We start from the raw sequence: 72,089 nt of genomic DNA, 5'->3' as shown, positions 1-72,089 counted from the left end.
TTTATGCCTAATGGTTGACGTTTCTTGCCAATATTTGTTGTTCAGTTGCGTTACAAATCAGTTCAATTCACTTCTGACAGTGGTGGCATGGAAGTAGTCGTAGAAAAGCAACTTGTGCATGTTTAACGATTTCTGTTAGCTGATACTGCGGCCTTCGGTTACCTCTGCTTCACAAAATTTGCAGCCGTGGTACACGAGTTTTCTATTTTCATACCATATATTTTGCCGCAATTTCTCTAGAAGTGTTTCCAGCTTACTTGTTAGCGACATATGTATTTCACACAGCGTTGCATACAGATAAAACAGCTCCACTCACGGTAGCAGTGAGTGACGAAGCAAATGTTCAAAAATGTGTGAAATCTTATGGGACTTAACTGCTAAGGTCATCAGTCCCTAACCTTACACACTACTGAACCTAAATTAGCCTAAGGACAAACAAACACACGCATGCCCGAGGGAGGACCCGAACCTCCGCCGGGACCAGCCACACAGTCCGTGACTGCAGCGCCTGAGACCGGTCGGCTAATCCCGCGCGGCGAGTGACGAAGCATAACAGTTAACACCGACTACACCTGTCACTAGATCATCCCGACAGCTGGCATTGTTACTTAATGTATTTTTTGCAGCTATATGTAGTTCAGAAAGGGTACTGTTGTTCTGGAGACGGCGGCAAACATTGTAAACAGAAGAGCGCGACCACCACCGATAAACTGCACTTTCCAATTGGCAGCACTTCTGACGTGGGTCAACAGATATTTGACCACAACGTGTTTTCGTCCTTTTCGTAATAGAGATTTAATTAAGTTTTACTGGAATACTTTATGTTAGTTGATTTATTCAGCTATCATACGGCATTTTCATAAAGCTACAAAGTTTGAAATCGAACACAGTGACGTAAGTATAATATAGGAAGATGGCTAAACGTATGGCGACCATACTGATCACCAACACACTAGTGATAACCTTGACCAGTTCAACGGTACTTTAAGAACATTTTCATGAAAGGGGAACCAGCTTCGTCAGCAAGTAACGTATCCTGATAATCGTTAGTAAAAAGCCCATAACGCTCATAAAATGATTCCTTTCCTTTCAGAGCAAATATAGGCATTTATCAAGGTTAACTGAAATATGCTACTTTACTTAAAGTCAAAAGGAACCAGAAATTAGGTAATTGTGTAATATGAACGGAAGAATTCCCGGCCAATAATACTTAATTTATGTCATCAGTCATCTGAACTGTATAATGCTGCCTGGCACGGCTTCCACAACAGTGCGAATCTCTTTATTTGTCTCTCTTTTCCCTTGTATTTTTTTGCCCTCTATGGTTCACTCTAGTACTGTGGAATACACGATCATTCTACTTCTTCTTTAAGTTAGCATTTACAACATATTCCTCAACTCGCCGGTTATTTAGGCAACCTAACATCCTTACCTTATGATACTTTTGATTGACGAGGATGTACTATATTGCCTCTTTACGTCTTTGTCACTTTATTCATTTGTACCAGTCGTCCCACACCGATAATGCTAATACTGTGTTAAGTGCACTGTGATTACGACGTGAATCGAATTCTTTGTTTTAACAGTCCACTTAGATGTGAATAGTGTTCTGGAAAATTTAGTCCTGAAATTCACCGATTCTGCTGTTTTCTGATTTTGCACAGACCATGATTCACTTCCAGGCAATGCTGTTTATGATATCGTCCAAAGATCGATGTGCCATACCAAAGTTGACATCTCGCATCGATACCACAGAAGTTAGCCATGTCTCGGCGCAATCCATATAAACGAAAGGGAGGTGCTGATGGAGCTACACCCTCGCTCCCTGCTCTGCAGTGACACCGCACATAGGCCGACATGCAGCTGAACAGAGGAGAGTTTTCGGCAATTCGTGACCTCCGGTAAAGAAGGTAACATCGACTAGCTAGGACCCAAGAGTGACTCCGGCAAACGACGGATAAAAGAATTTTTTCCGGTACTAAAACGTGAAAAACGCTTTCCTTGGATTATGTGGTAAGTTTACACTGTTCATTTTCCATTATTTTGCGCACATTTTCCGCTTTCGAGTTACAAAATTCATAACCTTACATTAAACCTTTTCGTGACAGGAATATGCATTCCACCTCAATCAGGAAAATAAATAAAACATGTATTAAGGCAAATGACACCTGGCGATGGACCCACAGGGTCCGAAATGTATCGTGCAGTTAATAAAACACGAACAAGTTGTGACTGAAGCCGTTGTTTGTTTCATACCTCCAATGTTTAGTAAAAACTTTGTCTCGTGATACACAACTTGTGCTGCAAAAATCAGTGAGGAAATTTGATCTGCTGTACTTTTCGAAACATGATGAACATTGTTCTTGTCATAATGCGACAAGCCATCAATGCGGACTTGTAGGTCACATTCAAACAGTGCGATTCCACAGAACGTGGGGCCAATGCAACATCCACCGTAGTGTGAACGCGCGGCTGCAGCTAAGCCTTCAACACGTTCATAAGGTTTCAGCGACGCTGGTCGCACCGCCAAATGCCAAACTTCACACTTAGGCATTGCAGAAATCTTCCAGTGCTATCAGCAGGCAGGTGAAAAAACTTTTTGTTCAGTGGAACAAATGACTAGTTACAGTTGGGCTGTTGTGGCCTGATTAATAGAAACACGCATGAAAAACTCGGTAGTCCGTAGGCTACAGCAGCCTACTTCTATTTTCTTTGCCTACAATGTACAAGAATTCCCAGTTCTTGGCATGTATAGTTTGCCAGACACCTTTCGTGGAGTGACCAAGGGTGTTTCATTTCATGTTCTTAATCCTAGAAATAGTGCACACATTTCTGGGATAGAGTTATTTCATTTTTTCAGCCTGTTCATACAAGAAAATGTGCTACAAATCAGTGTTTCTGTGTCACACATTCACGCTTCTGCCTTGTGTACTAAGTACAATGAACTGTCTGGAATAGGTACTGAAAGGCCTGAAGACATTGGAGATCACTGTGAATGAAAATTCACAGCCGCGAAGTTTTCCTCTACAGACTGTCCATCATGTAGACCTGACCAATTTTCTCAGGAACTGCAAAGATGGAAATGCATTGGCCTTACCCAACCCATTTCTGGGAGCCAATAGGTGTCACCTCTGGTAGTTCTAAAGAAGCCTTCAATAGGTTTATGTCAGTGTATTCATTGGCTGCTGATCTTTTGGCAGCGAAACTGGCTGGCTCTGAGCACTATGGGACTTAACATCTATGGTCATCAGTCCCCTAGAACGTAGAACTACTTAAACCTAACTAACCTAAGGACAGCACACAACAGCCAGCCATCACGAGGCAGCGAAACTCCTGCCGGATAATGTGCTTCTCACTACCGAAGCTGATGTCGAGATACCTTGCTAGCACGAACGCACCGGTCTGCCCTCATCGCATCATGAACCGCTCACCCGTTGTTGTCTGTAATAGAAGGGCCTAGCCTCCCAGATCCACCGGCGTCTGGTGCCGAATGGCGACCAGCACGGATCTTAGCGCACCATTCCACAATGGTAGTTTCCGACTGACATGCTTCCCCATACAAATACCTCATTCTCCGATAGATGTCTACTGGCGGTTATCCTTCAGCAACTTATTGATCCTTGTCTGGACGCATTTGCTAATAATGTCGCCATACTTTACGATTGCGCATTTACTGCACACATGTTGAAAAGACAGGAATGCCGCAGTAAGCCCTTTGTACATGTCGATGCGTATACACCATCATCGGGTTCGTGCTGGGTTGCATATACGCTGCAGCAACGACGTCAAAAAAACTTTTTTGATGGAGCCTTTTTTCAATTGCTGAAGTTATCTGCGTTTTGTGTGATACTACTATTCGTAGAGCACACGCTGATACCTTAAAATAAAGGGGAAAGAAGAAGCACTGAAAGACGATCGAAGCGGAGGTCAACAGGAGCTGTGACCAAAAGACGCAGAATATTGTTAGACGTGTTCTGAGACATACAGTAGCACAGTGATGAGCTGCAGCGTTATGACCACCTCCCATCACGAGACTGAATGTCATGGGTATGTGACGCGATAAGGATAGAATATAAGTAGAGAAGAGACGTGTGGAGAATCATTCTAGCAAATATATGAAGACGGAGGACAGGAAAATTCACCAACATAAGAGATTTCGTCAGATTAGTGGGCCCAGACATCTGCGAATGTCTCGGAAACTACGAAACTGGTTGGTTATTTGCGTGCCACTATCATGAACTTTTAAGGAAAGTGGTTGCACAGTGGTGAAATAAAGAGTAACGCGACAAGTTGTTGGACGTCCCTGATCCTTCACGGAACTTGATTCGTGGTTTGTCGGTTCTATAAAACGGGATGGACTACGATATGTGGCCGATCTGCCAACAGAGTACCATCGTCATGCAGGCGGAATTGTTTCAGCGCACACTGTTAGTTGCACCCGGTTGAGCATGAAGCTCTGCAGCCGACAAACTTTACGTTTCCGATGTTGACGTATCGACACCACCCAATACGACATCACCCATTACGATTGCAGTGGGAATCCACCACAGTGGACCGTGTATGAATGGAAACCTGTCATTTGACGGGATGAATCATGCTACTTTTTACCCCATTGCTTGTGTGCGGATTGACTTGAAGGATAGACTAATAGGCTAGGATATAAAACGCAAATCAGCAGCGAACTTTCAAACAGCTCACTGAAAGAATAACAACATAAGTCGTGAAGCTTCCGTGAAGACCAACGAGTATGTAGCTTCATAAAGTATGCCTTCCGCTCGCCTGGTGCAGTTCAGAAGAAACTTCAGCAAATAACACTTGCACCCAGCAGTTAACTACATGTGGTCCAAAGTGCAACAAACGGCCTAATACCAACAGTCCTCAGGGCAGGCTGCCCCTTCTGCACCAGTGATCAGCTCGCCGGGAAGGTGGACACATCTACAGCAACAGAGAACCCGGAACAGTACACCGTGTACAGCAAACCAACTCCCATTACGTACGCTGTTAAAGCCCACGTATCGCCGCTGGGTCCGCATTCCTGGCCACATGCAGAAGTACATCCCCCTCTATTGCTTTATGTCTTACCCAACGATGGATAACACATTAACTGTCCGTGTTACAAGGCCATAATCATGCTAAAGCGATCTTAAACGCGTCATAGTGAAGCATTTACGTCTCGGCCTCGTATTACCCTGAGCTGAATCCGATGGAATGTATCATTTAGGGCGCGAACTCACCACCCACCTACCACTGACCTGTAATTTAGGGGCATTGCATGCGCTGTGCGTAGCCCTATACCGAGGTGAAGAAGTCATGGTATAGCGACACTGACACGTACATATGGTGGTAGTACCGCTTTCACGAGGTGTAAAAGGATAGTGCACTGGCGGAATTGTCATTTGGACTCGGGTGATTCATTTGAATGGGTTTCCGACGTGATTATGGCCACGCGACGGCAATTAACAGACTTTCACCGCGAAATGGAATTTGAAGCTAGACGCACGGGTCATTTCATTTCGGAAATAGAGAATAAAAAATTCCGAGATCCACAGTGTCAAGAGTGTGCCGAGAATTTTAGCTTTCAAGCATTATCTCTCACCACGGACAACGAAGTCATCGGTGACCTTCATTTAACGAACGGGTGCAGCAGCGTTTGCGTAGAGTTATCAGTGCTAACGGACGAGCACAACAGCGTGAAATAACCGCAGAAATCAGTGTGGGACTTGTGAGGAACGCATCCGTTATGACAGTGCGACGAAATTAGGCGTTAATGAGCTATGCAAGCAGACGACCGATGCGAGTACCTTTGTTAACAGCACGACATTGATTGCAGTGTCTCTCCTGGTCTCGCGGCCATATCGGTTGGACATAGACGACTGGGAAACCGCGGACTTGTCAGATGATTCCCGATTTCAGTTGGTAAGAGCTGATGGTAGGGTCTGAAAGCACCGCAAATCTCACGAAGCCACTGACGCAATATATCAATAACGCACTGATCAAGCTGGTGGTGGCTCTGTAATGGTGTGAGCTGTCTTTATATGAAATGGACTGGGTCCTCTGTTCCAACTGAACGGATCATTGATAGGAAATGGCTACTGGGAGACCATTTGTATTCGTTCATGGACTTCATGTTCTCAAACAACGAGGTGATGCTACAGGGCCGCAATTGTCCGCCCGAGATGAGTGCCAACGAACATGAATAGGATGTAATCGAGAGGTCAGCTAATGCACAACATTCTCGAGCGGCTGCCCTTTCGCATTTATGGACGGCTATAGATACGACAATGCTCAATGTTACTGCAGGGGACTTCCAATGACTTGTTGAGTCCATGCTACGTCGAGTTGCTACACAACGAAGGGAAAAAGCAGATCCGATATATTAGGAATCTGTCATTGTCTAATCTGGTGCGGTCTTATCATCCACCTGTCACTGGTCCGTAGTTTACAGGCATTGCGTGCGCTGCACGTAGACTTTGAGTCACCCACTGATTTGTCCAATTCGTTCAATGCGTGATCGCAGCTGTGTTTGCTTCCCAAGGACTAATCAACACTCTGTTAAATAAGTGAACAAAATTTTTAGGCTCGTCAGTATATATTAATGGAAAGATAATTGTAAGGTAATCACAGGAACTACTTTTTGACATTCGATGCTGGACACCGGCCTACTGTAGAATTTCCATGAATCACAGACTTCAGCTACGCGTTTTGATAATTAGGTAGTCACTTTAACATTTAATTTGTTCTTTTATTTTCTTTATATTTTCTTAGGAAATATTACGAATTTACGAATCTATGCTAGGTTGTCATGCAGGCGCTGGAACTTAATGGCATCGTCAAGTTGGAAGACTATGCCAGTTCATATTGGTGACACAAAACAATGGTGACTTATAATCACAATGCTGGCAACTAGTACGCAGAATATGCATGACCACCTCTCGTGTTGTAGCTGCATATTTTCTCAGTCAATACAGTTAAGGACGGTATGAAATCTTTTTAAAATGGCAGAATTTTTTTTCTGCCAGGAAATATTTCGTCCAGTAGAATCGGAAATGAAGTGGCAACTGCGAGTTAACGGTTGTCAACATAATCTAGCATTTTACGTCTATTCAGCACACAAAAAGGACTGTCAGGCTAAACTATCAGCTTCAGCAGAGAGTGCACTTGTTTATTAATACATAATAACTTTCTACTGTATTTAAATATTCTGTAAACAACTCCGTGTGACTTCCATAAACTACCTATGAGTAATAATACAAATTGTGGTAATGGAAATCGAATTACTGACGCGCCGGTCCCTATCCGATGACTATACTATGATGTACGAAGCTCAGCACGTGCATTTGCTCCTCCTACTCCCAGTAAAACAGTCTCACGCCATTTTGTAGTTGGTCACAGCTTCATAATCCATATATAAACATTTGTTCTTCATATGACAGCAAGGGCGGATAACTGCGTTCTAGTAATGATATCACGTCCGCATGACGATTGTAACGTTGAAACGGAATAACTCCCGAAGGTGTTCTGCAGTCGTAGCGAAAGTCGGATAGGTATTGGTATTTCCTGCATCGTAAGCTCCTATCGTCGAATTGGTCCTTAGGGCTACGATGGAGATGAAGAGGGGTTTGCGTTTTTTAATTCTTACATGCTTCGTACATGATATACCAGAAAGGTGGTTTAACAATTTTTCAGGTAGACCAATATACTGTACAGACGTATTAAGCCAAGACCAGGTCGCCTGGATTTTAGCTTAAGGTCAGTGTTTGAGGTTAAATCGTTATCTGTCGTTACCCTGGGTGGCCGATTTTCTCAAACATTTTCATAGTCATGCTTCCTCTGTTTTGAAGTTCTGGTGTCGAGCTCTTCCTGTAATCATCCAGAACATTTTAATATGAATGGGAAATAAAGTATCCACGAAGTTTCAGTACCTCGAACTTGGGATAAGGAAAACGAAGAGAGCTCTTTGGTGCCTCGAATAGATCTGTTGTATACATATTACAAGACATGCCTCTGTGTTTATGTTCGACAAATATTGCGTATTAATATAATGGTCTAAAATGGTAGGCAGTTGCCTGTGAACTTTGCTGCATCGCGGAATTACTTTGTCACCAGTCTTGACAGGACATCTTCTCCAAGCTGAAAAGTCACTGTATGCGGTCCACAAGGTTTAGATTTATGACTTCGGAAACAAGTCAGGAAATTTAAGGATGTTCAGCATTTAGTACAATTTTGGTGAGAATTTGCGAGTGTGGCTACCAGTGCACACTTTTACCCTTGTATTCCCACGTGTCGACATGGGACACCTTCCGATGACGTCACTTTCCCACCCGGTGAAAAAGAGAGACTACAGAAATAAATGGCACCCGATGTGCAAGGGCTGGCTGAGGAACTTGATTTTTTCTTCGACGTTCAGTTCAGTGTCCTAGATCCCGTGTAGCAAATCGGTAGAGACTTGACCAACGGCATCTGTTTCTGATTCTATCATCGGTCATCGCAAATCCTGGATGACGTGGTTTCAAGTTTAATGAAAATCGGTGTGGTAAGATTAAATGAGTAGGGATGACGAGCAATTGTTTGGTTGCTAATCCTTTCATACAATTTTGCAATTATATTCTTAAATAAAACATTTACTGTCTTCAAAATGAAATACTTTCTCTTTATTCGGTTGCAGTTAACATTAGAGTCGTGGTGAGTTGCATACCTCTAGTTTTGTAATGTTCCTTCACTGGATTCCTCGAAAGACAGTCAGTGTCTTTATGTTTGTACTCATCTTTGCATTGTTATGTCACACTGAATTCCTAAAGGGACAGTGCCCGAATGCCAATCATTCGCGTGGATCCTACAGTTTTGTTGGCTAGCATAAAGAACGGGTGGTCAACCAACAATAGTCTGAATAGTAAATGGAGTAATAGCTTACTCATTTACAGAGCAACTGCCAAACACCCTGTTTCAATCGTTGAGTATCTCTCCTCGGACTTTGAGAATAATCTTGCGGCGTAAGGCATTTCAGCGCTTTCCTGTAACTGGACTAGATCTACGTCCATCCTGTAATTTCTAGCATCAGTACGAAGTTTTGTCTTGGCTTCCTTGCCACACGTACCAAGGTGGACGAAAATGTCAGAAAATTTTACATTTCCACTTGTGTCAGTTCCTTGCAATTAAATTCTATTTGACAGCATTAAGAGCACATACAGAGGAAGTCTCTCAATCTATGAATGAACAAAGGAGGCTGCTCTTACCTTTTCAAGTTTGTATTTCACTGCCATCAGTTGAATGCCCAAGGTTTTTATTACTATGTTGGCGAAAAGACATATTTTTTGATCTAGGAGACCTACATCATGCACACATATTAGCGCTATTTTGAAGCGGTTTAGAGGCACTCTGGATGCCTTCGGGAAAACAGCGATTCCATTCAGGTGAATGGAGTTAGTCCATTTAAAATGTTAAAGCAGACTATCTGCCATTCGTTCAAAGGTGGCTGGAGCTTTGCAGAGTCGAAACGACGTAACGGTGAGCTCATTAAACACATTGGGTGTGATAATTGCAATATTTACTCCTAAACGTTAATATTCTTATCCATAGCGGAGCTCACTTTATAGATATAAAGTGTCATCAATTCGTGGCCATGGATATAATTACGCATTTTCTTCATCTGCTTGAGATAACGTCATTTACCATCTCACTTGTTCAGGGAGAACCGTGGGGAGGATCAAAAATCTTTGATGACGGAATGACGACATATCGCTGCATCTTGTCCATTCATTTCTATAGTGTCTGTCTTTCTGATGGATACCCCTTATCTTAGTCCTGTCTTTTAGGAATATGATCCCCAGTACTGATATGGTGTTTCAGGTTGGGTCATCTGATCTGCCCAGAAATGGCCTACACTCGCTGCAGCTGTCTGTCGATCTGCCAAGGGCCTATTGATTGTTCGATAGCAGTTTCCTCCGGTGGATATTCGGTAGTGGAAGCGTAGCTTGATTTTCCATCGAGGGCAGTGAGTTGAATTTCCTTCACTAATATGAATACGCCTATGCACGTATCTATAGAAATGAGATTCGAGTATTTATGGCTGTGGCTTATCAGAAGCATTCCTTGTTCATTTGCGATGATTATGATAGTCGCTGGGACATAAATTTCTTTTTTGATGGCTGGTACCTTCTTTGTACTCGACTGTGGTTTCACAGTTAATATGAGATTCCGGACTCTTTACTAGAAGTATTCTTGTTTAGGACGCTGAGATGGCTGGTCAGTGATAAACAATCGCTCAGAGCAGTCAGTATCGCAAGTAGTTGCTGGAGTTGCTTTTGTCAACTTGAGTTCCAAACTTCTTTAGTCTTGCTGCTTGTGAAACCTGCATGAAATTTCATCCAAGGCTAAACGTATTGCTGCATTCTGGTAAAATGATAAATTCGAAGTATTGTGCTCTGATTTAGAAAGTCATTTTCACAATACTGTTTCCTCCCAACTGGGTGCATTATTCAACTGTAGCCTTCACCAGAAGCGCCTTTCAGTCTCGAAAGTTTATCTTCAGATGGTCGTGATATGCATCCGATATAATCGTAATAATGTGCCAGAATTTATTAGTCGTTAAACAGTACACATCGGCAGACATGATTGCCACTTGCTATATGTTTTCCACGAGCATGGTGGTGTGGGTGCTATAGTTAGATTTCAGAGTAGTGCACAGTTTCATGGCCCGGCAATGTTTATTTAGATTCAGTTTCAAAGAGTTATGGTCTAGCTTCGCAACTGTCAGTTTTGAACTTGTGGTGTCGTCCGAAGAACTAAGTCCCATGTCAACGCTAGTACCTCACAACGGAGCAACAAATATGGACATTCGCTGCCTGATGCAGCAACGAATGAGAGACGCGTCCTCAAGATGTACCATATGCTTTTGCTGTTGGAAGAGTCCTTACGCCAGAGCACAGTGCCTCTCAGCCCCACTCTCTTATGATCACTTAAGAGGACGGCATCGTCTTACTTCAGGTCCAGTAGCGCGAATTGTGTTGGAAGTCAGAACTGTATCGAAGTTAACAGTCAATAGGTCAATGGGAGACGAGACCATCGTTCTGTATTGTGAGAAGTGATAAGTTACATAATACAGCGACAGTATCAAATAGATAAGTGACATTCGTGTGGACATGGATTGTTTCTAAGTACTTCAGGTTGCTCATACTTTAATAAAGTGATGTATGATTGCCGGCCGCGGTGGCCGTGCGGTTCTGGCGCTGCATTCCGGAACCGCGAGGCTGCTACGGTCGCAGGTTCGAATCCTGCTTCGGGCACGGGTGTGTGTGATGTCCTTAGGTTAATTAGGTTTACGTAGTTCTAAGTTCTAGGGGACTTATGACCTAAGATGTTGAGTCCCATACTGCTCAGAGCCATTTGAACCATTTTTTTTATGTATGAATGCACTGTTTCGCGGCGATGTATACTGATAAAATTCTCTCAACCTTCCAGCCGCGTCAAGTGGTATAAAACGAGCTTTCGGCCGTGGATTACTCGATCCGAATGTCGGCCACTTTAAATCACTTGACGCGGCTGGAAACTAGGGAGAATTTTATCGTTTAATAAAATAACTGCTCGGCCCTCTTCAGGAGTAAATGTAGCCTTCCTAGGACCCACTACAGTACCGACGTAAATGTCTCACCTAGTTACTACAGAATCAGTTATTTATAAAATCTTAATTATACGAAGTCCGGAACTGCTTCTTAAAGAAATTGCCAGCATCCATATTGTTTCTAAAAGTTTTCTGTCATATGTCCCTCTTCCATTATACCGTTTCCACCCTCTGTATTTGTCTCATGGAATCAAGAAAGCTTCGTTGATCCAATTTCCAACCATCATCGTAATACTGATATTGGTGACCATAGAAAAGGGATTAGATCGTCCATCCCTTGCGTGATACAATTATTTGTTTTCCTTCCAGTAAATAAATTCGCAACGTATATATTAATAACACTCAATATTTGAAATGTTCTTACAAGGAAAGTCGAAGTCCCACTGTATAAGGTGGCTATAAGTTCGCTCCTTACAAGCACTCTTCCACATACTTTGCCGTGAAATACAACCTCAATTTGATTGGTTGTACATCGTATATATGAATATTGGAAGAAGGCTGCCATTGTCACGTATGCCTTGTAAATAATTGTTAAAGCTTATTGCATGGAAGGTGACGGAGTGCCTTTATTATAAAAATGGTGTAATGAATGATTTCCTAGTAGAGGTCGGAACGCCAGTGAAGATGAAATGGCAGGCAGAACTCAAGCTCTGGGTCGAAGGCCCGCACAGGTATTGGTCCTGCTTATACACAGGAAGTAGCTAGACGGACGTCGTGGCACCTGAGCTCTGGAGCACAATAGGGTGACTACGGCAGCTATTGCAGCATAGCCGGAAGGATAACTGGATAAAACTTCTGAACTCTGCAAATTTATGACGCAGGTGAGATGGACGAAGAAGCGGCACCTCGGAAACCACGCAGGCTGTGTTATTTCGAAGGATTTTTACTCAGAAGCGTACCATTGTGCGAGTATAGGTTTTTCCTCGCAAACTTTCTGTGCTGGACGACGAAAGGGGTTCGGAAGAATCTGTAGAGAGGGAGAATAATCCGTGGTTCCGGGAATATGATTCGTTTTCGGAATTGCGAGGGTGGGGAGCCGAGCCTTGCTGGGAAGGCAGCAGTGGAGAGACGTGGTCTTCTGTTGTGAGCACAGAGCATCCTTCTATGCTCTGTGGTTCTGAGCGCCCGCGTGTGCTGATCGTTCAGTATCAGCTTTGTTGGTACAGGCGGACTTGCTGTCTTTGCTCTCAGGAGAGGCTATAGTTACAACAGTTAGGCACTGTACAGTTACGGACCTATACGATTCTGGATTTCACCTCCGGGTTGGAAGTCGTCATTGGGTGCGCAGCGTTGACTAATTATGAGCACTTCTTCTGCCTATACTTACGTTGAGACGTTATCCTAATTCAGTCCTTCTCGCTGCGAGGACGTGTTCCTAGTCTGTGGAACACAGAAAGGAGAAGACAGTATTAGAGTATATTAGACGGAGGACCGCCTTCTGCCGCCCTAGTGTTGGGAAGATTTTTATTTTGTGGCTGGAGGTCTTCCATCGACGCAGACGTGTATGAGAACCAGCGCACTGACGCAGTACATACGGTGATATAGCAAATTGCTTCGGCTTATTAGGGCTATAAAGCTAAACAGCTTTGATCACTTTACTTTATTTTCACTGAGGTTCCACTGTAGATCATTTAAAAAGTAGTGTGTTCTAGTGTTTGGTACGTAGATGATGTCAGTCATTTCGCGTTATTTATCTTAGATCGTGTGTACCGAAAAAGGGGCAGAGTGGGGAATTTATCTGCAGTTTTAGTTAGCAAATATAGAGAATTGTACTTAAAAGGTTGATTTTAATCTATAATAAATATATTGAGCAACATACTTTATCATTTAGTAGCGTTAGTTGCCTTCCTCATTCACTTATGTTTAGATTGTAACTTATATCTTTAAAAGAATTAAGAGATCCTAAGATCTGCTTCAGGGGTTAGTCAGACCGGGCCAAATCATCACTTTAGGGTTTATTATTTTCCGTTGCGCACATTCATTTTACACCCGCCTGTACTAGCACCTTGGAACTATTATAAATCAAACTTGGTGATAAACATAGCTTGCAAGTCCTTTTTTCCTGACACACTGGAGCCTTAGTTTTGGAAATAATAGTTTACCACAAATACTCCAGACCGCTTTTACTTTTTTGCTAAGTTCTCTCGCTGTCTGCTTAGTCGTTCCCTCCAACTACGCCGGCCGGGGTGGCCGAGCGGTTCTAGGCGCCACAGTCTGGAACTGCTCCACCGCTACGGTCGCAGGATCGAATCCTGCCTCGGGCATGGATGTGTGTGATGTCCTTAGGTTAGTTAGGTTTAAGTAGTTCTAAGTTATAGGGGACTGATTACCTCATAAGTTAAGTCCCATAGTGCTCAGAGTCATTTGAACCATTTGAACCTCCAACTACTTTAAATTCAAATTGTCGTCAAACTGGTAATATAAATTCATTATTTATTGAAGATAATGATGATCTGACCGATACGATTAGGAAGCTTAACCCTCTGGCTATTGCATAAGTGTGTCCTGCTGAACTTCTCGAGCGCGCCCTTGAGACCAACTAATCTGTTTACCTGTGCTAATAGCCATCTCTGCGGACTGCTGTCTGTGCCTTAGCTCTTCGCTCGACCGACCTCACCATGTGCTAAGTACTTCTGGAGCCAGGACGGTTGCGACTTTCTGTCAGTCAGAGTGTGATCACCGACGTTACAAATAGACACAGTGTGTCTGGATACTTACCCCATAGCTTTGAATCTGGAGATGAATTGCTCGACAGACGTAATGTAGACTCAATCTGCTACGGCTGCAAACATGTAACTCATCAAAGGCTTTCCTCCATCTGAAATTACTTCTTGCGAATCACCATAAGGTCATTGTATACATCTGATTTTTATTTGACATACTCATACTTAATTATCAGCTTTTTGCACGTAACCTATGATGTAAACACTGGAGAATCCGTAATGATTAAACGTTGACGTATGTGTGAACTGGTGCAATAATTCGCTTCCAAACGTCTTTCGAGGGAAACGTCTGGATGCCGAAACACACTTTCGAAGCTAATCAAAATATTTTGAGCTCATTAACTCAGTAAATTAGCCCACGGAAAACTTCAAAACAAAAAAGTCAACGTTTCTTAATTATTCTTACACATGATGCTACTGTTATTATTCAGCAGGAATAAACGATGCTGTATAACTTTTGTTTGAGAATTCAGTAAGGAAATACTAGTGTTTCTACAATACCTAATTAAACGTCACCTTTAATTCACGATGAACTATTGTGCCTCAGATGTGGGCGAAAGTATGCAACTGACGATCCTCTAATGAAGTCAGCCTTCATTTTATATATCCTATATTGTACGTAACACCTATGTACATAAAAATGAACTGCTCATGAAAACACCAAAATGGCTTTAACCGGTTTGGATTATTCTTTTTTCGTTGCATTCATAAATATTACGGCAAAGTTTTTATGGAGAAAAGTTTGGAAAAGTTGCCTAGAAAGTTGAAAAATTCTGGAAATACTGAAAGAGCCTTTTTCTGTGGGATTTTCACGATATTCGTTACTCATGACTGAAACGATCGATGTGATTACTTCTTTTGTTCATTATGGTCTTTGACTGGAAGCACCCAGTCTGTGTGTTTCTTAGCACAGACTGGATGTATCACATGCTCGTATGTAAGCTGCTTGTTAGCACAGTAATTCATCCGGAGAGGCTCTTCAAGTTCTGTGTTCTTATTTATTTATTTTTATTATTATTATTTTTAGTTTTACAGTGTCGTATTTCCTATCATTCTTTCTCCTTCGAGCTCTCGACCGGCAATAGCGAAGATAGAAGTTTTGGTTTATTTTTGTGCTTATTTTCCGTTTTTTGTTTTTTTCTTTTTTTTAATTATTTTTATGTTTTGAATTTTTTTTTCGAAACTAAGGGCTTCATTTCATCTTCCGGATGTAGCAACTTGGCTAAAAGTTCTTCGCTTGTTATGTTTCAAAACATGATACAACACACCAGGGTACGTTGCATGTTTTGTATTCATATTTCGTTTCTCGGCGCACATTCTGTTTCGAGCAGAGTGCACATGTACGCCATAGTCCACCTTTCTTGGACTGGTCCCTTGGGATGACTTTGGAAAATGCCTTCTGACAAACCGCAGAGGATTCTCGTCATCAGGGAGTCTTGCTATCCTGTCTCGTTCTCCGTTTTGTAGCGAATTTTTCCACAAGTTCTCGTACCAGACATAAATGAAAATCTGCAAATGATATTTTACTCCCTGTTACCGATCTGTGAAGAGTGTGTGCATTCAAACCACAACGGTCCACAACAGGAAAGAAAAACTTCTTGTACCAGACTTACGCACAGGTCCAGTTGAGCCTAATAGCATATGAGATCGTTCTGTTGTGCCCATACTTCCGTTAAAGTCGACGACACATTGCGGCCTCTTTACTTTCCCGCCCGTCTTCCTCTTTGCCTTTCCCGTGTCACGCATTTCTGTAGTGATGCAGGTAGCCAACATCAACACTTCTTTCTCGTCGCACCACTTGATGACAAGAATTTGTCAGTCGACATAAATTCACCTTCTCCTCGTTTCAATTTCTTCAGTATTTTCGGCAAATTGCACCTGACTGCTGTACCGAGTGCTGCTGTTCTATGGTTGTGAAACAGGAGTAACAAGTCTGGACTCGTATACCAATTGTGGGCATACAGGGTATGTTCAGGTTCACAGTATGGCTTCATTAGTGTTGCCACTATATCGGCGGATTTCCGCAAATTATGGTCTTCAATTTCTGTTGATGTGGCTGTGCATACAATGAAATGAAAGATGTATATACTTTTACAGTCGCATAACATAAATGTCTTGATTTCAAATATACTTCGTTTCGAAGGAGTGAATTGTATAAGAGATAAGCGAACTTTGAACCATAACAGGCTTTCATCGACACAGACCTTTTTGCATGGATTAAACGCACGGTGTAACGCCGTACAAATTCTATCATTTATTTTTCTAATTTTACAGAAACTGTTATCTCCACGATTGACAGACTTCTCAGTAAATTGCAAAATACATAAACAGCTCACTGTACATAACTTCGCCGAAAATTGGAGCCCTCAGATGTACATCTCTGGGCCAATATCACCTTATCCCCGACTTCTTAACATGAACTATGAGAAGCCAAATACCAATAAAGCAATACAGTTCCCGAAAACCAGTATCTATCCAGATGGGCAATCGAGAATGAACTGATTCTTACGTATTTGTCACCGTGAAAGTGTAAAATTGGTTCGTTTCAAGTGCTGTAAATTTCATCAGATTTTCTGTCTGAAATAGCATGAATAAGGGTAGAACGCTTGAATCAGGCGCTGCTCGGCAATTATGTCCTGAAGATGAGTCATGAAATTGATGCAGTGCTGGACTGAAATCATGCATTTGCCAAAGAAATTTGGCACTAAAGCGTGGCCTTCCACCAATCGATTCCTCATCACTTTCAGAATCTGAGGGCATGCCCATTACTAGATGGGCATTCTGTTAGTAAAAGGGTGAATGGCCTTTCAGACCATGATGCACAAATTTTAACACTAAATGGTTTCTGTACTCAAACCAATGTCGTATTTAATTACAAACTACGTAGGAAAGTTAATCCAACAGCAATTGAGAGTTTTTCAAAACTTGTCAAGGAACAAGAGTGGCAAGATGTTTATAGTGCCGATAATATAGATGATAAATACGATGCTTTACATAACACATTTCTCATGCTCTTTGAGAGTTGCTTTCCATTAGAACATTCTAAACGGGGTACTAGCAGTAATGGACAGTCCGGTTGGCTGACTACTGGGATAAGGATATCATGTAGAACAAAGCGGGAATTATATCAAAATGTTAGAAGTAGTCACAATCAAGCTACAGTAGCCCATTACAAAGAGTATTGCAAGGTGCTTAAAAATGTTATTAGCAAGGCAAAAAGTGTGTGGTATGCAAATAGAGTAGCTAATTCACAGGATAAAATTAAAGCCATATGGTCAATTGTGAAGGAAGTGTCCCGTCAGCAGCACAAGGTTGATGATATAAAGTCAGTTTGCAGTACCAGATTCCGTGTCAATGTGGCAAGTCGTATATTGGTCAGACGATGCGTACCGTCGAGGATCGATGCCGTGAACACCAGAGGCACACTCGACTGATGTATCCGAGCAAGTCGGCGGTCGCTGAACATTGTTTGTCGGAAAATCACGCCATGGAGTATGACCGCACGAGGATTCTGGTACAGACGTCGAGATACTGGGACAGCGTTGTTAGAGAGGCCATCGAAATTCGCACCAATGACGATCTCACAAGCCGTGACTGTGGCTATAATCTTAGCAAGGCTTGGGAACCAGCCATCGGGTTAATCAAGAGTAAATTGAGCAGACGTATAGTTGTGACGACCACGGCGGACAGAGCCATCACACCGACGTCATCTCAGACGCCGTCGCAATCTGTTCCACCGCGCGACCGTGGCGCTGGGCGCGGACGGCGGAGGGAGCGCGACGCGGGCGGAGGGTATTTAAATCGGCCGCCACCGCGACCGAACCCAGTTCCCTCTGAGCAGCCATAGCGTACGGATCTCCGTGCCGGCACGTTCACAGGAGGTCAGTCCGTCAGTTCACCTGATGATGGCGACATGTTTGATCGCCGAAATATTGTGCCCGTTGGACACTATAGACCGGCAGCATACCCGTGGATATTTTGATAATAATATTTCTGTTACTGATAAATCAGATATAAGTACAGTATTTAACAACCATTTTCTGAGCATTGCTGGTGAATTAAATAAAAATTTAGTATCTACAGGAAATCATATAAATTTCTTAGGAAATGCCTTTCCGAGATTGGCGTCTGAAATACTCCTCTGTGATACAGACAAGAGGAAGATTGAGTCAATAATTAAATCACTGAAGACTAAGGACTCTCATGGTTATGATGCAGTGTCTAGTAGAATATTAAAGTACTGTGCTGCACATGTTATCCCTGTATTTAGCCATATTTGTAATTTTTCCTTTAGGAATGGTCAGTTTCCTGAGCGATTAAAGTACTCAGTAGTAAAGCCGCTTTATAAAAAGGGATAATTTAGATAATTGTAGACCTGCTTCTACGCCATCAGTGTTTGCAAAAGTTATCGAAAAGGCTGTGTATGTAAGGTTAATTGTTCATTTTATATCACGTGATTTGCTATCAGATGTACAATTCGGCTTTAGAAGTCGTTTGACAACTGAAAATGCCATATTCTCTTTTCTCTGTGAGGTACTAGATAGGCTAAACGAAAAGTTTCGAACGCTTGGCGTGTTTTTTGATTTAACAAAGGCATTTGACTGTGTTGATCTCACAATATTGCTCCAGATGTTGGACCATTACGGAATAAGGGGAATAGCTCGCAATTGGTTCACCTCTTACTTTAGCAACAGGCAGCAAAAGGTCATCATTCACAATGTTGATAACGGCTGTAATGTGGGATCTGAGTCGGGTACTGTCAAGTGGGTGGTGCCCCAGGGATCAGTGTTGGGGCTGCTCCTGTTCCTTATTTATATAAATGATATGCCCTGTAGTATTACGGGTAACTCTAAAATATTTCTGTTTGCTGATGACACTAGCTTGGTAGTAAAGGATGTTGTGTGCAACATTGACTCGGTTTCAAGTAGTGCAGTACATGACCTCAGTTCATAGCTTGTAGAAAATAAACTAACGTTAAATCACAGTAAGACTCAGTTTTTACAGTTCCTAACACACAATTCAACAAAACCTGACGTTTTAATCTCACAGAACGGGCATATGATTAGTGAAACTGAACAGTTCAAATTCCTAGGTGTTCAGATAGATAGTAAGCTGTCTTGAAAAGCCCACGTTCGGGATCTTGTTCAAAGACTTAATACTGCCATTTTCACTATTCGAACGGTATCGTAAGTGAGTGATACTTCGACACGTAAATTAGTCTACTATGCTTATTTTCATTCCCTTATGTCGTATGGTATTATGTTTTGGAGTAACTCTTCCCATTCTAGAAGGATATTTTTGGTTCAGAAACGGGCGGTTCGGCCAATAAGTGGTGTGAGTTCACGAACCTCTTGTCGACCTCTTTTCACGAGTCCGGATATTTTGACATTGGCCTCTCAATATGTATATTCTTTATTGCCGTTCGTTGTTACCAATATTAGTTTATTTCCAACAATAAGCAGCTTTCACTTGGTTAATACTCGGCAGAAATCAAACCTCCATTTGGATCGGACTTCCTTAACTCTTGTGCAAAACGGTGTTCAGTATACTGCTGCATCCATTTTCAATAAGCTGCCACTCGAATTCAGAAATCTTAGCAGTAATCCACGCGCTTTCAAATCGAAACTGAAGAGTTTCCTCATGGGTCACTCCTTCTATTCTGTCGAGGAGTTCCTTGAAAAACTAAGATGATTCTCATTGTATTGCTGATAGCGTTTGCTTGAACTTATGGACTGATTTTCTTTCAGGTTCATGAACATTTATTTTTATTTGTTATTACTTCTATGTTGTAAGTTCATGTACTGACACGTTCCATGACATTGGAGATTTGCTCCTCAATTTGGTCCTACGGAACCTGACATGTAAATAAATAAATAAATAAATACCATGGTGAGCTCTACTAGGTGCAGTTCGTGGACGCGTGTCTCTGTGAGATTCTTCTGAAAAATCATGAACCCAACTCACTGAAGATGCCACACTCACTGTCACTCCTGGTGAGTGTCTCCAGTATCCCTTCGTCAGCGCAACCACGCTGACGTGCAATTTGTTTGTGGAACTCGAAAGTGATAGCACTCTAAGAACCCGAATGAACAGGCAGAAGGTTAAACAACACCACAGAATCAGAATGTAGATGATCACACGAACCAACTAACATAATTTTTGAACAACTACTACGAGATTTGACGGAAATACCGCTCAGCGGCTACGGACTTTGGCAGGACCACAGGTAGCGGTATGGGATGACTGTAAATGCCGTTATGAGGACTCAGGTATCAGCCAGGCCGGGACAGTGAATGCCGTCTGCAGCGCCCATGGGAAATACTACTGCAGCGTCTAACGTCGACCGCAGCCCCTGCGGGAAGGTGGAGAGCGGCGGGATTCCACGTCTGAAGCGTTCAAAGGGTTAAGACGGGTATAATAATGCTGGCCTGAAGATAAACATAAATAATTGTACTTGGCCGTTGGAACGTAAAAAATTAAATAATTTGGAGGTAGGTGGAGACGTAGTTGTAGGTGTGGAAAAGGCAAAATATCTTGAAGTGTTATTTAATGAACAGGACCTGAGGAATGATTAGGTCACTAGAAGGATTAATAATGGACGAAAGTGTAACAAGAGCAATAAACTCTGTTCTGTGGAACAAAAACATTAGAAGAATAGCTAAGAACTGAATATATAAGAATGTAATCCAGAGTGTGGTTTTGCACGGAGCAAGAGCCTGGAATAAATTACTTCGCACTGATGATTACTGAAGACGAAGCTCAAGCTGTACTAGGAGGGATAAGATAAGAAATAACTTAATCTGACAAAGGATCAAAATGTATAGGGATATCTGTGATAAGATCCAACGAAAAAACCTAATGTGGTTTATGTGAATGTTGTGAATGAAGAGACGATACCAAATAAGGTACAACGACGGATGCCATTCCAGCAGAAGAAAAGGTACGCCCAAAATACAGATGAGAAAATGATGTAAAAGAGGCTATAAACAAGGAATATGGATGTTGAGGAAAGTCAAGCCTGAAGAAGATGCCGAATAGGGGCATTGAAACGTCGCCAGCCGTAGATAATTCACAAGAAGAAAAAGATGTTAGGTGGAACTATTTTCTTTCTTATATGGTGGGGTGTCGTGTGAGGTGTCACATATTTATTTCCCGAATGCCGAGACTTTTGAGGGATTTGGTGGCGAGTGCCACGAGAAGGTTTTTGCCATGCGTGGACTTTGACTACAGCCCCTCTCGGACTGTCCTCTGGAGGTGTAGCAAACCAAGCATCGTGCAGAGTGTTGCAATGCTCAACGAGGGGCGTTCCCAAACTGCTGTAAGCTGACGTCGTCCACTTAGAGACCAGACGGTATCTTTTCACATTATCCAAAAGAAGGCAGCAACCATAGACAGACGAACGCTGAAGCTTAGTTATTGCTGTAATGTACAGAGCACTAAGTGGTGCCTTTATGAACCATTTCTTCAGAGGAGCAGCTGACAGGTATTCTCAGGGTGAAGCTCTTAAGCTGCGGTTTCTGAGAGCAGTGAAGGCAGCCAGTGACTATTGTGTTTGCAATCACAGTGGATCTCTTAAAAGTTGTTAAATCTATACTGCTCGTTATGATCACGAGATCACGAGGGCATAAGAGAGTGAATTTCATAGTGGTGAAACGTCAGTTAGATTTGTTTCATACTTTTTAACTTATATTGCGTTCTGTCAAACTCAATTAATTGTAATTTCGTTTTGTACATCGCGTTTATCTCCATTCAATGGTACGCAATTACATTGACGTATCAATTAGTCCAATAAACATCTACTGCTATGTACGTTAGCTACATTTTGTACTCCCAAGCCGCTCGGGATTAGCCGAACGTTCTTAGACGCTGCAGTCACGGACTGTGTGTCTGGTCCCGGCAGAGGTTCGAGTCCTCCCTCGGGCGTGGGTGTGTGTGTATGTCTACGTTAAGTAGTGTGCAAGCTTAGGGACTTATGACCTTAGCAATTAAGCCCCATAAGATTTCACACACATCTGAGCATCATCTGTACTCCCAAATTTCCTTGGTATTTTTATCATCTACCATATACGAATGAGTTAGTGTGTATGTTGAATTTGTATTATATATATGGTAGCAGTACAACATCTTACTAGCTGTTGTGGTAGCAACAGTGTAACCAACGTAGCATTCTCGGGCGAGACAAAAGGTTTTGTACCCTTTCGGTAATCATTCGACAGTAGTTATGTTGTAGCGGGCCGGACGGTATGGCCGAGCGGTTATAGGCGCTTCAGTCTGGAACCGCGCGACCGCCACGGTCGCAGGTTCGAATTCTGTCTGGGGCATGGATGTGTGTGATGTCCTTAGGTTAGTTAGGTTCAAGTAGTTCTAAGTTCTTGGGGACTGTTGATCTCAGATGTTAAGTCCCATAGAGCTCAGAGCCATTTGAACCATTTTGTTGTGGTGGAAGTGACCCTCTGTTCCCCTCGGGCTACTTGGAGGAATTTCGTTGCAGGGAGAGCGTGCTCTCGTTATTCGAGACTGGGCATTTGGTAACTGAAGACGGTACTCTTAAGAGCTACTTGGCGATGATGAGTGTGTTAATGTGTGATGATGTGTAGCTATTCCAAGCCGGCCGCGGTGGTCTAGCGGTTCTAGGCGCGCAGTCCGGAACCGCGCGACTGCTACGGTCGCAGGTTCGAATCCTGCCTCGGGCATGGATGTATGTGATGTTCTTAGGTTAGTTAGGTTTAAGTAGTTCTACGTTCTAGGGGACTGATGACCACAGTAGTTAAGTCCCATAGTGCTCAGAGCCATTTGAACCATTTTTTTTAGTAGCTATTCCAACTGATATCCAAGTTGAATATGCCAGCTCGTTTTCAAATGCGGTAGATGAATTCTTACATTTTTCCAGAGTGTAATTACGAGTATATTTTTCTGTATCTTGCAAGTTTGTCCAGTCCTCACTTTGTGTAAGCAGGACACATGGCGCAGGAAGTTCGTTACTACAGCACCGGTTTAAAACTCAGTTGCCTGGCTCCTCTTTTAACTCGAATGTATGTGTGAACTTTTATCGTGTATATGTGTTTTATTTCTTTCACTGTTCATTTCGTTTCAATTTTACGACTGTGTAGCTTTTCCACAACACGTGGTGGTGATTTCGCCATGTGTAATTTCAGTACCATCTTCAGTAAGTTTTACTCTTAATTCCGAGTGATATTTTATTGGTTCTGGTGTCTATTTACATTTGTGTTCTTGAAATTTTCACGAGTATTAGTAATTTTCCTTTGTTCATGAATATTCATAGCGGATGTGAGTGTTTCACGCCATGGTACCTTAGTTTCATGTGCAAGGTGTTGCGGATATATTTCTTTGTCGGAAAGTATTCCATAGTATTCGCATTCACAGTAATCCAATCATAGCGACATGGATGAACCTTTGTACTTTTGACTTATTGGGATGGGCAAAATTTGTTTTGTCTCTGTTCTTGTGTGTGTCAGTCATGTGTGTTTATGTGAACTTTTCCCATGTGCGACATGATTTCCTTTTCATCTATCACCACAATGTACATTAGCACTCATTATAATAACAATATAAGTGAGTAGTTAATTAAATAACAACCAACGACAGATCATAGTTTGAATTACTTTGTGAATTCTGAATGTCATGTTTTATTTTAATAAACTATATTAAACTGTAATAACTATTTCACAGAAAAATTCGTCCACGTTTGTAAGACTATTTTTCTGAAGCGCAAAACGCAGGCCTTCTGTTTGTAGAATTTTTTGTGATTATCTAAGCTTTTTGTTGAGGCTTAAGATCCTGCTTGCTCTGAATAATTTGATTTAACGTTTGAACATAATTTTTTACCACATCCTCATTCCATATATTGTCTTAGATCTCTTTATTACTATTAACACGTTAGTTATGCTTACCAATTCAGTGACTAATTCGGTTTCTACATTACATTTTCCCAGTTTTAATCAAAGCGGGTGGCAAACCAGAAAAATTTTGAGGTACACGGAACTTACAATAGACTGCAGAGTTCCACATTGGCTAATTTTCCCCAGTCTATGTTTGCAAATCACTTTCCAGATGATCACTCAACCATTAATAACCTTTAACTGTGTTTTATATTCACGCAGTGGTTGTGTTTTATAACTGCACGCAGAGCCGAGATTTTTAACTGCCTGTTTCCAAGAGTGTAGCTCCCGCTGTGGAATTTGTTCACTTCAGTTACTATTCTGGTAGTCCTCTTACAATGTTGCAACAACATGATATTGAATTTTCTGTTTATCTCTTCTGGGTCAGTGCCCATTTATATGTCATCGGCGCTGATTGTTGTTGGTTGTTTTTTGGGGAAGGAGACCAGACAGCGTGGTCATCGGTCTCATTGGATTAGGGAAGGATGGGAAAGGAAGTCGGCCGTGCCCTTTCGGAGGAACCATCCCGGCATTTGCCTGGAGTGATTTAGGGAAATCACGGAAAACCTAAATCAGGATGGCCGGACGCGGGATTGAACCGTCGTCCTCCCGAATGCGAGTCCAGTGTCTAACCACTGCGCCACCTCGCTCGGTATCGGCGCTGAGTATCATTAGTGTCAGACATCTACATCTACATGGATACTCTGCTAATAACATTTAAGTGCCTGGTAGAGGGTTTATCGAACCACCTACACAGTTCGCTATTATTCCAATCTCGTATAGCGCGCGAAAAGAATGAACACCTATATCTTTCCGTACGAGCTCTGATTTACCTTACTTTATCGTGGTGATCGTTCCTCCCTATGTAGGTCGGTGTCAACAAAATATTTTCGCATTCGGAGGAGAAAGTTGGTGACTAGAATTTCGTGAGAAGATTCCGTCGCAACGAAAAAAGCCTCTCTCTTAATGGTGTCCAGCCCAAATCCTTTATCATTTCTGTGACACTCTCTCCCAGATTTCGCGATAATACAAAACGTGCTGCCTTTCTTTGAACTTCTTCGATGTACTCCGACAGTCCTATCTGGTAAGAATCCCACACCACGCAGCAGTATTCTTAAAGAGGACGGACGAGTGTATTGTAGACAGTCTCCTTAGTAGATCATTTACATTTTCTGAGTGTCGTACCAATAAAACACAGTCTTTGGATAGCCTTCCCCAAAAAATTTTCTATGTGTTCCTTCCAATTTAAGTTGTTGGTAATTGTAATTTCTAGGTATTTAGTTGAATTTACGGCTTTTAGATTAGACTGATTTATCGTGTAACCGACGTTTAACGAGTTACTTTTAGCACTCATGTGAATGACGTCACATATTCGTTATTTAGGGTAAATTGCCACTTTTTGCACCATTCAGATATCTTTTTTAAATCCTTTTGCAATGTGTTTTGATCTTCCGGTGACTTTAGTAGTCGATAAACGACAGGGTCATCTGCAAACATCCTAAGATAGTCTATCTGCTTGGATTAAGTTACATTGTTTTTATATTGTTTTTATTATTACAATCAGCATACGTGCTGTGCTCATTCTTAAATGAGGACTGCTACTGTACATGGTACTGTTTGTTCTGCTGATAACTGCCATGCATTTCTATTGATGTCATTTCAGATTTATGAGATTATATACCTTCGCTAACATAGTTGTCTAGGTGTAGAGTCTTTGACTGGTAATCAAACTGTCACGAGACTCACCAAGGCACTAACTACAAAAAGTAACAGTAAAATTTATCAGCAATAGTGGGTGAATGTTTCATGCATGTGAAGTCACCCTCGGTTTCTGGAATATTTGGAAATTTGTGGTAATGTTCTATGGGACCAAACTGCTGAGGTCATCGGTCCCTAATAATTAATCTAACTTAGACTAACCTACGCTTAGGACAACACAAACACCCATGCCCGAGGGAGGACTCGAACCTCCGACGTGGGGAGCCGTGCTAACCGCGACAAGACGCCATAGACCTCGCGGCAATGCCGCACGGCCACCCTCGTTTTGGCAACGGCCTTGTCAAAGAGGGCGCAGAAGAGAACAGGGGTTCAAGGCACTATTTTGCCTTTGGTTTGGGAAACTGCCCATAGAAGGTGGAAGAATCGGCAGTGATCAAAGACATGAGTATGGACAGGCAATGGAAACGACTGCACTGAAGGCGCATACTGTACATCCTCAGAGCTGTATTTGTTTAACTATGATGATGATCTGTGCAGTGCCAGACATTTCGGGTTAGTTCAGTTAGGATCCCAGGGACAAGACTACGAAGGAGTAGTTGATCGTGATGAAAAGTCCGAAGAAACAAGAGATAGCTAAATACGAATCGAAGCATGCAACGTCAAAAGTCTGAACGTAATAGGGAAATCAGAGGTTCTGGAAAGGAAAGTGCTAAGAGACAGTCTAGATGTAGTAGTGGCCAGTGAGGTGAAATGGAAACAGGATCAGGATTTCTGGTCAGGTGAATGTATGATATAAAAAACACAAAAAATTGTACTGTGGGTGTAGGGTTCGTCATGAATAGGATAGTGAGGCACCGTCTGGAAATGGTCAAGTTATAGCATTATCATATTCGGTAGCAAACGACTGCCGACAGCTATAAATTAGGTACATATGCCTATGTCATAAGCAACAGATGAACTGCAACTTCCGAGCAGGTTAGATCTCTATGCCCGACCGAGACTCAAACTCAAATCGTTTGTGTTTCCAGGAAAGTACCCTACCGACTGAGCTACCAAAGCACGACGTACAACCCGTCCTCACAGCCAATCCGTATCTCCGCGACATACTTCTCGCAGGAGTGCTAGTCTTGCAAGTTACTCGGCAGAGTTTCTGTGAAGTTTGGAAGGTAAGAGACGAGGAACTGGTGGAAGTAAAGCTGTGAGGACGGATCGTGAGTCGTGCTTGAGCAGCTCGATCAGTGGGGCTTGAACAGTGACTCGGTGAGGGCAGGCTCGGTGAGCTGAACAGAGCGCCCAGACGTGCTTGTTTACGCGCAACAGCGCGGTGCTGTGTCGTTGCGTTGGCTTATGGTACCGATCCGCCATTGCTTTATCCTATCGACATGCTACATTCAAACTAACATTCAGCGCATCGTACACAATACCGCAGAGCAGTGGAGATGCAAGAAGTATATAGATGACGAAATGTGGTGTGAGGTACCTGGGACGGATGTTAGATTCGGTACCATTCCCGTCAGAAAGACCGCCTGCATAAGGATACTGGTCTGTGATAGGCTTCTGTGTCCACAGCAAAGGCGCCAAAACGTTGAAGTATAGTAATTATTATTAGTTAAACTACTCATTGGAATGACTTCAATTTTTAATATAAATGTCTCTCAACAGCTGACCATCAATCAGTCATTTTAGAATTGTTGTTCTTGTTGCCTTAAGTCCTGAGACTGGTTTGATGTAGCTCTCCATGCTACTCTATCCTGTGCAAGCTTCTTCCTCTCCCAGTACTTACAGCAACCTACATCCTTCTGAATCTGATTAGTGTATACATCTCTTGGTCTCCCTCTACGATTTTTAACCTCCACACTGCCCTCCAATGCTAAATTTGTGATCCCTTGATGCCTCAGAACATGTATTACCAACCGGCCCCTTCTTCTTGTCAAGTTGTGCCACAAACTCCTCTTTTCCCCAATTCTATTCAAAACCTCCTTATTAGTTATGTGATCTACTCATCTAATCTTCAGTATTCTTCTGTAGCACCACATTTCGAAAGCTTCTATTCACTTCTTGCCTAAACTATTTATCGTCCATGTTTCACTTCCATACATGGCTACATCCCATACAAATACTTTCAGAAACGACTTCCTGACACATAAATCTATACTCGATGTTAACAAATTTCACTTCTTCAGAGACGCTTTCCTTGCCATTGCCAGTCTACATTTTATATCCTCTCTACTTCGACTATCATTAGTTACTTTGCTCTCCAAATAGCAAAACTCTTTTTCTAATTTAAGTGTCACATTTCCTAATCTAATTCCCTCAACATCACCCGACTTAATTCGACTACATTCCACTGTCATCGTTTTGCTTTTCTTGATGTTCATCTTCTATCCTCCTTTCAAGACACTGTCCATTCCGTTCAACTGCTCTTCCAAGTCCTTTGCTGTCTCTGATAGAATTACAATGTCATCGGAGAACCTCAATGTTTTTATTTCTTCTCTATGGACTTTAATACCAACTCCAAACTTTTTTTTTGTTTTCTTTACTGCTTGCTGAATATACAGATTGAATAACATCGGGGACAGGCTACAACCCTGTCTTACTCCCTTCCTAGCCACCGCTTCCATTTCATGCCCCTCGACTTTAGAATTATTAAAAACGATTTAAATCAAGAACAAAAGACTGACGAAATGGCAGACGAAGCACTTCGGAAGCGGTCTGGTCACGAATTTTCTGGTATGGCGCACGAAGTGTTTCGGGCTGTTCGACACTGTGGATTAGGCAGTCAAGATGAAAAGATATTTTGTCTGTTGTAGGATGTCTTTCCAATTTTTATTTATATTCCTGTTCGTCACTATGGATTAGGCAGTCGAAAATAGCAGGCATGATGTCTGTCGTAAGATGTTTTTCCAATCTTTATTTAAGTTCCTGTTCATCACTCAGGATTAGGCAGTAGAGATATACAGTCATGTTGTCGGCGGCAGGATGTGTTTGCCAGTATTCAGTATTAAAAGATTCACTCCGGTAGTCAAGAGGCACGGACATGTACCACAAAGAGTGTAAAGATACATGTTCGTAAACATTGTGTTTGGTCATGTACTTTGCTGTATGAGATGGTGTTGTATTAAGGTCATGAAGTCTTCTCGTGTGGCTATATTAAAATACGCGACTGGCATCCCAAAGAAGTGATAAATTATTTCAGAACGGAACCTCGCTAAAAGTCAGTTTCAGACTCAAGATACAGAACCTACGACCTGCGTGCTGTTTCCTGCGCTGGGGACATCAACTTGAAGACAGCAGGTTAGTGAACTATAACAGAACCTTCGTATTCCACACATTGCAGTGGAAACAACTAGGCGCCTCACGTGTTCTGCATGCACATAACAGATGTTCTCAGTGACACGTCATCTGCAGTAATGCAGAGGAGGTAAGAGAGGATGATCGTTATTAACCCCAACAATCAATTCATTGTTCCTTTCTTGCCGTACATGGCATCCGTGGTGGGGAAAATCTTCGATGTTTGAGTGCTTTGGAGATAGAGGGTTGCTTATTAAAGAAAACTGTGAAATGTGAAAAATTTTAGTAAAAATTCATAACATCGAAAGTGAATGATTTGCTACTAAATTACGACAGAACTGTGTAGGAACTGTCTTAAATGTCTTTGAACTGCATTTGAACTCTCTTTTGAACTTTAGTTGAACTTTGATTATTGATGCCACAGACTATTTTTTTTATTTTTTATTTACGAGAACATAACGTTTGTTGAGAGTGGAACTGGATGTGTCGATGTGCAGTAGTCAAAAAACCAAATACGTGAGCGCGGTCCAAGCGATTACGTTATTGTTTCATCGAGAAGTTTTCGTCGTACTACGAGGCGACACAACGCAACGCAGGCAGGCAGCAGTAGCAGTGTGAGCGGGCGCAGTTCACCGCGGCAGATACACGCCTTGGCAGCCAGCAGCAGTGCCGAGACACAGCTGTGGCAGCGTTGCTGAACTGTGTGTTTCAGCAGTACGGAAAGCAGTACGTCACGCCAGCTTCAGCAGCGGGAGCAGAGCAGGAACTTCTTGACGGCAGCACACAGAATAGCATCCAAGAGTAAGTGTTACTCAAGCACAACAATTTAAGCTATGTAACGGACAAGTTCAATAGTTGTAAAATCATAAAGTGTGGTCTAAAATTTATTCATTTAAACAAATTTGGCCCAAAATCATAAATTTTATAAGGTATAAAATGTCCGACGAAAAGGAAAAGAGATGTCTTCTCAGACGTAGGGAAAGAGGTCAAGTAAATATTGATGGCAGTGATCCTTCACATCAGCCACAAGACTTGAAAATAGATATCATTACAGATGATTTAGCAGATCAGTTGCGAAGTTCATATAATAATGAAAATAATAACGTTTCTGAAAATGTTGATCCTCTATTAAATGATTGCATCGAGAACGTAGATATTCTCGCTCCTGACGCAATGACATCCTAAATTTGGATGATGACGTCAGAGACATAGAATCTGACGACGACATTACAAATGAGCCAACAGTGGAGTCAGGTAGATTAAGTCACAGAACTGATTCTGCTGACACCTTGCCAACTGAGAGTAGTAGTCAGCATAAAGGAGACGAGCAAGGTCAAAATCAATCTATAATATCAATTTTTCAATCGATTGTAGCAGGGCAAAAAGAAACTGAAAAGAAAATAGATAGTGGTCAATCAGAGTTAAAAGGCAGCAAAGAAGTATTGGAAAGGAAAATAGATAATGGGCAGAAAGAAACTAAAGAGGAATTAGGAAAGAAAATAGAGAAAGCATATGCAGGAATACCTCAAATCAATAGCAATATCAAGGCTTTACAACAAAATGTATCAAAACTTGAAGCTATAACTGAAGCTTTTTCCAGTAAAATAGATGGGGCAACAGAAGAATGGGGTAAGAAATTAGAATTACGTAAGCTTGAAATACATCAGAAGTTTGATAGTAAAGTTAAAAATCTTGGTGATGGTATGGAGACTCAGGATTGCGTAATATCAACAATAAATAGTAATGTTAGTCAAGTAATAAAGAAGCAAGTCAAGGCTGCTAAAGAATGTAATGATAAACATGACCAGCAGTTAAGCGAGTTAGAAAACATCAAAGAAGAGCAGCAAGTACTTAGTCGTAAGGTTTCACAAATTGGTGCTCATTGTAAAGGTACCACAGGTGAGATTCAAGGTGAATTGAAAGAAATTAGGGAAGTAGTGAATCGACTTCCAGAAAAAAAGGAAGGATAAAGTGTGTGTGCATGCTAGTGATGTAAAAAACCCCACTATGGTTTACCATCCTTTCTCTTGTAGAGGTACCATACTTCCAGTTGATTTTATTAAACAGTTCGAGGGTACACTTCCTGAAAACCTCACAGAACAGCAAAAACTAAAAGCTGTGGCAAGCAGATTTCAAAGAGACGTAATATCATGGGGAAGAGGGGTCAGTAACACATGTACCACATACAAGGAATTTTTACAAGCATTCTTAAATCAATATTGGTCTACTAGCACACAAATCAGCGTCGGGAGTGAAATTTTTGAGGGAAAGAGTTTTGCTAGTAGTGGTTGTAATAGCTATAAAGAGTTTTGTCATCACTGTTGGGAAAAGAACCAACACTTAACTGACCCGTTAAGAGAATCAGATTCTTATAGAAATAATCATACTTAAATCTCCAGTGTCTGTACAAGAGAAGTTAATCAATGTAAACAAAAGCGATGTCAATAACCTACTGCACGTCCTCGAGCAGTTAGATGCGTTGTCCGGCAACACACAAGTGCAGGAGGGCTGGAGAAGGAACAGCTGGCGAGCAGACCGCTGTAATGACCGTGAGTCAAGCCGGAGCAGAGGCAAAGACAGAGACAACGAGCGTCGCAATCGAGAGGAAAATAGGCCACCTCGTTACAGTCGTAATCCTTCAAGAAGAAGGAGAGGTGCTTTTCAGAAGGGTATTAATAGGGGAGGATAGTATGGTAGAAATCGAGAATACCATAATAATGGATGGGATCATGTTCCTGAAAGAGACAGGAATGAGGAGGAGCCGGATATCTAGTGAATGGTTCGGACCTGGTCCAGTCGCTAAAGGCAGATTGTAATGGACCATTATTAAGATTCTTGGGCTATGACGAAAGGGATGAGATAAGAAATGTACTCATGGACGACGATAGGAAGGAAATAACGGAGGTTTACCAACCAGCTATAGAAACTGAAATACAGAACATGAAAACAGTTGCGATAAAGTGTGTGTGTGTGTGTGTGTGTGCTGGAGATGTAACAAATCCAACTATTGTTTACCATCCTTTCTGTAGTTTTCTCTAGTAGAGGTAAAATACATCCAGTTGATTTTATTAAACAGTTCGAGGGTACACTTCCTGAAAAACTAACAGGTAGTGAGATCAGTGCTGCCGGAAGTAATTTGTATCAAAAGATAAAGAAGGGTACTGATGTTCCAGAGTTATCAGTTCAAGGAGTCAAAGTAGTTACTGCGTGTGGGTCTAGAAGTAAAGTTATAAAGAAACAGATTTTATTAGAGTTTACAATGCAAAGTAGGAAGTTTTCAGTGAAAGCAATGGTAGTTCTCAGGCTCTGTGTCAATTTAATTCTGGGAACAGATTGGTTAACTGCCAATAGAGTGATGCTAGATTTTGCAAAAGGTTTAAAGAGAATAAAAGAAGAACAGGAGAAACAAGAATTTACGTTCGAGGGAAATGAGGCCACACAAAGTACCTGTAATGACGTTAGACTATAGATTATAAGCGAACAAATGTATTGGAACATAGAAACAGAAGAGAGTATATGTTCGTTTGTGGGAGTGATATCAAATGAAGAGGTAGACATAGAGGTCAGAATCCGGGGAAAAGTCGCAAATATTGAAGGGTTAAACGAAGAAGAAGCATGTGAGCTGGAGGAAGTATTGTTGCAACATCGAAACCTGGGTGCATGAGAGATTACGAATATGGGTTCCTGGTAAAGCCACATGATCCATTCATATTTAAGCCTTATTCCTTTCCACTTGCAAAAAGGGAAGTAGTAGATAAAGAAATGAAGATAATGTTAGAGTGGAGGATTATTGAGCTCTCTCAAAGTAATTATTGCAGCCCTCTCGTCATTGTCCCAAAGAAAGATAGATCGGTGCACTTAACATTAGATGCCGAAGCAGTAAAGAAAGTTGTTTTACCACAGATGGATAGGCCTGAGGTACTAGAGGAGCTTGTATAGAAGTTTTATGGCGTCAAGACATTAACAAGAACTGACCTGACTGGCAGCTTTTGGCAGGTTCCGCTAGTTGAAAATTGTAGAGAATACACTGCATTTGCTTACGATGGACGAAGCTACCAATTTAGAGTGTTACCTTTTGGTCTAAAAATATCTACTTCTTCTTTTATATGTATGTTAGACAAGGTTCTGGGTGAGAAGTTGTTAGACAAAATTACAGAATACATTGACGACATTTTGATTGCTGCAAAAAGTTGGAAGGAACACAATGACATTTTAAAACAGGTTCAATCGAAATTTGAGAGGAACAATATAAGTGCAGAACTGGAGAAGTCCGAATTCGGCATTAGAGAGATCAAATTTTTAGGGCATGTAATATCTGCTGAAGGCATCAAATCAGATCCAGAAAAGATAGAAGCCATCAGAAATTTCCCCAGACCTAAGAACAAGAAGCAAATGAAAGTTTTTTTCGGTCTCACCGCATTCTATCGCAAATTTGCGAAGAATCAAGCACTTAATGCAAAGGCTTTACTAGAATTGATTAAGAAAAATGCCACATGGATTTTGACAAAAGAGTGTCAGCAATAATTTCTAACAATCGAGGATGGGCTATGTAACGCTATTGTTTTGTCCCACCCCGATTTAAATATACCTTTTTGTATTTTCACTGACAGCTCACAATGTGGGTTTGGGGCTCATCTTTGTCAATTTGTAGAAAATGGTGACACGAGAAAGAAAGTCTGTTGGATTTGCTAGTCGTGTACTCAACAAATGGGAGAGAAGATATTCTGTAACGGAAAAAAGGCGCTAGCAGTAGTACGGGTATTTAAGAAATTCAGATATTACGTCATGGGAAGAAAAGTTAAAGTGTTCACAGACCATAAGGCACTGTCATTTCTGATGGATTGTAGGCTAAGTCATAATCGGCTAACACGATGGGCTTTAGCGCTGCAAGAGTATGATTTTTCAACAGAATACCTCCCAGGGGAAAATAACACGGTGGCATATGCATTATGCAGATCGCCTTTGGGTATGGATAAAGCAGATTTTAAAGATTCAGGGCAGAAAGACGTTTCCATACTTTACTTAACAAAGGTAAAGCATGAAGAAAAAATAAAGGATATAGTGAAAAATCTGAGAAGGGAACAGAATAGAGATGACACAATAAAAATAATCAAAGCAGAATGGAGTAAGAAAAATAATGACAAAGTGAGGAAATACTGTATCATACGCAAGGGAATATTATACCATAGCGCTGATCTACAGAAACAACGGTGGAAAATCTATTGGCATGAGATTGAGAGGCTTTTTGTTTTATACATTTTGCGTATGCTCATTTCGGTGCTAAAAATGTGCAGACAAAATTAAGGAGAGTTGTTACTTTAATAAATTAGAAAAGAGGGTATACAAAATTCTTAGATCCTGCAATGTATGTCAGAAAACTAAAGCGCCAAATGCTACTAACAAAACAGGGATGCATAGTAAGATCCCTACAAAGGTGTTAGAAACGGTATGTGTCGATCTCTATGGTGCCCTCCCCACTTCAAACGGATGTTATAAATATTTCTTTCCTGTGTTGGACATGTTATCAAAACACGTAAATAGTATGCACTATGAAGAGCAACAGGTAAGTCAGTCACAGACAAAATCGGGAATCATTAAGTAATAAAGGTGGACAAACAAGATAGCATAACTAATGGTTCACAATTTACATCAGAGTGTCGGAAAAATATGTTGCGTGATCTCGACATAAAGCCTATTTGCATATCCAAATACCATCCCCGATCAAATATGAGTGAACGGATGATGAGGGAAATAAACAGACTGTTAAGGTTTACTGTTATAAAAGGTATCGCACATGGGTAGATTATGTGGAAGAGCTTGAGAGAGTTATAAATGAGTTGCCTCACCCTATCACAGAAATACCTCCTTAGGAACTATTGTCAGGAGAGAAAGTACCTAGTATTATTGAACAGCAGGTAAGTTTTCCACCGAGAGATGATCTCTGAATTACTGAGAAAAGGGACCTTGCTCTAAGCAGGATTAAAGAGAAAGCAGATAAAAGACAAAGCAAATACAACAGCCAGGTTAAGAAAAGGAAATATAAAATTGACGAATTGGTATTGATCAAGACAAGAACCAGGTCTTCTAAGATAAACTCAGAAAATAAGAAATTTCATGAATTGTATGAAGGGCCATACAAAATACTTACGATACCACACCCCAATGCTTTGGAAGTAGCTAACACTAAAACAGGGTAAGGAAAGGACTCTACAGTATTGTAGACATCAAAAAATACTTTGAACATTTGTTACCCCTAGGGGGCACTAGCGTTCTTTACATTGCTAGGTAGATGATGACTACCAGGTACCCCAGTTAACTAACAGTATTACTTCATTTTCTTTCATGCTCTTCGTTCTTCCTCTTCTTTCATTCTGAGCTGTATTCTGTCTTCTTTAACGTTCTTCTCTATCCACGGCTATGACAAAAGTTTTACACGAACTGTGACAACAAATCCAATTGTTGACAGCATAGTAACCCAGCAGGTTAAACAGCTGCATTTTACAGGTGGAAAAGAGGAATTGACGGAGTATATGTGAACAGAAAGTTTTATAACACGAAAGCATAGGTTTACAAGTGCACAAGCAAGAGAACACGGTATGATGTTGCATTAAGAAACATCAGAATAGCTTTAAATGACATTTGAAACGTCTATCACAAAGTACACAGTGGAACGAATCATTTATGAATTTTAAAGTACCAGCAAGAATAATATTACGCATTATCTTTGAAAAATCTGACAAAAGTAGCAGATAAGTGAAACATGGGCTTTAATTATGTCGGACATGAAACAGAATAAGTCTTCTAAGGATAAGCTAGCAGTCGCAGAAGAAGAGGACGACGCCAAACCAGGTAAGCGAATATGACGAAAATTACGAAAGAATAAGATTTGGTGGCAGAAAACGAGGTCAGGAGACTACTAGTGCAAAGCTTGTGCTATGCTTTATGGAGGTAAATACTATATTCTTAAGTATGAATTGCCAGTGACGTACTTTCCGCTAAGGTAATTGAGTATGTGTTTATAGGCAAGGGATGGTCCTGCCAAAGAGGTTTATGTTGAGGAGGAGTATTATTTTTAGGAGACAGGTAAGTTGACCAATTTTAGATGAGAAGTGAGGAAAAGGAGAATTCTTCGGCGACGTGTAAGTCGGCCCATTATAAAGTAGTTGAGGAAGTGGAGGTTTAAGGCGACATGTGGGTCGGCCCGTTATTCAGGAGGTATTCATTGGCGAAGTGGTTTCCGCCAACTGGTTATGAAGTACAGGTGAGTAGAAGTATTATTATTGACATGAGCAAGACACAACACTAATACGAAAATCTCAAGAGACACAGATAATACATTTACGATTTAAAGATAAGGCCACATTATATATGGTATGTAGAGTAGTTCACTGGTTTATAATATGGAGTATGAAGAGTAAAATGCGAGCTATGAACAGTTCAGTCCGCCCCTACAAAATGAAGTCACGTAATGCCTAACATGCGAATATTGACGATGTAATGTTATGAAATGATTACAGATGTGTACACATGAATACAGTTCCACTGACTGTGTAAGTAGTAACAAGATTCATGATAAGAGAAAGGTATGGTAACTCTTACTGTTGAGTGACGCAACGTTTCTGGTAGCTGAAATTTTCTGTAAGAGATTTATTCTGAAATGTTCTCTCAATATCTATGAATCGCAACTGTGTGCCTATTAATCATTAAGAAACTATTGAAGTAACAACTAAAATGAGAGTGTATTAACAAAATGTAGATATAACGTTAAAGAATATGAGAGGTGTAGCAGTCAAAAAAGTCTGCCTAACGACACAGTTATACGGCGCAGCGCCGTCTGCTAGATTTAAAGTGCACGACACCAGTTGTCGTCTGTATGCATGAATCGGCGAGTACGTCACATGTTGTGAATGAACACTGAACTTTCGTTGTTATGGGCATTGCCCTAGCAATATGTTAGCAGCCACTGTTTACAAACAGTGGCACTGCATGTAAACAAAGAAATATGTTTACTTTTTGCGTCTATTTAGGTACATAATCATTGTATGTTATAATCAAAAATTTATTTCAGGGTTTATTTAAGTTCTATTAGAAATCTAATGTAAGGCACCAGTCCTGTAAGCTGGAGTTGGAGACTGAGAATAGACCTTCACTTGTCAAACCCACCACCAATTGAGACTCAACTATGCAATGTAAGACCACGTCATGGACAACGGACTCTCAAGTTTCTGTTGTGGATCGCATGTGTATGTTCCTGTAATGGTGAGAGTAAAGAGCTATTTCAAAGTGTACATCAAATAGTGAATTGCAGTTCCTTCTTTTCATTCTTCGTATTTCTAAAGTGGACGTCTGTTTGATGAAGTGTTAGTAAAAGACGGCAATGAGCCGATAATAATATATATAGTTAAATTTGTATGTAAATTATCTAACATTGTAATTTTCTTTGTGTCTCTTAAACGACGGCAATGAGCCGATAATAGGTGATTATTTTTTGAGGTGCTATGTGTTTAGGTAATTTCATAACTTTCTTTGGTGAATTTGAAAGACAGCTATGAGCTGATTTTTATTCTGTTTTATGTGATTTCCTTTGAAAATTCTCTTATTTCCCATATGTTTTGTGTAATCATTTAATGATATGCTTTTCGTAAAATGTTGACTTCTTGTTCAAACTATTGTGTGATCAGTAGATGTAACTTCATGTTGATAATGTTTGTGGTGTAGAGTGTTACTGTTGTGAATTTATTGCAGTCATCATATAATTTTCTTACTCTCGATTTTGGATGAGTTTACTAATAATGATAGGGAAAATATGTAAAAGCCATCTCCATGTTTACGTGTTAATATAAAAGTAGGGATAGTGTGATAGTTTGGCTCATGAGAGATTACCTATTAGTTTACAGTTCTATGAAAATTTGGTTCAGTTTATTTATATATTTCCAAAATTGTGCGTTGTCTTCGAGAACATTCCAATTTTAGGAAATCTTAGAAGGAAGGGGATGTGAAATATTTCTGGCTTACTCAGCCATTATATTAGGCTCCAAGAAGCTGTCCCCGTAGCAGTGGAGATGAAAGAAGTATATAGATGACGAAATGTGGTGTGTGGTACCTGTGACGGATGTTAGATAGTTATTATTATTAGTTAAGCTACTCATTGGAATGACTTCACTTTTTAATATAAATATCTCTGAACAGCTGACTATCAATCAGTCATTCTACAATTATTAAAAACAATTTAAATCAAAAAACAAAGACTGACGAAACTGCAGACGAAGCACTTCGGAAGCGTTCGGGTCACGTCTTCTCTGGTATGGCGCGCGAAGTGTTTCGGGCTGTTTGACACTCTGGATTAGGCAGTCGAGAAGAACAGATATGTTGTCTGTTGTAGGATGTCTTTCCAATTTTTATTTATGTTCCTTTTGTCACTCTGGGTTAGGCAGTAGAGATGTACAGTCATGTTGTCGGCGGCAGGATGTGTTTGCCAGTATTCAGTATTAAAAGATTCACTCCGGTAATCATGAGGCACAGACATCTGCCACAAATAGTGTAAAGATACATGTTCGTAAACATTGTGTTTGGTCATGCACTTTGCTGTATCAGATGGTGTTGTATTAAGATCATGAAGTCTTCTTGTGTGGCTATATTAAAATACGCGAGTGGCATCCCAAAGAACAGAACCTCGGTAAAAGTCAGTTTCAGACTCAAGATACAGAACCTACGACCTGCGTGCTCTTTTTTGCGCTGGGGACGTCAACTTGAAGACAGCAGGTTAGTGAACTGTAACAGAATCTTCGTATTCCACACAGTGCAGTGGAAACAACTAGGCGCCTCACGTGTTCTGCATGCACAGAACAAATGTGCTCAGTGACACGTCATCTGCAGTAATGCAGAGGAGGTAAGGGAGGATGATCGTTATTAACCCCAACAATCAATTCATTCTTCCTTTCTTGCCGTAATCCATCATAGTTTATGTCATACTTATTGATGAAGCGGCCTGTGACTGACTCCCTCAACGATCTATCAACGGCTTCCACTTTTTTCACGCTGTCAGTACGCGTGGTAGCGGTCGAATATGCTGGTCTGGGGTTGCGTACCGTACACAGTTTTGAAATCGCTTTCGAAATTACCATCAACCTCGCCGTTAAAACGCTGTAAATATATAGCATACTTGTGAGCTAGACCGACGAGAAATGAAAAGCCTTTGAAACATACTCCGTACTTAACGTGGTATGCCAAGTACACCTCGATCTAGCAGCTGCTGCGAAGTTGTCATATATGGTGGATAACTGAGGATCTGCTTAGGCTGCAGACAGGAGTGCCATGTCCGATCTGAGTGTCTCCAACGATGTCTTGTACCCAACTTCCCCAGTGATCGACATGACCTCCCTCCAACTAACGTTTTCGGAGGTTCCATTTATCCAGTTTACGGCATTTGTTCCGGTGGAGTGAAAGTATACTTTATCAGGGGAATTGTAGGTCGTCAGCATTGATGGCTGTGTGAGTCCGTACTCAATAAATGGGTCACCATTTCATTTGTGAGAAGCCAACACTCAATTACGTTACCACAAACCAAACGATGTTATAGTCGTCGAGGGTTCAAGAATTTACCATTTACAACACCCTTACCTCTGTAAGGAAGAGGGAAGGTGAACTGCTCTTCATAATCGCTGCCACTGTATCACCGAGTACTTTTGTTCGACCATGTTATGAGGGTGTTGCTGAAGGACACTTCGGTATGCATCTTTCGTTGTAGGGAGCCACGTCTCCGGCAAACTGTCCTGAATGTAACTGTAATTGATGAAGAAGTCTCAAAAGTGTGCGAGTGGTAATGTGGACAACATTGACTGATGGACGGAGAGAATTTGGGGGGGGGGGTTACGGGGAGAAGAAGGGGAGGGACACTTCGTTGATCAAAGCGCTCATTAAAGTTACATGCTCGGTTCTCCAAAGGCTACTAGTAGTAGTAAGAAATATCATACGCGACCTGTCCCTCACGTTTACTACTCCGATGCCTCCTCCTCTCGGTGGTAGCGTCAAAGTATCGTGGCGGATTTCAAATAGGAGATTAGCAGTCACTAGATGTCCGAATGCCGACTGTAGCGTTGACGCGATCGTTGTGGGCAACGGTAGTGTGTGCGCGAAATGGCCTATTTTTGGTGCTGAATAGACTCTGACATACTGTGTGCACTGGAAGATGTGTGTTGCGCGCATTGCATGTTGTCGGACTAATGCGCAAATCTGTAGCGGTAGATGTCGATAGTTATTATCCGCCGCTGAACGTCGTATGTTTCAATGGAACATCACTCCCAAGCACTTAAGAGTAGGGCACTTGGGAATGAGCATTGCTGTCCATCGTGGCAGCCCTCTGTCCACTTCCATACACCGGGCCTTCAGTAGGTTAGTAAACCTTATCCGTCAATGACCCACACTACTGAAGCCATCCCAGACCGTCTCGATTTCCTCTCCTGACCTGACCTATGCGGCACTGAAAAGATGCTTCAAGAGGCCGCCGGAGGCCGTGTAGTTCAGGATCAAGAGCGACAGCAAGTAAGATGGCTCAAAGACGACAACCTTGCGCACTGAGCGCTAGATCGTGATAGGTTCTGAGCTTTCACCGTTCACCTACATGCTCGGATGCGTGCTAGAAACCAATTGCAAGATCGTGTTCACAAACGTATGGAGAATTCTCATCCGTTCCAAGGCCGTGCGTAGAAACACATGCTCCACTCGATCGAAAGCCTGATTGAAATCCGCTACCACAGGGGCTCCTCGTAATCTACATGCCATCGTCAGTGCGATGACATCCCTGCGGCGTGTGTATATTGCTCTGCCCACATAGACATGTTTAACTTCAATATATTTTGCCCTATATCACCGCTTGAAGGTGGGCACGAAGGACCCGTGCAAAGATTTTGTAGTCTCCGTTCAACAGTGTTTTGGAACGGGTATCATAAGACCTTCTGCGAACTCAGTGGTGACCCGTAAGGTAGGAGTTCGTTGTACGTCTGTACCCCCGTCGGTCCCATCAGAGGGGCAAAGGTGCTGAAGAATTAAACAGGGAAACCGTCCGGTCCGGGAGATTTGTTTAACGCACCATAATTTAGGGGAGCGTCCAGATCATCTATGGTGAATTCAGACATAAGGCCGTCCAGTTCAGCGGGATGCTCGGACGTTGGCATTTCTCGAAGCACGTCTGCGAGTCTGCTCCGTCCAGCTGGTTCTCCGCATAAGAACCGCGATAGTACCGAGTGAAAATACGTACAATATCCTTCTGTAACGTGCATCGTGGTCTATCGGCCATTTCGACGTCCTGTATAACTGTCTGTCGCCGCTACCTCCTTTCTCTCACTACACAGTGTAATGAAGGCCGTTCGTTGCGTTATCTATCGAGCATCCACGCACATACTTTTAATTTCTTCCATCTTCTCCGCCGTAGGAAGCAGGAGTTGTGTTCTGAACAGCCTACTGACTGTCGGGACACAATGGTTGCGTCGCCAGCTCATGTAAGGCTGTAAAAGAAAAATCCAGAAGTCGTCCACTGCCAACATCGAGTGTAATTTCTGCCTAATGCCGGTTTGACAAAGCACAGCCGCCATTTAAGCTCAGATTAGTACGCACGTTGACGCCGCTGACTGATGCCACGTGTCTTCAACCTTCCGGAAGCAGTTCTCACCCTGAAGGAGGGTAATGCTGAGCTTCCGCGGACCACTGCTGCGGCTCGTCCTACGTCGCGGCAGAGCGCTAGTACGCCTGGTGGTCCATAAAAGCCATAAGCACACCCGAGCGTCAATCGTCTCAGTACGGAGCCCACGCGACACATACACCCTGTCTAGTCGACTGGCTGAATGTCTTGTAAAGGATGTATATCCGCAGCTGTCGCCTTGCTTCATTTCCCAGGTGTCATGCAGTGCAAGATCCACGACCAGCATCTCTAACGCCCGGAGAGGGACGAAGTGTGGGAGTTGGTCCTCCGGCCGCATAACTCGGTTAAAGTCGCCGCCGGCAATGTAATTGTAATGGCGTCCTCGAAAGAGCGGTGCCACTTCCTGTAAAAAGTTGTGCGTTCGCTTCTCTTCGTCGAGCCAGACGGCGCGTAAACATTCACCAAGTGAACATCCTCCACTGTAAGGGCTACCCCATGGGTCGATTGTGTGTATTCCACATCTTCTGTCACTTTTCCTTCTCGCATCAATGTAGGTGTGCCAACGTTGCCGTCGTAACCTGTTAAGCGATAGACGACATAGCCATAAAGATCCTGAATGGAAACTATTTGGACGTCCGGTGCCAGCAGCATATCTTTCAGCATTTGGATCTTCTCTGGGTTGCGAATGCCACGGATGTTAAATATACCAGTTTAGTAGACGCGTGATTTCGTATCGTCCCTGAACTTCTGGAACTTCACACATCAATGAATCGGCTAAATACAAAGTGCTCTTCCTGGACGATACCGCCGAATAGGCCGCCGTGGACAAGTTTCCCTCCAGACTCATAGTCAGTGGGAGCCAGTGACTGCACTCTTCGGTTTGGTCTATTTATTGTGTCCAAACTTCTAATGAATTTATGAGTTCTCTCGCTGTTAATGAACGTTCGTCTCTGCTACTGACAGGTGGGACGTCATAGTGTTGTATAGTTGTATCCATCACGTCTCTAACGTTGTGACTACCCACGGTCTTGGTAGAGCAGTCGCTGTGGTTGTGACGTCATCCTTGCCAGTCGTTGGAAACGAATCATGATCATTCCCACTATCTTGTTCGTCTTCAGTTTTGTACTGCTCGTCTTCTGTGGAGAGCCGCCGCTTCTCTCGCTTCTTCGGCGACCACTGTTTTCGTAGCTGTGCCTCCACGTCTGCTAAGGGATGCTGTTTAGTGCGATCATCTTGCGGATTTTCTTGCATATCTAAAAGTGGGTTCAACTGGAGCGTTGACGGACGCTAACTCTGCAGCTGTTGTGGGGTGTCTGGCTGAGGGTGTGACGAGGTCATTTGCGCCGTCAGTAATGGGGATCACAGGATTTACGTAGACTCTATGGGCAACGGCCTGTCATGCATGTCATCCAATTCGTTCCCTAGCCCTTCCACGTACGTAATAGGGGCAATGATGTCATCTGCTGTGGCGAGTGCTGGGTGGCCTGAGATAGCTGTACTAGACGTTGCTGAAGACAGTCAGTTTGGACATGAGCTTCCTGTCCGCAGCCAGAGCAGGTTTTCGGTTGACCATAGTATATGACGATGGCTAGACATCTACCTATTGATATGTAAAATGATAAGTGCTTCCAGTGTTCAATTCTTATTTGGCACATTCCGTTGAGTACGGGGTACGTCTCGAAGCTGTCCTATTTCTCCGCAGCATGATTAAGGACCGAGCCGTATAGGCGAAATGCTGCGATGGCCATGTCTGCAGAAACTTCCAACGGATGTTCAAATGCACGTACCGTTCTAACTCCGAGACCGGCATGATCACCGAAAACCACACCCATGTTTCCAGTCGGCGTGGCAAAAGCGATAATAGTCGGTGGATCGAAGAATGAGTCTGCTGCACACTCTGCCCCGCCTATACGTTTGACGTATACAACGTTGGCCTCTAATGGATAAGTAAATTCCAATCAGCTCCCGGGGATATAGCTTCACCACTTCGCGCATGAAAAGTTCGATTTCTTGTGATTTTGGTGTTGTATATTGTGCGTCGAACGTGAGGTTGATGGTAACCTTCCGGTAGGAAAGAGCCATCTTAATCGATAGTAATCAAAGCACTGTGCGAAGCGTCACGTAAGTAAACAAATCCTGCGCTAACGGGCTGCGGTCGGAGCGCTAGGCACGTTCGAGCCGCTACAATGCCGAAGACAGATTGCCCTAGACACGTGCCCACCGTCGACTGTTTAACCATGTTTAAAGAAAGGTAATAGGTATAGACATTATGAGAGCCCGGGAAGTGAAGTGAGACTACTGTGCAGGCATTCAGAAACTGAAAATCGGTGTACCTTTTACAACTACATAAATTTGTAAATTATATTTGTCTCACGTATATCTCCAATGAGATCATTTAAAGAAAAAGAGAAAGGACTCTCATTTAGAGTGGCTTGTGATGAAATATAATTTCTGTTTTGAACTTGAAAGGAAAAATGATTAATTTTACGCTTAGAAAAAGAGGCGAAGACGGGAATATACAGGTTACTCCAACTGGAAACAATGTCATGATTTCATTGTTCCCAAAACTGGAATTTTGTTTCAAAGAAACCTCTATATTGAAACTAAAACACTGATGGGGATGTGTGAGGTATCCCTTGTTTTGAAGATATTATTTTTCAAATGTTACGTTTACTGAAACTTGGCCGGTTAGCAAAGTCAATTCGCTACGTTAAGCAACGTTGCTGAGTAGACTGGCAGTGAGTGGGAAGCCAGTTCCCACACAGGCATAGGTAGCAGCAAGGCCATATGGTGCGATGATGAATTATTAAAGTAGAGAGGGGAATGTGATCCTTGACAACGAACTTAATCGACGCTCGAGATATAGGGGACCAAGAGTGTTCTGGTGCGAAGCGCCAATTTTACTATATTAATTATTACTGATTGAAGTCATCTTTTGGTAATACTGATACAGGTCATCAGGGATCCGCTACATAATAAGATATACAGTAAACCTGTAAATTCAAGAAACAAATGAATAATCTTAACTTACCGAAGATGTACGAAGGAGTACAAAGGTTAACGATGCAAATAGGAGATTCTGGTACGCGCCAAGCTCCTCAGTAAGCAATAGGACGTACTCTCAGCCTGTTCATACATGAAAATCGGTGATTGAATGTGTTCATTCACATTATTCATCTTTACCATGCTCTCAGAACATGTCAACTTTGTGAAAGGAATCATATCATGATACTAAACTGTTACTACACTGACGGAAAAGAAATCGCAACACCAAGAAGTAGTGTGATGTATACGAAAGTTGGCAAGCGTGTTTCTACATGTGGAAGGTGGTACCTATTCAAATTTTGCGGCAGTCGCATTAAGGCAGTACTAGTAGCGCCATTATGAGGATGCCTTTAAGGCAAAAGAATACTGAGTTTGAATGAGGTTGCTTAATAGGGCTACGATGAGCTGGATGTTCCTTCAGCGATAGTGCAGAAAAACTTGGCAGAAATGTAGACACTAACAGCGGCGATCACGACAACGTACGGTCTTAAGAAGATCGGGCTCTGGGCGATCATGTCACACACGTGAGAGGGTGGACCATCGTGTTTGGCATATGCCTCTGGCGCGTCATACTGCATCTGCAGTTGCAATTTGAGCTGAATTTGGCAGCACAGTTACACAACGAACTGTTACAAATCGGTTAATTCGAGATCAGCTCCGAGCCACATGCCCTCTAGTGTGCATTCCACTGACACCAAAAAACAACCAACTGCGACTTCAGTCGTGTCAAACGATAGCTCGTTGAAGATCAGCGTGCAGGTTGGTTTTTTTCTGATGAAAGATAGTCCTCCTGAGTGCCAATAATGGTCGTGTATTGGTTAGAAGGAGGCCAGAGGAGCGCCTGCCACACGTCCTGTCAGCGAGCTAGAAACATTGGATCTACGCCTGGATTTATGGTCTGTGGTGCAATTTATTATGACAGCAGGAGCACTCTCGTGGTTATCCCACGCACCGTAACTGAAAATTTGTACGTCAGTCTGGTGATTCGACCTGTTGCGCTGCCACTCACGAACAGCTTCCCAGTGGGTGTTTTCCAACAGGATAACGATGGCCCACGAACCGCTCTTGTAACCCAGCATGCTCTACAGAGTGTCGAAAAGTTGCTTTGACCCGCTTGATCACCAAATCAGTCTGCTATTGAACACATACGGGGAAACCATCGGACGACAGTTCCAGCGTCATCCATAACCAGGATTAATCGCCCCTACATTAGCCGATCAAGTGCGACAGACGTGAAACTGATATCCAACAACTGTTCAACACAATACATTCGCGTTTGCATGTTTCAATTCAATATCCTGGCGTTTACACCGGTTATTAGTGTACCGGTATTTTATTTCACATTTGCAATGACTTAGCGCGCACTTACATCAACCTGCGATCTCGCAATGTTAATCACTTAAATGCGTTACCTAGACAAATATAATCCTGAAATTCCATTGCTCTACATTAATTACTTTTTGGTGCTGGGATTTTTTTCTTTTTCTGCCATCAATGTATTTTAAGATATCTGTAAATACACACATTTTAATGACATTCCAGGACTTATTCTATAGAAATGAGCTACTCACACCACTAATTAGAATCATAGGTCGCCTGCTTTTAACTTCTGGAGGATGCACTACATTACCAGGCCTGCTTTTGGGGACATCATCTACGAGAGCTTCACGGAGTACAGATAGAGGAAAACCCTAAGCGCCAATTCACTAATCTAAGAAAGTAATTAGCACGGTCTCCGGTGGAAAGTATACTGTATGATATTTATACAACTTTCAACGAAATTGTGAATGAGCAGAGAACCTTGTAAAGAGGTTGAAACATGCGAGGGGAGTCTTCTCTTCTTCATTTTCCCAGTTTAAGGATCTGAAAAAAATCTCTATGACTGCCGCGGGAGTAGAGCTACTGACAGCCTTGGGAGAGCCAGGCCTAACAAAACTCTACCGTCTAGTGAGTAAGATGTATGAGACGCGTGAATTACCCTGTGACTTCATGAACAATCTAATAATTCCAATCCCAAAGAAATAGGGTGTTGACAGAAGTCAAAATTACCGAACTATCAGTTTAATAAGCCACGACTGCAAAATACCAACACGAATTCTTTACAGACGAATTCTAATTAGTGGTGTGAGAAGCTGACCTCGGGGAAGATCAATTTGGATTCCGTAGAAATGTTGGAACACGTGAGATAAGGAAAGGCAAACATACGTTTCTAGCAATTGTAGACTTAGAGAAAGCTTTTGACAATGTTGATTGGAATACTCTCTTTCAAATTCTAAAGGTGGCAGGGGTAAAATACAGGGAGCGAAAGGCTATTTACAATTTGTACAAAAACCAGATGGCAGTTATAAGAGCCGAGGGGCATGAAAGGGAAGCAGTGATTGGGAAGTGAGACAGGGTTGTAGCCTCTCTCCGATGTTATTCAATCTGTATATTGAGAAAACAGTAAAGGAAACTAAAGAAAAATTTGGAGTAGGTATTAAATTCCGTGGAGAAAAATAGGAACTTTGAGGTTCGCCGATGATACTGTAATTGTCAGAGACAGCAAAGAACTTGGAAGAGCAGTTGAACGGAATGGACAGTGTCTTGGGCGAATATAAGATGAATATCAACAAAAGCAAAACGAGGATAATGGAATGTAGTCGAATTAAATCGGTTGATGCTGCAGGAATTAGATTAGGAAATGAGATGCTTAAAGTAGTAATTGAATTTTGCTGTTTGGGGAGCAAAATAACTGATGAAATTCGAACTAGAGAGGATAAAAAATTTAGACTTGCAATGGCAAGGAAAGCATTTCTGAAGAAGAGAAATTTGTTAACATCGAGTATAGATTTATGTGTGAGGAATTCGTTTCGAAAAGTATTTGTATAGAGTGTAGACATATATGGAAGCGAAACGTGGACGATAAATAGTTTAGACAAGAAGAGAAAGAAGCATTCGAAATGTGGTGCTACAGAAGAATGCTGAAGATTAGATGGGTAGATCACATAACTAATGAGGAGGTACTGAAGAGAATTGGAGAGACGAGAAATTTGTGGCACAACTTGACTTGAAGAAGGAATCGGTTGGTAGTGCATATTCTGAGGCATCAACGGATCGCCAATTTAGTATTGGAGGGCAGCTTGGAGGGTAAAAATTGTAGAGGGAGACCAAGAGATGAATACACTAAACAGATTCAGAAGGATGTAGGTTGCAGTAGACAACGGGAGATGAAGTAGCTTGCACAGGATAGAGTAGCATGGAGAGCTGCATCAAACCAATCTCTGGACTGAAGACCACAACAACAACAACCTTACTCTTCTTTTTTGTCTGAAATTGTCACTGTTCTTATGAAAATTTCAGAGTACATAAAAAAGGAAATTTTACATGGATGGCGGATGTAGCATACTGGCTCAGAAAGAAAACTAGGTACCTTACATTAACTCCAGATTGGACCAGTTGCTGTTAGTACGTAAGCTATATACTTATAGTGAATCACTGCAGTGGGAGTTACGAGAATTTACTTTAGAACCTTGAGAAATAGGTTTCGTTTATAAAAATTATTTCTGTATTAAGATCTCGGGTATGATTAACATTGTATGTAGTTCACCTAAGCCGAATAAAATTGTACCAATACTTATTCTCTCGAGTGTTCTAAGAATTTGCCTGAGTTTCTCACGTCATAAACTGCCAGACAAGGAACAGTTTCTTCTGGAAATGAAGATCCTTGTGAACTGTTTGAATCGATATACACTTTGTACTCTTTTTCAATGGCACTTACTTCAGTAGGGTGGAAAACTGACGCCATTCATTGCATATACGTTCGATGTACTTCAGATAAACATGAGAGCGAGTAAAACTCATATAATACCTGTTCATTATTTATGGGCATGTCATGTAGAGCGTCACGTTGATGTTATTCAGGTTAGTTCATCGATTATGTTACTGATTCATCTTTCAATATAAGCTCGTTAGACTTAAGAGACCTTATTAGGTGAGGGAAGTATCGAGAATGAAGGTAATTTGCAACGTCCGTACTGATGGAACTCATGTAGTAATTAAAACTTTGATGTCGAGTCTGTTTATCAGGCCATTGCCTTCATTAGCAATGTTAATACCAGGTCAGATATCCAGTCACGTATAATGCTCCACCGTACAGCTTTTTCCTTTTTGTACTCCTTTTTGTACAACTTTTCACCTCCCTTCGAAATTTCATTACTGCTCTTCTGCACACTTACATGACTAGCTCTACAAAACGGATAAATACCGCAGAGACAAGCTTAGCCACATCTTTATGTTTGCTTTTAGAATGAATTTCTCTGCAGCGCAGAGGGCAATGTTATGAAACTTCCCGACTGATAAAAATTATGTGGCTGACCGTGTTCGAGTTAAGATCGTGCACAGAGATTTAATCAGTCGATAACGTTCACAACAGGAAACCCTCCGCTACAGAAAGATAGATTATCTGGTGGACTTACTGGTTGTTAACTGGACTGCATGCTTACAGTGAATTACTTATAGTAAGAGTTACGAAAATTTTTTCATGATGAAGATTGTGAGTTAGATCTACCGTTATAATCAATTGTTGTTGTGTCTTTTCAGTTCGAAGACTGTTCTGAAACAGTTCATCACACTCCTCTGTACACGGTGAAAGGTATCTTCACACTTAAGAGTTATCATTACTATTAATCTGAATAGGAGGGGGGGGGGATAAAGTATGGCCTCAATACAACTGTCGCCCAAGCGGAATGCAGTAGGATGTGCAGTACATCACTGTCGCCCAAGCGGAATGCAGTAGGATGTGCAGTACATCAGAGCTGGAAGAAGCATAGAGTGGAATTTTAGCAGTGAAAGGGTAAATAAAAATTCTGGCTTAAGTACATTTATTAGATTGCTAAATTTAATTGCACACATGGATATGTATAGTGAGTTCTATGATGGTTGCTGTTGCCTGCATCTATTACGTCGCATATTAATTAAACCTAGAACTTCGGAGACCCCTGCAAGGTCTATGGTCTACGGAAGAGGAATGATTAAAGGATGGTTTAATCACGAACACTTACACTCAAATTTTCAACATCGCAGCCCAGTCAGCAATCGTGATAATGTAATATATATAAAATGATCAGCCTCGATTGCGGTAGTGAAACTAACCCTTACCTAGGTTTCAGCACAAATAATTGAGCCTTCTTCAGAAGATACACCTAAATCTATAATTTGTGTAAGAGGCCATGGTCTAGAAATAAAACTGTACCGCATTTTTAAAATGTGACTACGCCTGTTCAGGCTGTTTTAGTTTTATTTCTAGACCAAGCCCTCTTATACAAATCATAGATTCAGGCATTTCTTCTGAACGAGGCTCAATTATTTGGGTTGAAATCTAGGTAAAGGTTGGTTTCATTGCCGCAATCGAGGCTGATAGTTTCTTATATACTTATATTCAATGCACTTCAGAGACTAACAGGAAGGAAAAGAACTAAAAAGCTTCACCACAGCACACGTGGGTAGCAGGAGGCGATGTTCCACTGATTTTAACATGCAGGATATGTGAATAAAATATCTGTTATAGTGAATTGCTATAAAAATGAAGCATAAATAAGAATCACAGTTAATTCAGATATTCTGCAGCGCACGATCGCTGTGGCATTGGAACTGTAGACTTTCTCATTAGATCACGAGCACCTAGTCCTCACAGACAAAAGCGTGCACAAAGGAAGTTATCAAGTGAGACGAATTTTACAACATTTAGTCATAAAATCACGGAAATCATACGCAATGTACAAGCTCTTGTGAAAGGAATAGTAACCAAAATGAACTGAATCACAATAAACTCAAACGGCTCTACGTGTTTGATTAACAGTTCAGCTGAAGAATAGCCTACATCGTCCCTGGATATTAGTGCATTTTACATTCGCGAATTAGCAAGTAAGATTTGTCACACACGGCGAAAGGAATCATTTACTTCGACCATCTTTGCAAAACTTACCTAAAACACAACATTAACTTCTAATCGAAAAGGCACACTTACCGCCAGCAGGAATCTCACCCGTCTCGCGTCCCACGGAGTACTCCACGAGCATTCGCTCTCCAACCAAAACCGTTCCCCGAACCTCCGAAGTGGCCAGAGGAACCCCTATTGTGGTGAGAACCTATACAAAAGGTTCGTCGAAAGCAAACAGAAAGCTCTTTGTTACCTGGTACGTGTTTCCTACAGTTGGCTGTTCTGGCACAGTGGCAGAATACTACACTCCCACGGATCTACGCACTGAAATCCTTGCACACTCTCATTCATACATTCAACTGATCGGACGAGAAGAGGAAAGAATAGATACATAGAAATATGGCCCTTCAATGTATCAAACACGCGTAAAGGGTTCCGACAAGTATCAATAACCTAATGAAATTTTAAAGCTAAATATTGATAGTATACTGTGGCGACCACAAACACACTCAGCTGCTCAATCTTCCCCCTTTCTTCTTTGCACCTGGGGTAACAGACCATTTGCACGAACAGTTGAGGTGCCAGAGGCAAACAAATGAAGCTGTATGTTGTGGCAAAATCATGAAGAGGCTCGTACAGAGGCCCTTCAACGGCTCTTCATCTCTGCAAAATTGCAACAACCTACGTCCATTTATAAGTTGTCAGTTCCTGAGCTCCTTCTACATATCTCCTCCTCACCCCACCCATTCCCTCTCTTCATCACAATTACTCCACGACTAAACTGAAAATTTCTTGACTTATCAGGAGCTGCCATAAATTTCTTTTCTGCTCAATACGGTTCAGTTCCTACATATTAGTCATCCAGTTTAACCATCTCAAGCCCACATTTCAAGGAGTCTATTCTGCTCCTGTCTGAACCTTTTATCGTCAGAGTTTCATCCTGTACAAGATCATACTCTAACCAAAAGCCTGTCGAAACGACTCCCTAATATTCAAATAAAATAATGATCACCCGCTTCAGTTGCTCAAGTGTTCCTTATTTTAGTCCGTGATCAGTTTAGACTTCCATATCGTATGCATTTTCTAAAGGCTCTAAAAAATGTACTTTGGGGAAGCAATGTCAAAACTTACCCAGTTTCGCAGCAGAAGCACTCTCCAACCATGGGGAAACTAATAATTTGTATTCCAGACTAACAAATTTTTCTTATTCAGAAGGCTTCTCTTCCTATTACCACTCAGCTTTTTATACCCTGTCTCCTTCTCCCATCATACCTACTTCGCTGCACAAATAGCAAAGTCCAACTATTGCATTTAGTGTCTCGTTTTCTCAGCATCATCTTATTTAAGTCAACTACCGTTGTTCTTCGTTAGTTAATGTTCATTGTGTACCCTCTCTTCAGGACACTATCCATTCCATTCAACTGTTTTTCCAAGTCCTTTGCCGTCTGCGATAGAATAACAAAGTCGCCACCAAATTTCAAAGTTTTCGTTTCTTCTCACTGAATCTTAATTACCGGTTTAAATTTCTCGTTGCCATCCTTCAGTACCTGTTCACTGTACAGAATGAATATCAGGTATAGGCTGTAAACCTGTTTTACTCCCTTCTCTATTGCAGATCTTTCATGTCCTTCAACTCTTATAACTACAGTCCTGTTTCTGTCTAAGTTGTAGATAACATTTGACTCCTAGGTGTGCCTTTCTTTATCCTATCTTATAGGACGGGCCATAAGGTTAGAACAGCCTCGCGGATTCATGCATTTCTATGGAGTCCAAACAGAATTTGCCCTAGGTCTGATTCTCCAAGTTTCTTTCCATTCTCAACGTAATTCCTGTCGGTTTGCATCCATGATTTATTGAACTGGTCTCTGAGCAGCATTCACACTTAGACATCTTCTTAGCACTAGGAATTATTACATTCTTTCTGAATTCTGAGTGTATGTCGCCGGGATTATACGCGAGGGTGAGTCAAATGGAAACCGTAAACATTTTTTTAAATATTATTTACTGTGCAGAAGTGGTACAAAGCTCTATCACTTTTCAACGTAATCTCCCCCACGCTCAATGCAAGTCCTCCAGCGCTTACAAAGTGGATAAATTCTCTTAGAAAAAAATTCTTTTGGTAGTCTGCGCAACCACTCATGCACCGCGTGGAGCACCTCTTCATCAGAACGGAACTTCTTTCCTCCCATTGCGTCTTTGAGTGGTCCAAACTTATGGAAATCACCTGGGGCAAGGTCTGGTGAGCATGGTGGATGAGGAAGACACTCAAAATGCAGGTCTGCGATTGTTGCAACTGTTGTACAGGCAGTGTGAGACCTTGCATTGTCATGTTGCAAAAGGACACCTACTGACAGCAATCCACGATTTGACAGCAGGCCGCAGATGTTTTTTTGGGATATCTGTGTATCATGCATCAGTGACAGTGGTCCCTCTAGGCACGTAATGCTCCAAAATGACGCCCTTTTCGTCCCAAAAGAGAGTCAGCATAACCTTCCCTGTTGATGGTTCTGTTCGAAACTTCTTTTGTTTTGGTGATGAGGAATGGCGCCATTCCTTGCTCGTTCTCTTCGTTTCCGGTTGGTGGAAGTGAAACCAGGTTTCGTCCGCAGTAACCATTCTTGCAAGGAAGCCATCACCTTCTGGTTCAAAACCCCGAAGAAGTTCTTCAAAAACATCAACACGTCGTTCTCCCATTTCAGGAGTCAGATGCCGTGGCACCCATCTTGCTGACACTTTGTGAAACTGGAGCACATCATGCACAATGTGGTGTGCTGACCCATGACTAATCTGTAAACATGCTGCAATGTCATTCAGTGTCACTCGGCAGTTTTCCTTCTCTATGGCTTCAACTGCTGCAATGTTCTGTGGAGTCACAACTCGTTGTGCCTGACCTGGACGAAGAGCATCTTCCACTGAAATCACACCATTTGCGGACTTCCTACTCCATTCGTAAACGTGATGCTGTGACAAACATGCACAAAGTACTGAACATTCATTCGTCGATGAATTTCTATAGGTTTCACACCTTCTTTACGCAAAAACCGAATAAAAGATTGCAGTTCTTCCCTGGTGCAAGTCTGAAGTGGGGCGCCCATCTTTATACTGATACAGCGATGGTATGTGTGCATCTGCACTATGCTGCCACCTACAGGCCATTCTGCACGCTGTTTACACGCTTACCAACTTTCACGCTCACCAAATTACTGGATAACGGCGCGAAATTTCGATTTGTTATTACAATTTTAAGGTTTTCATTTGACTCACCCTCGTATCTTGCATATTAGGGGGAACAGTTTTGTCATGGCTGGCTTTGCAAGGATCACAATATTCTGAAGCAAAGTCGTCTACTCACGTGCTTTGTTTGTACGTGTATTTCTCTATCAAATTCCTCTCACATTATTATATGTCCCTTCTGTCCTTAGGTAAATCGTTTTTCCTTTTCTGCTGCATTCTCTTCCAGTTCGTTAACCTTTATATCACTTTAACATATGCCTTCCACCTTCCTGTCATTTCTTCTTTGCTTACTACTGACAAGCAGTCTGAGCTCTCTATATTAATGCATATGTCTCTCATTTCTTCAGCAATCTCTTCAACTTTCCATAAACGTTACTTACCTTATATCTACATTTGCCATAGTCATGCGTGAGTTAACGGTTTTGCATAATACTGCTCTCCTACATTCTCTCTTGCATCTGCAACATTAACGTATTTTCTCCTCTCGTCAGTTAAATTCCGTATCTCGTGTGTTGTCCAACGATGCCTACTGGAAATTCTTTTTGCCTATTTGATTCGCTACTGCCTACATTATCTCATTTCTGCAAGGCACCGGTGCGTCTATTACTGTGTTACCCTTCGTCACTCAACAAATCGTAACCTCATGCTCCATTTGAAACTCTGAAAACCTTTACATCAGCAAATGTCCCTGTGTTTCTTCTCCTAAATTTCTTTTCTTTCACCGATTTATTCAGCTTTAAACTGCATTTAATAACCAACAAATTATGGGCAGACTTATCTGCTGTGGGAAATGTTTTCAGTTTGAAATGTATTGTTGTAATCTGCGCCTTTCATGCATTCTATCTTATTCAATGAGTCTTAAACCACATCTTAAAAATAATTAAAATGTCTTCTGTTCAAACGTCTATCAGCTTCCTATTTTTTTCCTCCTCCGTCCCGCACCTACAAATATTTTCACTTATCTTCCTTTCCATCCTATAGAATCCCAGTCCCTCATCACAATTAAATTTTCGTTTCCCTCAATTATCTGAATGATCTGTCTCATTTCGCTATAAATTTAGCTTCTATGTCTTCCTAACCACAGCAGCTACTATGCGTTCACAGTTACATGAGACTGGCGCTGGCTTTGGGTGGCGAATACAATTATCGTACCTAACACAAACACAAATTTATAGTCGTAAATAAATCTAAAATCTCATAGAAATTGATTGTACACTGCTTTAAGAGTTGCACTGGTTGGTTTTAGAAAATCTAAGAAGGTAATGAACGCTCATTTAACGACAAGAATAAAAGGAGAAAACTTTGAAATGGTCCCGAGATTTGTTCTGATAATTTAACAATTCTGAGAATCCAAACTAAAACAACTATATTCAGGAATGAGGTAGTGGAATGGGAATGAGACGTCATCTCCTGATTGACAGAGAGAACTTATTCTTTAAGTGACAGTGCTAAACTCCACTTTTAAAATAAAGTTGAGTGTCACGTTTGAGATTACTTCCTTTTCAAGTAAATTTGGCTTACATATTGTTCTGGTGCCCGTTTGGGTAATGATGACGGGGCCTTCCGACAGTATGCATTCAGAAGGGGGAAATTTTAAATTATAAGTCGAAATGTAATGTAAGTTAAATAATCAGGCAAAATTATGACGGGTGTATTACCTTGATGAATACAGATAGTTGCATTTCATAATCGTAACGTGTCCAGTCGAATCCTTAGAATAACGTCTTTCGGGTGCATGCCTTGTTGTATGGTATAGATCTAATACACCACAAATGTCACGTTAAACATCAACACACATTAATTATCTTATATCAGAATCCTCTAAGCGTGTTGGGACAAATCATATCACTGATACATCCGTCAATTTTTTAGGTAAGGCCACTTACAACAGCAGCAATGATCAAGAAATTAGTAGTAATACCACATCTACCACATTATATTCAATTATGAATGCTGTATTAGAGATCACAATAAAATCAGCGATTCGTTTGAAAGTAAGCATGTCGATTAAATGCTGCTTACTCAGATAGTAAGACGCCACATACCATCAAGAGCTCAATCCATATCATTATTTTTCACTACCGTCTCCTTCAGTTAGAATTAGAGCTTTAGTTCGATCTTTGAGAAAACCGGGCTATTTCAGTCACATTGTACTCTTCCTCGAATAAACCAAAGTCTCTGTTTAGATGACATACGCGAAATTTTGTTACTGAACTGGTATTTGCTCTACGTCCAACTACCGTCCAAGTGAAAGTGTAAAAGTGCTGGAATCGGAACACTACTCGCATAGTACCCACGTCCCCACAAATACGGAGGTGACTCACACCCTCACTTACCCTGTCTCCTCCAAATGAAAATCCTCGTTATTCCCCTCACGCCAGTCCTTAGGGGGCTGAAAACTTATTGAGCAGCAAGACTGCCGTGGGGAAGTATTTCTGATACTGCAGTAAGATACGTATATTTCAATTAGATTTTGGCGTGTTTTGGCGGAGTCCTGGATTTTGGTGTTATATTACTTGCGCAAAGTGCTTAAATCAAAATGAACTTCATACGATGTTACTATAAGGAACAAAGTAAAGTTAAAGGCATCACTGTAATCGATTTGAAAGTTAGTGACTTATGTATTTAATTTCACTATTGAATTTCAGATTTCTAAACTGGAATGTGAAACTCATTTCAGGCAGGCGGTTGTGATCAGTTGAAACTGAAAGGGAAAACGGTATTCTTCAACCTCGCATGCGGGAGACTGATAAGCTTGTCATTTTATTATTCATTGTATTAAATGGTGCGTAGGTAAACCCGGAAAGGAATTCTTTAAGTATCTGTATCTCTTACGTTTTTCAGTAACTATCTCTTAACTGACTTTACGTGATTAAAATAACAAAATATCTAGAATCTACACGTGGTAATATTCAATTAAATTATTAATGTCCTATTGTACCGTTCGAAAAACTTATCCTTCCATAATCCATTGTGTCCGCTAATATTCGTGATTTCCTACGTATGAAAAATTATTAATTGTAATCAGCGTTTTTAGTGACAGAGTGTCTCATCAGTGCATCCATTTTCGTTCAGCCGCGACTAACTGTGCAGTGTTTTCACTGAATTTTTCTTATCTCGAAATGTCTGTAATTTTAAAAGTAAGAAACATGCGCACAGGGTCCTAACTTCAGTACCTCGTTTTTAAAAAGAGTTTCCTTTAGGTATACCTCCTTTTTTCGTCATATATAGAGTTCCCTTTGCTTATATTCCGTATTATTCAGCGTTTTCGCTGCCATTACACACTACCCCTGAGTCCGCCATTGGCCGCATGTAAAACTGTGATCTCTGTGTGGCTGCTCTTGACAGCTGTCCTCTCGTCGTCTCTCACGATCGAGGCTTCGCTGAGTGTGACAGATGCCGATGCCAGAGGCACGCCCACCTCTTGCACTGCCTAGCCTGTCATCTCACAGGATTCTAATATTTCCAATTAGAGTGGCGACGCGTTTGGACTGCATGACTGTTTTTGTAAATGTGTCAGACTGTTACACATTTCAGTGTTCGTGTTACACGACCAAAATAAAGACCTCCGACCGCAACGTTTAAGTTATAATTTAATTCACTTTTGAAGCAATATACACTTTCCTTCAACGAAGATCTCATTTGCGACTCAGTTGTTAAGAGCTTCTAGTCACTGTCGAAATCGAACCCTCTGTACGCAACTTATTCTACTTCGATATTCTTAAGATAGTTAACACCTAGATGAATATACTGAACCTGACCTGTGATTCAACGCTTCACGGACTGCAGTCGACATTACTGCTGAAAAGCTATGATATGCGTGCTTGTAACAGTCAGACATTTCAAATGGGCGTAGCAGTTATACATGCACAATTTAGGCTCACGTAATGAATATTCTGTCCACTCACCTTGTGTCTTCTAGTACTGTATTCTCTTCGCAGAAGACATCGAATGGTCGTTGATCCACTGACTACACTCAACGGTGAAAACAAAGAGGATCGCCGCTCTATTCGTAGTTCCAGGGATTATTTTATAATATTTTATTTTATATTAACTGCAATTTTGCACTGTGCACCACAATTTATCACAAGCACTATGAATTAACGAAACAGTTGAAAAAGAATAAAACACACTTTCGCAGTACGGATTCCCTTCCACACGCATCAACGCAATCACACTGATGACTGATAAAATGGTACAATAGCAACTACGAGCCTGTGATGTACACGTCTTCCGCCGGACGTCACCACCATCACACTGACACCAATCCTTCGCGTCAGGCTGTTCTAGGGTCTGCCTTCTCAAAAGCAGGCAATCATAGGCAAGGAAAGGCGACACTTCCTTATAGTAGCATGCTATTGGCAGCCAATGAGAGACCCGAAAGCAGTTATTTTCACTTCACCGACCATGCAATCAGCGCGTGATAAAGATAATGTGTGTTTCGTGAAGCTGGGTTAATCCCATACTACACAATATTCCAGCAGATCTCAGCATAAACATAAACAGTCAAAAGTATTACAACACAGCGATCCATATGGTTCTAGTCGTCTGCCTATGCTTCCTCTAAGTGGGATTAGATGGTCGTATGTATGGATCTCGCTCTTACATATTTAATGAACTAAGATGAGGATTCCTGCCTAACTTACGACTACAAACAAGACCACGACAAGTTGTCCCCATAAATTGCTAGACGCATATATCATAACGGAGAGCTATTATTTTACGTACATGTTACTTTTGGTTTTAGAAAGTCTCTTGCAAAGTTATCTGCTTCCCTGTCATCTCATGGGAATCGAAGTAGACAAACTGAAAGATTTATGAGCTCGACATACCACGGTTCCACAAACAAGAGACATGGTAAAAAGAGAAGAATTAAATACCATAACACGAAATGAAACTATGATTCAGGGAGAGGAGTGTAATGAGTTGGCAGCTTGGAATAAAAACCGAATAAGTACATTACTAGCACGATTCCAAGAGATCATTCCTTTATCCTGTCACTCTAATGTTTCCGTCAAACTGACAACAGTTGTGTACTGCGATGTAAGCTACTAATCGGTATCAGATTCTATAAATCAGGAATCAAAAGGTGTTCAGGATTGCAATACCCTTAGAGGTTTTGTTAATTATGATTTGTACTGCCCGCATCTCGTGGTCGTGCGGTAGCGTTCTCGCTTCCCACGCCCGGGTTCCCGGGTTCGATTCCCGGCGGGGTCAGGGATTTTCTCTGCCTCGTGATGGCTGGGTGTTGTGTGATGTCCTTAGGTTAGTTAGGCTTAAGTAGTTCTAAGTTCTAGGGGACTGATGACAATAGCTGTTAAGTCCCATAGTGCTCAGAGCCATTTGAACCATTTGATTTGTACTCTTGATTGTGACGGTCAGATCTAAGGACATGTTTGTCTTGATATTCGTTTACGCGGCAGGTAAGTAAACATGCTGCAGAAAGTATTGGTAAGACAAAACAAATAGAGGTAAGGTGGTCTTACGCAAATTCTGGGGACACCACTTACTGTGAGGCAATGTCTGCAGTAAGTACTAGAAAAGCCAAGTGGATATTACTTGCACGTACAGAGAGACTGTCTGAGCCATGAGCGTATTCATCCGCGCGTACAGTCGGCTCTAGCGCACACCAGAGTGGCGGGTTCTGAGTCGGAATACTGGTGAGGGAAGACTTTTTCGCAGTATTTGCCGGAGAGGGCAAGAGACGTGGTAGCCTAAAGTAGTTTGCAGATGATATTCGTGCCAAAAGAACATCATCAAATCTGTCGTCGTAGTGCAAACCGACACAAAAACAACAATAAGAACAAAACCAGTACTCCGCTATTTAAATTCTCATTTACTTATTGCACAATGAATTCTCTTTCTGCAGCGAAATGTGTCCCGATTTTGAACTTCCTGGCGGATTAAAAGCGTTTGTAGACCGGAGCTCGAACGCTTACCATTACCACTAAACACCCATTCCTGATTCTTTAAAGAATTGAACTCCCACACACAAAACTTCACAACCCCCGAACCATGTGTGGCAAAAAGTATGTCTTTCCAGGTAAATCAGTGGTATATGTGGATAGGGACTGCCTAATGTGCTGCGAATAGGGTTAGCACTGAAGAAATATCAAACGAAAAGGCCACACCTGATGCTGCAGTTTCACTACATGAACAATGTGCTTTGTGCATGGCTATTGCTTAGGTTGGTATCAGGAGGCCTATGTCGGTGGCTGACTGTACTTCATGGTGCCTTCGCGTTTGCTGCCTCTGATAGCGGAAATGTTTACCTGGCCTCATTGGAAACACGGAAGTGGCTGGTCAGTCGTGCAAGGAGCCACGAGAAGAAGCAATTACTCGTCCGCTCTGCTGGATTCTTGCCACTAGTTGGGAATACGGTTTGTTTATGGGGCAGGCGCACATACTCAGCAGTCAGGAGCACATTGTGTTGTGGACTCTGGAGGCGGTGCAGTCTGAGCTTTACAGCATTGACTATAGTGTGCGCACACACACCATTGATGTATGCGAATGACTGACATCGGTACCTTAAATGGTTGAAATGGCTCTGAGCACTATCCGACTGAACTGCTGAGGTCATCAGCCCCTAGAACTTAGAACTAATAAAACCTAACTAACCTAAGGACATCACACACATCCATCCCCGAGGCAGGATTCGAACCTGCGACCGTAGCGGTCAAGGCCACACCGGCCGGCGAAATCGGTTCTGTGGTTTGGTGCGACCATAGCGCCATTTTCTGGTCACCACTCAGTGATTGTGCGCCTACAGTGTGTACTTCAACTGTGTTCACAGATGTGGATATACGTAACGTTCACACTTCTTACGACTGTATATGGTTAATAGACAGTTCTCTTATTGTTCTATGAATCTTACTACTGACACAATTTAATGTTATTCTTCAGCAACAGGATTAGTATGGGCGCACTTTGTTGGTGTATAGCCGGTTTGATTGTCCGGCTGCACTAAGAAGTCATAGTATGGTGTTTCTAGCACACAGCTGTTTCAGGGTGGCCTGTGACATTTGTTTGTATCTGTATGAGCTATAATGGACTAACATTCGTAATTCAGATGTGGGTTCTCTGCCTCGTGATGACTGGGTGTTGTGTGCTGTCCTTAGGTTGGTTAGGTTTAAGTAGTTCTAAGTTCTAGGGGACTGATGACCATAGATGTTAAGTCCCATAGTGCTCAGAGCAATTTGACCCATTCAGATATGGTATCATACTGTTCGTAGTTTGTTAACATGAGTATTTTTTTTTATAAAATACAGTTAATCGAAAATCTACTGTTTCTTACAGGAAAATTCCACTCTATGGAACTCGCTAAGAGAGTATTTTTGTAACGATTTCATTTTCAGAATTGTCTATTAATTGGAAGTTCTTTTTTCCACATGTAGTTACGCTTACGCATAATTTATTGTGATACAAACTGATCCAGAAGTTAATTGAATCAGAGAGTTAAAAACACTTTGCTGACAACAGGATTTCAATTATTGGTTCAAATGGCTCTGAGCACTATGGGACTCAACTGCTGTGGTCATAAGTCCCCTAGAACTTAGAAGTACTTAAACCTAACTAACCTAAGGACATCACACACATCCACGCCCGAGGCAGGATTCGAACCTGCGGTCGTAGCGGTCGTGCGGTTCCAGACTGTAGCGCCTTTAACTGCTCGGCCACTTCGGCCGGCATTTCAATTATTAGAAGAGGATTATTGTTGAAGTGAAACAGCACTTGATTGAAGTTACCAGTAAGTGATTAAGTGTTCTAATGATAAACTGAACTCAATCAGTTGAATTCAACCATTTATTCTTTCCACCGAATCAGCAACCTACAGGAGCGAAAATATAGAAAGCGATAACTTCTTTCCTTAGTTATTTTGCGGGAGGGGGGAGGGGGAGGGTACCAAAGAGAAAAAGCTAAGATTAGAAATTGCGCGCAAAGTTGAAACTTCCTGACAGATTAAAACTGCGTGTCGGGTCGAAACTCGAACTCGATTCCCTTGTCTTTCGAGCGCGATCGCTCTACCGACTGAGCTAGAAAAACACAACACGACCCCGCCGCTTTACTTCCGCCAGGAAGTTTCGTACCAGCCCACAGTAAGCTGTAGTGTGAAAAGTTTCGTTCTGGATATATCCTCGAGGATGTGGCTAAGCAATTTCCCTCAATATCCTTTCTTTCAGGAGTTCGGGTCTTGCAACTGTCGGAGGAGAGCTTCTATGAAGTTTTGAAAGTAGGAGCCAAGGAACTGGCGGAAGTAAAGCTATTAGGGCGAGTCAATCGTCGTGCTTGGGTAGCTCATTCGGTAAAGCACTTGCCTGCGAAAGGCAAAGATCCCGATCTCTAGTCTCGGGCCAGCACACAGTTTTAATCTGCCAAGAAGTTTCATATCGGCGCACATTCTGCTACAGAGTGGAAATTTCATTCTAGGTATAAAGTCTTTTGGTAGTCGCAAAGTGCTGTCATTCTCAGTTACTGCAAGAATGTACTCTGGGTAATCCATCAATAGAAAAACCAAACTTAAATAAAAACTAACCTTTAAAACCACATGAGTGTTTTTTTTGCCGTCAGAAGTCATAAAGAAACTTATAAACGCACTACAGTCATAATAAAAAATATAATAAAGTTACGCCCTCTGACAATAATGGTAAGGAACGGTTCCTCGAGCCTGTTCGCTGCCTTCTCTGGTACAGTGGTTGACAGTTAAACTACAACGAGAGTGGTGACGTGTTTGGTCCAATAGTGTACTTTCATGTCTTTGTTACACCCGCATCTCTAGTTGCCCACTGCAGCCAGAAAGTCTTTTTCTCACAGCTAGACGAGCCGCCTGTGTACCCGAATCCACTGTAGCTTACGAGATTTCTTCCGGCCAAGCAACCTAGGTTCTTCCAGCAAAAGACGAGAGACAAACACTTGGCGGATATAATTGACAGTAGGCCGCCAAGGACGTCGCGCGCCATGGCACAGCCAGAATGAGATGTTATTTCTAACCAATGGCAGAAAAATGCAGCCAAATTGGTTTCCTGGGTAGCGCAGATGAGGAGATGTCAAACTTCTAAACGGAGCTGTATTCGCTTTGAGAGATGATTACTGTCTGATGTAAATCATCGCTGATCCCCACCGTCACTTTTGATGACTTCAACGATCATTACCCACTAATAATCAATAACTGACTGACTTGCTGAGAAACTTCGTGGACATCCATCTCATAAGAATACTGAACTGATGGGGATCTATTGCTTAGCAGCTTTACAAGCAACCTGACACCCGTAAGGTGTCCATAAGGCTACCAACCTGCATCAAGATCGACAAATTGTCTTAACCAGGGGAATACTTCACACGTAAACTCACAAGTACCTACTCAGCCCCACATAGAATAGTGAATTCATAATAAATCTTCCATTCAATCCAGATGATGTGAGATACGCCACGAAGTTCTATATCATGTGGTCTTCCGGTGACGGTCAGCAGTTTTGTTCCTAACTTACATGTGAGTCACTGCATCCTGGTTCCTTTCACACCTAATTGTCAATATGTGTTGTTCCAAAGGTTCGCTGTTGCACCCGTTTGGGTTTTCCTCTCACTTGTACCACAACAGCTTCAGACTATAAATTATTTTGGCCACGCCATGGAAGATACATCTCACTGGGCTTCAAGTCGTTTGTGTAGTCGCTAAGTATAGGCAACTGATGTTCTTGTATTATCTGCTAACGAGCGATGCTGTCTGGCGAGTAACCATTTGGTAGCAACTGTTTAGTATTTCAATTATTTGATAATTTTATTTTGGACCACTAATGTAAGGGACTGATGACCTCTGCAGTTTGGTCCCTTTAATCCTTAAACCAACCAACCACTAATGTAGAGTGGTCTTCTTGTACTTCAAGTATCATCTTACTCTCATGTATTTTAATAGTTTTATTTAACTGTGTACTTTCTCGTTGTAAAAGGTTCAGTTTTTTGTTATTAAACTGCTACTGTAATGCACTTAATTTTGTGTTCTTAGTACCTATACGTTCTCCAACCAGCTCCCTACTCCTTCACTGTCCTTACTTCTTTCCTCTAGAATCTCCCCAACAGACCCACCCTCCCTCCACCCCTATCTCCCCCCCCCCCCCCCCCCCCGCCCCGCCATCGCCGACCCACTGTACTTTTATTTCCTCAGTAAACCTAAAACCCTGGCCATACGAGTAAGATGGAACTTAGGAGGCTAAGGATTTTTGGACTGTCGTAGCGTTGGATTTGTGGAAGCAGATTGAAGCCTGCGTTTCCAGAAGCTGGCCTCACACAATAAGGTAGGTGTAACAGCTCTTTTTCTCATCAGTCTTCTGAGTGGCTTCATGTGACCCACCTCTAACAATTCTCCTGCGACAACCTCTTCACTTCAGAGCACTTGCACCCAGCGTCCTGTAATATTTGTTGGTTGTGTCTCAGCCTCTATCTTCCCCTACAGTTTCCTCAAGCACCATAGATGTTAGATTTAGATGTCTTAACGCGTTTCGTATCACCCTGTCCCTGTTTGTTAATGGTCTGCACTTGTTTACCTCCTCACCGGTCTTATCAATGTCATTAATTTTCACCATTCTTCCATGGCACTACACCTCAAACGCTTCGATTCTCTTCTTTTCGAGCATTCCCACACTCCATGATTATCTTGCAGACAAAAGCTGTGCTCCGAACGCACATCCTCTGAAACGTGTTACGCAAATTAATTCGATGTTTCATAGTAGTAGACTTCTCTTGTCCAGGAATGACGTCTTTTCCTGTGCTAGCTTGCTTTTTATGGACTCCTTGCTTCGTCTATCATGCGTTATTTAGCTTTAAGGTACAAAGTTAATTTACTTCGTCAACTTCGTAGATAACGATTTTGATGTTAAGTTTATCAAAAACCTCATCCCTGCTACTCTTCATTTCTGTCGTCTTTCTTCAGCTTATTCTTGTTCCATACCTTGCGAGGATTAGACCGTTCATTCCACTCAACACGTTCCGCGTTGTCATCAGCGAATCTAATCACCCTAATCACTTATATTCTACCACTCTGTAGTTTACTCCCAGCCCTGGACATTTCGTCCAATACTTCTTCGATGTACAGATTGTACAGTTTGGGTGAAGGACAACACATATTTTAATCTGACCACTTCGTTCTTGACCATCAATTCACATTTTTCCTTCTTGACCCTTATACATGCAGTAACTTATGTTACCTGTGTTTCCAATAGTTTACGTGTATTTTTCTGATAATTTTGATCATGTAGCCTCACTTTACATTGACAACGCTTTTTTAGTGACGACAAATGTAGTCAACCTACCTTGAGATTTTAAAATCGTGTTCAGTTAATATACGAAACGTCAGAACTGCCGCTCTAGGACCTCTATATTTCCTGCAGCCTAAGTGTCAGCTAAGAGATTCTCCTTATTCTTCCGTTATTCTGTACAATGGTTTTGTCAGCAGTCTAGACGCATGAGATGTTACCAACATTGTGCTATAGTTCTCACACTTATCTGCCCTTGCTATCTTTAGGACAGTGTGGATAATATTATTCCTGAAGTTCGATCGCGTGTCTCCAGATTCATACATATCATAAACCCAACTTGAACTGTAGCTTGGTTGCCTGTTCACTCAAGGGTTTAGAGATTCCCAAAGAATAAAGGGTGTTTCAAAAAGAATACACGTATTGCAAAGTCTTATTTTGTCCAAACTATCGACCCTGAGCCACGCCTCGGCTATTGGAGAAACGAATACATAGTCTAGTTCATATTAACATCCGCTATATATCAGTTGTCTTCTGTTTCGCTTGGTAACCGTCATATGTTTAAAATGGCTACGCCGCAACAGAAATCATTTTGTGTTCTCGAGTTTGCGAAGTGCAATTCCGTGATTATACTCCAAAGACGTTTCAGATTGAGGTACCAAATTGATCCTCCGGATGGATGGAACATTAGCAGATGGTATCGACAGTTTCTAGATACAGAATGTGTGTGTAAAGGAAAGAATCCTGGCCGCCTTCGTGTTCCTGAATAAAATGTTGTACGAATTCAAACTGCTTTCCAACGTAGTCCTTCAAAATCAACTCTTCGTGCCAGTCGGAGTGACTACTGCCTAGAACAACAATTTGGCGTGTTTTGAGACGTCAGTTGGTTATGAAGCCATAAAAGTTACAACTTTTACAAGCTCTGCGTCCTGATGACACACGCAAACGTGTGGCATTTTGTAACGAGATTCTTGATGCTGTTGATAATGATAACAGTTTCGCACAACTCATCATGTTCAGGGATGAAGCGACTTTCCGTGTTAGTGGTCAGGTAAACAAACAGAAAGTTCGAGTTTAAGGCTTACAGAAAGTACATGCAGCCACTGAACATGTACGAGATTGGTCCAGAGTCAATGTGTTGTGTGCGATATCCCGATCATCTGTTTACGGCCCACCCTTCTTTGTTAGAAACACGGTTAACGGTCAGCAGTATATCGCAATGTTACAAAAGTGGTTGTTTCCGAGGCTGCACGAAGACAACTTCTTTTTCAGCAAGACGGGATATCCCCTCACTAGAATCGCCCAGTGCGTAAATATCTGAGTGAAACTCTACCGAATCTCACAAATATGTGTGCGAAGTTAAGTATTCGTATGTCTTAAAATTTAATAAATATATGGATTCGAAATACGTACATCCTTTTTGAAACACCCTGTATTATCTACGAGTACTGCCTTTCTTGACCGTATGCATTCCTAACTCTGTTAAACTGACTCTAAAACTGAATCTCCTATATCTTCCATGTCGACTCGTATAATCTCCTCTGAAATTGTACCCCAGGATGTTTTAGAATATTTTATTCTCATTTCCCTCGATTACATAGTCGACTGCTGACTGTGCATAGAATAACTGCTATCGAGTTTCAGTACATCCAGTAACTGCTGCTTTTATTGCTTTCTGTTCATCTCTCCTTTTTCGTACGGTGGAAGGACTGCTTAACTGGGAGCAGAAATATGTTCCACAGCAGTGGTGACGTGGCGGTCTGAGGTAGACGAGCAAGCATTCCGCTTTTTAAACATTTTTACTCAAATTTTATTGGATGGAACTTGCATTATTTGCCGACGAGTTCCTGCTCCGGCAAAAAAAAAAAAAAAAAAACAGCCATGTTACAGAGCGTTCTGAAACAGAACACTTCAGTTTGGAAGAGTGATCTTCCCTTCTTTGTAGGTCACCAGAGATCAACTACATCATCACAGGGGTATGCAAGTTATTAAGTTATGGGGGCTACTAATTAAGAATTCGTTTTAATATTATCTCTTCCATATATTTCAAATATTTCTTGCATGTATCACAGTGAAACACAGATATTACTGTAGCGAAAGTATTCTTTTATTCTACCACAGGCAGATGGTACGAATATGTGGCGGACCGTATTGATAATAGGTCATTATCATGGTGGTTATGCAAGATGTACGGTAATATGGAAGGAGTGATAGGTTCGAGTTCATGAAACCACCAGATCGTATTGGAGTGCGAGGGAGCGGTAATGGGACGCTCCAGTGCTTTTAGTTAGTGAGGGCGCGAGGTTCCTTTGCAATTACAGGGCAGGAGCGCAGGTGTGCAGCCGGTGCTAATTTCCGCTGCAGTAAACGCAGGTGCGGCGGCCGCAGAGCAGCGCTCCTAGCGGCCTGCATTCAAACTACCGCCGACGAGGCCCTCAAGCAATTGCTGGCTGCGTGTACTGCCGTGTTATCGGCACTCTCTTCCAATTAATTGTATCGAAATTAGAGAGAAGGGAAATGGAAATACACATCGGTGCAAATGCGTGGTGATACTCCAGTGTCAATACACTCCACTGAATAGAGAATTTCCAGTTCTTGCGACAACTCGGACTTTGTTAATAAGGACAAAGAAACTGGCAAGGCAGATACACGACTATGAAAATAATAGAGCCTAGCCGCCTTATTGTTAGTATTTTGGACTCAACCATGAACTAAATTAGTTATTCTTTACATCTAGTATCCTGATCTGCGCACTACTAACCTGAATAATTCACATTTCTGTTTTGACCTTCAGTTTGTGGCCAACATATGATTTACCACTGGCATTATCACTCATTATTTCTCCCCTTTATGCGGTTATCACCACCACTGCTCGAAAAAAGGTATAAATAAGTTATGCTGCAAAGTAATGAAATAAATAGACTGTGGTGTACAGAGCTAGAATGAAATGTAGAACAGACAACTTAAGTCTGAAATATTCACAAGAGCGTTCATTACAGAGTATTGTTTTGCAAAAATGTATTTTTAATTAAAAAAATGAATCATATTTACTTTTCACACATCACTAATTTTGATTTCAATTCTCAGAAAACAACAACCAATCACATTTCGGCTGGTAGCCTTACAAATATATTAGTCAAGCTACTTTACGAAAAGTAACGTAGCTACTAATTACTTTCCAGTCATGCGTTGATATTTGCCATATTAGTACTGACGTTAAAAATTGTCAAAAAAGTTTAAGGATAAGTTGAGAGAACATACCATGGTTTGACAGCGTATGACGTTATTCTGTTTTTGTCTCAGATAGATACAGACGTTTTAGAGAATTGTTTGAAGAAATCAAAGATAGCAGCAGTAAGTTTCCTGCGCAAAACATCTTACATTATCAGTGCGAGTGCCTGGGTCCCTTAGTATGCAAGCAGAGAGTGGAAAAAGGGAATCAGACAGACTTTAAGTAAATAATGGGTCTGCAAATTGTAAACCTACAACGAGAACATCGTCATCGTCAGATATTAAGCTGTAAAACTGCTTTGAAGTGACGCTAACAATTTTTTATTAATTTTTCACAATGTTAGACTGTCAATCTATAAAATCAATGTGCGAGTAATGACCATGGGAAAAAGATCCCAGCTGCAGTCGTACGAATCAAGCTGTGCAAGATACTCTTTCGTAGGACAGTATACGCAACAGCTGAATGGGCGGTCTGTTGGTATACAAGTGGCTGATACAAAAACGTGTAGGACAATGGTCGCATGGGAAAGTGACAGGTACTCATGTCACAATTGTGCATATATATATGACATCTAAACGTGACTATTATGGGCTTTTAAACTTTTCACACGTATTGTATTTTAACTACTTTTATAGATGTTGCAACTAAGAACAATTACATAATTCAGGCCAAGGAACTCTCTTTAACTTTGTGTTATAGTATCCGTGAATAATTTCTACATGCAACACATGTACTATTGCCTCTGTATTTACTTTAATATGTAGGAGACTTGAAGATGATCACTTGACCGAAACTGTTTGCTGATAACTAGATACAATTCGTAAGAGCTTTTCGTGGATTCGCGATACCGTTTTTCAAATACACTGAGGCTGGGTAGCACTAGTTTCAGAAAAGTTTAAGCAGAAAGATGGGACAGCTATGGTGGATAGTTTGGTGTATGGCATTGTGGACACATTCATGGTGTGGGCAAAAATATGGAACCACCACAAACAAAAGTCGTTACCATGCCGAATATGGTGTAGGAGACCAAATGGCATTCAAAATATCTCTCAGACCTCTAGGAATAGGTAAATAAAGGCCCTATATGGGAAATGAAGACGACGTAGATGAAGATGAAATGGGAGAAACGATACTGCGTGACGAGTCTGACAGAGCACTGAAAGACCTGAGTCGAAACAAGGCGCTGGAAATAGACAACATTCCATTAGAACTACTGACAGCCTGACAAAACTCTACCATCTGATGAGCAAGATGTATGATACAGGCGAAATATCCTCAGACTTCAAGAAGAATATAATAATTCCTATCCCAAAGAAAGAAGATTTTGACCGATGTGAAAATTACCGAACTATCAGTTTAATAAGTCACGGCTGCAAAATAATAACGCTAATTCTTTACAGACGAATGGAAAAACTGGTAGAAGCCGACCTCGGGGAAGATCAGTTTGGATTCCGTAGAAATTTTGGAACAAGTGAGGCAATACTGACCGTACGACTTATCTTAGAAGCTAGATTAAGGAAAGGAAAACCTACGTTTATAGCATAAAAGACTTACAGAAGGCTTTTGACAATGCTGACTGGAATACTCTCTTTCAAATTCTGAAGGTGGCAGGAGTCAAATACAGGGAGCGAAACGCTATTATCAGTTTGTACAGAAACCAGATGGTAGTTATAAGAATCGTGGGGCGTGAAAGGGAAGCAGTGGCTGGAAACGGAGTGAGACAGGGTTGTAGCCTATTCTCAATGTTATTCACTCTGAATACTGAGCATGCGGTGAAGAAAACAAAAGAAAAAGTTGTAGTAGGAATTAAAATCAATGCAGAAGAAATTAAAACTTTGAGTTTTGTCGATAATATTGTAATTCTGTCAGAGGCAGCAAAAGACCTAGAAGAGCAGTTAAACTTATGGACAGTGTCTTGAAAGGACATAACCTGAACAGCAACAAAAGCAAAACGAGGATAATGGAATGTACTCTAATGAAATCAGTTGATGCTGAGGGAATTAGATTAGGAAATGAGACACTTAGAGCAGCAGATGTGTTTTGCTATTTGTGGAGCAAAATAACTGATGATGGTCGAAGTAGAGAGGATATGAAATGTAGACTGGCAATGGAAAGAAAAGCAGTTCTGAATGAGAGAAATTTGTTAACATCGGGTATAGATTTAAGTGTCGGGAAGTCTTTTCTGAAAGTATTTGTATGGAGTGTAGCCATGTATGGAAGTCAAACATGGACTATAAATAGTTTAGACAAGAAGAAAATAGAGGCTTTCGAAATGTGGTGCTACACAAAAATGCTGAAGATTAGATGGGTAGATCATATAACTAATGAGGAGGTACTGAAGAGAACTGGGGAGAAGAGCAATTTCTGGCACTACTTGACTAGAAGAAGGGATCGGTTGGTAGGACACGTTCTGAGTCATTAAGGGATCATCGATTTAGTTCTGGACGGAGCGTAAAAGTCGTAGAGGGAGACCAAGAAATGAATACGCTAAGCAGATTCAGAGGGATGTAGGTTGCAGTAGGTACTTGGAGATGAAGAAACTTGCACAGGACAGGGTAGAATGAAGAGCTGCATCAAAGCGGTCTCTGGACTGAAGACCGCAACACATGGTTTTCAACAAAATCTTATGCCACTCTTTCTGGAAAACGATTGCAGGTTCAGCTAATGTTGATATCTGGTGGCTGAGGCAGCACGTGGTGAATCCTCCAGCTACCAAAAAATCCTGAACGATGTGAATAGTGTGAACAGGGGCCCTGTGCCTAGGAAAACAGCAGCAGCATTGGAGAACTAACATGTACCATGGGATATCCCTGCTCAGCGAAACTGGTCCCCTAGTCGTTGGCAGTAACGACACCTTGCAAAGTAACTAGGGACCCGTGAAATAAGACGATCTGGCTGCCCAAATCATCATCGAAACCTGGCCATATTTCAATTTACGATGTAGACTCGGCCATAACTTGGAAACAGCGTGAAGGAAGATTCATCCGGCCAAATGACTTTCCTCCCTTGCTCCATAGTGCAGGTTTTATTGCTACGGCACCACGTTTTCCTGTTACTTGAATCTGCATCACTGATGTCTAGTTTTGAAATTTGCTCTTTGCTGGAGTTTCCTACTTTCAGAACTCTTTTTCCTTTTCTTTTGGTACTGACAGCATTCGTGAGTGCTGTTGTGAAATGACTTTTGCTGCTGTCGTGCTCTTGTTCCTCGTCACAGTCCTCTTCAATGACCATCCGCCACGATCACTCAACACGCAGTTCCGTCCGCGTTGTTACTTAGCGGATAACGTGTTTCCTATTTTCCAATATCCGGTGCGGTGCCACTTAAAACACCTAAAACTTCAGCTACCTTGATTACGAAAGCCCCCCCCCCCTCCCTCCATATCAGCAATAATTTATTTTATTTCTCAAGTGAAGACCTGCTGCCTGTTATTATGTAGCTGATCGTACATTGTGTGATTTTACACGTTGTATCACACAAATTCCGATTTATTACCAGTAAATTTTTGTTCTTGAACCTTTCACAAGAAGA

This window comes from Schistocerca piceifrons, chromosome 7 (genome assembly GCF_021461385.2).
Source record: "Schistocerca piceifrons isolate TAMUIC-IGC-003096 chromosome 7, iqSchPice1.1, whole genome shotgun sequence".
In the NCBI taxonomy this organism is placed as follows: domain Eukaryota; kingdom Metazoa; phylum Arthropoda; class Insecta; order Orthoptera; family Acrididae; genus Schistocerca; species Schistocerca piceifrons.
The sequence above is the reverse complement of the archived record's forward strand: the minus strand, read 5'-3'. Positions refer to the sequence as shown.